At 43.9% G+C, this 72,089-nt stretch overlaps 1 long non-coding RNA gene across 2 annotated transcripts; it reads right to left on the bottom strand.

Annotated features, from left to right (window-relative positions):
• Window positions 1-16,602: 16,602 nt before the first annotated feature.
• Window positions 16,603-42,514, bottom strand: LOC134391101 (uncharacterized). Of its 2 annotated transcripts, none has more exons than XR_010024913.1 (4): window positions 42,408-42,514; window positions 38,315-38,472; window positions 22,400-22,470; window positions 16,603-16,996 (listed from the first exon to the last, which is right to left on the bottom strand). It is a non-coding gene; the product is annotated as an uncharacterized LOC134391101 (long non-coding RNA). The 2 variants fall into 2 exon arrangements; XR_010024914.1 differs by lacking the exons at window positions 16,603-16,996; window positions 22,400-22,470 and adding exons at window positions 31,690-32,050; window positions 34,276-34,370.
• Window positions 42,515-72,089: the final 29,575 nt, after the last annotated feature.

Below are 72,089 nucleotides of genomic sequence, written 5' to 3'. Positions count from 1 at the left end.
TGGGTCCTTTGGCTCTGACCCCACAATTCCTTTCCATCCTATCTCCCACCACTCCCGTCTGGCTCTCCATGCTGTAGCCATGCATGACTGCTCCCAGTACTTTGTGAATACCTTGTATTTTCCACTCCATGCCTTGGCTCAGGGTGTTCCCTGCCTGGAGTGCCCCTTGACCCAGTGTCGGCTCATTGAAATCCTACCCATGCTTAAATTCTGCTCAGCTTCTACCTGCTAGACTTCCTCCTACTTATTTCTTTCTTGCTTTTTTTTTAGTAGGGGCATTTTTGAACATGCGCAAAAGTAGACAATTATCTGACAAATTTTCATGTGCCCTTTTCTTACCCAGCCTAAACAGTGATCTGATTCCTCTTGAATAACACTTGATCCCTTTTCTTTGAGCTCCCTCCGTAGCTCCTGTGTTTTGTACTTAACCCATATTTGTTGAATTAAATGGGAAGATGGTGAATCAATGGATTTGTTCTTTTTACCCATCTCCCATGACGAGGAAACTGAGGCCCAGAGAAATGGGGAATTTGCCAACATTATAAGACAGGTAGTGGCAGCTGAGGCCAGAATTTTCTGAAAGTACTCCCAGTCTCATTGGAAGGTGTGGCTAAGACACTCACAACAATATGTGATCTCAAGTACGAAGGAACTCAGTTAAGTGATGTGTGTGTTGAATGAATAAATCAATCTTCTGTCCAGTTGATTAATAACATGACCTCTTGAGCTTGGCACTGAGTAGCCCCCTGGTCCTCTCCAGTCTATGGTCTGACATCAGCAAGCTGAAGGAGAAACCAGACTCACACGGAGAGACAAGCCATCTGATATTATAAAGGCTAGTATGAGTTTGTGAAAAGTATCAATCGATAAATATTCTAAAATAAATTTTGTTTTATTACTACAGAGAGAAGGCATTCTGTGTCTGAAGAACCTAAATGCTGTGGAGTTGATTCTTACTAGAGAAGAAGAGAAATTAAGGGAGTCTGAAGTTCCGTGGTTTGAGGCACTCGTGCATTTGATGGCTTGGGAAGAAGGCATGAAGAGAAAGTGTGGAAAGATGGGATAAAAAGCAAGAAATGAACAGCCAGTCCTGGAATCATGGCAGTTTTTCATCTTGATCCAGACCTGGCTCAAACCTCGATTTTAAAAGCACAGCAAGAGGTGATGTGGATGTCCAGTCTGAGGCACAGTGACGTGTGACTTAACTGTGTCTCAGGGGGAGGAATTGGTCATCAGCTAAGAACCGAAGCTATTGCCAGTGGGAGGGGGGAGAGGAAGCGTGTGTGGCTTTTCCTCATAAAATGGAGCTCAAATACAATTTGAGAGCAGTATAGATCTTGAAAAAGATCTCGACTCAGACTCTTTCTGAGGGTCACATGTAATCAGTGCATGATCACTATATTGCTTGGCAAGGCAAAGTAAAAGAGGAGAAGGAAAATGCAGGGGACAGTGACCAGGCGTCTACCAGACACTCTGGCAGCACGGTCTTGTTAGCTCTCATTTAAGGGATGGAGGTCATGTCAACGCCTAGGTTGCAGGGAGGCTCGAAGACTCACCAAAGTCACGGACAAGAGAGAGATCCATAAGCCATGAAGTGCCTCAGAGGTCCTGGCTGTTTTATATCTGCCATTATTATTAAAAGTTCGCTAGTTCTACCTGTTGGCATAGGAGATCTCGCCCTGGGGTGAGAGGGAAGCGTAAGAAGGGAGACAGAGAAGGACTGGTTGGATGAGGGGCTTGCATGTCACGTTCTAGTGTGGTCCAGAGACCTGGGTAAGGAGAATGCTGGGGCGAATCTGGGAACTTTTGTGCCTTCACTACAATTCATCACTTTCTTATTGGAATCCCTGTGAAGATGATCATAAAAGGAATCAAAGTGAAAAATTGCCCTAAGTGCCCATTTCAGGGGTGGCAAGTTGAGGGGTGGGTGTGTAGAAACATGTGGGGTGGTGATAAATGTTTTGCATGCCAGCTGCAGTCAGCAATTATGAAGTCAGGAATATGGTTAGGACTGTGACTACTCTGGAGAAAAAAGAGGACTTAAGGCTTAACAGGCAGAAGGATGGGGTGTATCCTTGGATTGGGCTGTCCTTTCAAGAACACAGGAACAAAATACTGCTAAAAGGAGATGTATGCCGTCCACTACAGACAGATAGGAGTCTATGACAACAGATGATGGGTTGTCCTTTCAAATCCATGAATGACATTTCCTCATAAGGAAAAATACCCCTCCTCCCACCCTCCCACACTCATGTACGCCTATCTATTTATTTGCTCAGTGAAGCCTTTCTTGAAGGGGATTAGACAGGTAAATGTGTCCCAGCACTAAGTAACCATTACACACCCCAAATGTGGTCCTCAGCACAACAACCTTTAATTGAACATCAGAGAGGGACAGGGCACTTATGCAGGCCTCTGGGGACACAAATTGGAAGAGGATTTTAATGCTCAAAATGCTTACAATGTAGCAAACTTGTATGGTTTCAAGCCTGCCCAGCAAAGAAGGAAAGGCAGGTCCTCCTTTACGACCTGTGAAGGATTCATCTTCTTCTGCTCCCTCTTTGCTAGAGGACAACAGTGTTTCCAAAGTAGAGGCATTCAAGGAACAGTATAGAGGGTGTGTCACTTAGGTCCTGGAAGGCTTCCTCAGAGAGCTCAGGTGAAGGCCTTGGCCCCTGGAGCCAGCATCACCAGGAGGGAGCCCGGCAGAAAGAAAACACTTTGTGCTGAGCTGATCTCATTAGTGGTGGGGTTAATCCTGAGGTTAACATATATTCGTTAGAATTTTTTGTTTCTTGGTGTAATGTTTCCATTCCTAAGCTGAGTGGTGCTCTGTAGACTTTGGCATGGATTTAGCTGCATTCTCACTGAAATGCAGGGCCAGTCTGTGTACATAAGAAAAGTTCTGAGGTCTGAGTGATGAGGTCAGGTTAGATGATCAGGCCCAGAGAAGTTACAGAAAAAATGAAGGGTCCCCACGGGTGTGCCTGTTGAGGTTTAACAAATGACTCTTTGGGAGAATAGCCCTAATTTGTAGTGTTTGCTGATTTCTGTGGTGTAAATACTCCCACCATGGCTGATTTTAAGCTACCAATATGATGGTTACTGAATGTGGAGCTGGGGAGAGATACCAAGGATCAACTCTGGTGATCTGATGAGCTGGTACGCCCCAGCTCTGGCATACCACCAGCGGCAGTCAGAGCAGACATCCCAGAACTCCCTTTGAGGAGTAGGAGTTGGAACTCAGAGGAGCAGGTTAGGTAGGTATAAGTGTGGGTAGTGTCAGCAGTACAGGAGGACAGGCAAGAGTGGAGAGGCCAGGTGTAATGGCCATCCTATGAAAAAAAGCTACAGTTCACTGAGCAATGTTGTGTGTCAAACACTGTGCATTGTAACGGATTCTTATGACATTTCTGCAAAGGTATTTTTATTCCTATTTTGTGGATGAGAAAATTGAGGCCCAGAGAGATAAAGTGAGTGGTGGAGTGAGAATTCAAACTTGGAGTCTGTTTTCACTCGACCACCAGGCCATGGTCAGGCTGGAAGTAAGACCTGTTCCTAGATGGGTAGGACATGCAACTGCTGGTAGCAGATGCTAATTCCTGGGAGGACCAACAGTTTTGTATGAATGGATATGAAATCAGGGATTAAAGATTGGGGATAAAATAAGTCTCTAGATCCAGGGTGCAAGGCCAGGAAAGGATGGACTTGATGCTGGGTTACCTGACTCTTGAAGTAGCCTCCAACTGAAGACAGTAAAGTCCTGGAGTGGAGTCCAGCATTAAGTTGGGGACTTTCTGGGTGTCAGCTAATCAGGGTGTCAATGACCAAGATCTTGTTGAGGCAGTTGGAACTTCTGGGGAAGAACTCTATGTAGGATGACTATGGATATCTGTGTTTTATATCAATATGGTGTCTGCAGTACTTCAGAATATAATACAGCCTACGGAAGCTAATTTGGAAATGCAAATGTGTGCTTAATAAATTTCTTATGGCCCCACATCATTCCAAAGCAGAGCTGAGGCTGCTGTGCAGCTGTGTCCAGTGTCCAGAATGAATAGTGTGTGAGGGAGGAGCTAGGTGGTCATGGTGTGGGTGTAGATCCAGGTGAGTTTGCTATGGGGAGATGGATGCACCAAACTGTCCCAAACTTGGACAGAACCAAAAGGTGAAGGATGAGATCAAAGGAGAGAGGGAAGGCTGGGATCCACATGAAAGAAAACTAAGGAAAGGCCACCTTTCAGGTGGAGGATCAGGAAGGCCCAGGACTGGGAAGAGCCTGAAAAGCCTCCAGGGAATGTGAGCCTGGCTGGAAAGGGAAATCAAGTGGTAATAAGTTGCTAAGAAATCAGGTTTAACTTTGCTGGTATTTCTTATCTGTAGGTAGTTTATGTTCTGCAAGTTCCCTTCCTAAGTAGCAGAGTTTAATTGTATCACTTAACTCTCAGTATTCTCTGTTAAATTACAGTGGTGCAAGAAGGGAAACGAGGGTATTACTGAAAGAAAAGCCAACGGGGGAGTGGGACTGTGATTGTAGATGCCCCATCTATGAAGGACAAACCTCCCTTTTCATTCTCGGGTGATAGTAGACAAAATCGGTGCCAGCTGTATAAATGGGTGACTTCATTTGCTACAACAACCTTATGAGGTAGGGTCTATTATTATTCTCATTTTGAGTCATACAGAGGAAATGTCACCCTGTTAATAAGTGGCAGAGGTAGGATTTGAACCTTGGGTACTCTTCAGAAAATTGTCTTTTTTTTTTTTTTTTAGATCAAATATTGGTAATTCCATATCATGTTACTTTGATCCTCTGTGTACTAAGAGTGTCCTAGAAGTAAACAGATCTTGCTGTCCACTGAGCAGAACCAGTAATCAGCTTTAGCTGCAACATGGTGTCCCGCCTACTTTGTCACATGTGTTGCCAACAGCGGGAAAAGAACTTTTTTTTTTTCAGAAGCAGAGTTGATGAACTTGTGAGATTTCCAGGCATGCAGGAACTACCTAAATGGATTCCCTTTGAGTAATGGACAATGGGATAGAGACTTAGTCGGTGGGCTACTTGAAGAGCCAGCATGGTTTCTGGCACAGTTTTGAATAAATGGTGAACACAGAACGTATGCCTGAAAGATTTCACACTGAGATGACACAATAACAGGGTTCTCCCCTGGCCAGTACACTTACCACTCACCAACTCAACATCCTGGCACAAGGGTGAAATATTGGACCACAGCAAATTTTGGCAGAGCAAATGGTGCTGGGTGGAAGAGTCAGTATTTGCTCAGAATGTTCTTTTCTGGCCAAGCCCGGTGACTTCAGGAATATTGCTTATACTTCTAGGGCCACTGCTAAGTGGGCAAATGTATTCTTTCCAGTGTTCTCTCTTGGCAGTTGGGAGGATCTTAACACCTTAGAGAAAGTAAGTTTCAGTGAGTTTAGAAAGAAAAAAGCAAAACTAAAAACATTGAGGTGGGAAATAACATGTTTACTCTTATGGGAAAAAGAGGGACGCAGCATGGTGACAGGTTTGAGACTCCTGATGGGCTCACTACTAGGGGGCAGTAGATGGGCCGAGAGGGAGAGGAGATGGAGCGGGAGGAAGCGCTCCTGACGCTGCCGAGCCTGGCCCTGCCCGGAGCCATTGCTGGAGCCGTATCGCCGCGCCTGTGCACTTGACTCAGCCCTTCACCTGCTGCCGAGGGTGGCGAGCACCGAGGCCCAGCACCACAGCTGCGGGCTTGGGGCCTCTCTCAGCCTCATTCCTCCCGGCCTCCCCCGCTCCCTTTTCGGAGCAACTGTGCATAATCCCCTCTCCCCTTCCTTTCCCCTTGCCCAACACGCCCACCTGCCCCTCCTGAGTCGGTGCCAGCAGCTGGCCAGTGAGCAATGCCAAAGCAAACAGATGCGTGCAGTGTCGGCCGGCACGCACGTGTCACCAGGCTCTCTGTCCAGCCGGTGCCCGACCGACCGGGGCCCTCTCTTCATCGGCTGAAGGCCGGGGACCCCCATTCAGCGGCGCTGCGGGGCCTGGGAGAGAGAAATGGTCAGACGCCTCTCCTCCTCCTCACCTCGGGATGTGATTTTTTCTTTCAGTTCTGCACCTCCTCCCATTTCTTGTTTGCTTGTCTTTTACTATTTATTTATTTATTTTGAACTCTTCCTCATTAATCAAGCTCATGAGCACTTTAAGGACTACATTTTAAAAAGGGAAAAGCATGGTTTTAGAAACAGGCTTTAAAATTCAATTTCTCCTAGATTTGAAAAGACATCACAATAGGCTGAACCAGCCAGAAGAATAACAGCTGGTCGTCTTCACCGCAGCCACAGCCGCCCAAACCCAGGATCTTAAAGATGTCACTTCCTTCCTTCCTTTCTTAGTCAGTGGCATGCAAAATTCATGATAATTCTCAGAAGTATGTACCCTTGCAAGCAAGTGTCTCTGATTCTCTGTACAATTGGCTAGTTCCACTCACTCCCACCTACCTGTCTAGGTGGAGATGACTTGAGAACAGCAGCAATTAACCCAAGAGAGCCCTGTGACAGATCAAAGCCCTCCGGAGTGCTGAAATCTCTTGAAAATAAAATTAGCAGGTCTAGCATAAAGATATGAAGATTATCCAGGTTTTAAAGTATGTATATCTTTCTTATGAACTTAAGAAAAGAAACAGCTTACATTCTGCATAGCTGCTAGCTGAGAAACAGTCCCAACAGAAATTAAAAAAACAAAAAACAAAAGAACCAAACATAGTTCAGTGATTCATACTGATAATTTTTCCAAAACAGTGGTCATAAATGTTGACAATCATCGGTTCCTACTTGAATGTCTCAAAATTCTCCAGACACACATGTCTTTTGCAGTTATTAATTGAATAGAAAGCTCAAGGTTACTAAATTAGGCCTTGTCCAGGTTTCTGTATATTGCTTAAGAGATCATCGACATCTAAGAAATATTAAATTATAATAATGTATTTCCCATTTTGCCCTCACTTCCAGGAAGCTCAGAGTTGAATCTGATGCTCCATCTAACATTAACAATATTAGCCTTTGTCATGTCTTTTTGGTTTAATCTAAATTTCTAGTTCTTTTTTTTAAACCTCCCCGTATAACTTCTTTTATGTTAAACATTGTCCAAAATTTGTTTTAGAAAAAGGGATGGTATAATAAAGAAAGGGAACTCCATAAAAATGACTTCTAATAACAACAATGATAATGATTCATGACATTCCACTTTCTACCTTTAATTTGTTATTTACGTACTTGTTGCAAGGCCCTTTTTAGACAGCAAATTCCCTGAAGGCAGAACATCTCCCATGGGGTGGGTCTGTTGGATAAATACAGCCTGAGGATTGATTTTAGAGGAAATAGAATGAGGATTTTTCCTTTTTCTTTTTCATCTCTTTCCTTTTCTTCTTTCTTTTTTCTTCAGAGAAGACTCGATATAATTTTATGTAGTCAGAACAGCTCTGAGTTATACATGGGCTGCTTCTATATTGCTGGGTGAGATGTTATCTTCTCTTCTATCTCTTTTGAAGCTCATCATAAAAATTTTTTCCCCTACATCGTTCTCTCCCTCTTCCTGCATAATACTCAGTAACGTTCTCCTACATAAAAAATAACCACTTACATTTACATAAGCACCAGTAACAATGGCACATTCTTTCCAAGAAGATTTGAGAGGGACATCTTAGAGGATTTTTATATTTTACAAGCACTGTCAGATGCCATTGCTGCTGTTATCAGGTAATAATTTATGGCGTGCTTACCATGTGCTGGGCACTAGGCAAGGACTTTTTGTACACTATCTTATTTAGTCCTTATGGTAATCCTGTGGAGAAACTGCTGATATTCTCCTCATTTTCAATGCAAAGAAACTGAATCACGTTATCTCTGTGGGTCATTACTTCAACCCAATGAAACAGGCAGAATGGGGGTGATTATCTCTGTTTCACAAATGAGAGAAGTGGAGGAACAATGTTTTCTGAGTGCTGACGGTGTCCAGGGCATTATGCTCCACTCACTGTATCTCATTTGGTTCCTACAGTCACCTTCAAAGCAGACATCACTGTCTGTATCACAAACAAGGGGACTGAAGCTGTGAATGCTTTCATAATTCTCTAGGCACTCAGAGGAGAAGGCGGAATTTGATCCCAGGTTGATTGTAAAATCGATATTTACAGTTCTAAAGTCCATATTTTTTTCCACAGGTGAAGAAACTGGCCCAAATTCACAGAGTGGATTATCAAAAGGCAACACCAAATTTGGTGTAAATTAGAATTTGGTCTTTTAACTGCTCTTTTCAGGTTGCAGTGTCTGGCTAGGAGTGTCTTTCCCCATGTGACCTTGGGGGACCAGGAGAAACATCTTATTGTGACTTGACAAAGGTGATTGCAAGTGAATTTCCACCTCCTTCAGAGCAGAGAGAGAGTAGCTTTGGGAGCCAGGCTAGTCTGAAACAAGGGCTCCTGAACCTAATTAAAAGCGAGGCTAGAGCTGCGCTTTTTGCTTTTCATTCCTTAAGAATGTTCGACCTCATTAAATAGGAAAAAGCAAGTGGAATTTTTCGGTTTTTTTTTTTTTTTTTTCAGAAACTGCAGGGGATGGGGACTCTGAGCAAGTGAGACATATTTCTGGGGCTTAAAGCCTGTGCAGTGCCTGCAATGCCATTGCTGCTGCTGGTGAAGACTTACCGTTTCCAAGTGCGTACCACCCTGGGAGGATGGCAGAGAGAGAAGACACAGGGGGACATCATGCCACCAATGTGGGGCTTCAGGATCCCAGTCTTTGATGGGCTCTTTCATAGATACCTGGAATGAGCTTGTGCTCACAGGCACAGGATCCAGCCAAAGGAAACAGAAAACATCACAACCTTTTCGTGTGGTCTCTGGAGGGACTAGAAAAGTCAAAACCATTGTTCTAATGCTTGGATTTAGAGCTCACAGTGGCCAACAATTCAGGGGCCATGTGCTCAAGCCATGAAGATGCCCGGAAGTAGGAAGACAGAAGATCAGGCTGGCAGGGGCTTAGACTGGAAATCTTCTAATTTTGATTGAAAACCATTTGTGCGTCAGCTACTGGGTGCCGATTCCAGTGCTAGCCGCTCTGCATGTATTCTGTCTCGTGCTTCCAGTGACTCTGCATAGCTCTTGTGCTCATGTTGGTGGTGAGGAAGCAGAGGCACCCACTATGATCCCTTCCTCATGGCTCTTGGTCCTTGTTAAGTTAACAGAGTGCAGTCTGAGGAATCCTAGTTTTGCAAAGTATCAGAACTAGAAGGGATATTAAAGGTCATGTCTACCTTTGAGTAAAATGCGAAAAGAGATTCAAAGCCAGAAGCGTGGATTAATTTGCTCAAGAACACAGAGCAGAGCTTCTACCCAGGCCCCTGGGTTTGCAGTGTGGACCAGTCTTCTCCATGTAACTGCAGGAGAATACAGAGATGAAATTACCATCTGGGGTGGATGAAAAAATATTAAAGCTTGCTCTGGCTGTCTCTAAGCAATGACCACCACAGACATTTTCAAAGGGCTTCTCATATGAGCTATTCAACATCCCTTAAAAATGAGGGAAGAGGAAGCGTTGAAGTTCTGAAGGATAAAGTAACTTGTGAATGATAAAAATGTACATCTTTGCCTATAAAAAGTTTTAAGACCCTCAGAAGAAAGGTGCAGAAAAGGAATAAATTGTTTCAGTATTTTCAGATTTTCATCATCTTGTGATCTTAGCTGTCAGGTACTGCTAAACCTTCTCTTCAAAATAGTACCAAGTTTGCTTCTCTTACTCCCTCATTTTCTCCAAACTGCCAAAAGAGGAAAGCTTTTCTAGAATTCTTCCTGTCGTATCTCACAAGTCTCTAGGGAATAGATAGTCTACATTCATAGCCATAACATAAACACCACATGCACGATTGCCTGACTCTGGCTTATCAGAAATCAGAAATGGCCCAATGCTCTAGGGTCTGACTGCAGCACCATGTGCAGGACGGTTAAGAAGCATTTGGACTGAAAGGGATGTTGGAGACTACTTCAAATTCCTATTTTCTGAATAGAATTTTACCTATTTTTTATCTGACTAGTGGCCCTTTTAAATTCTCAGAGAGTAAACCTGTTGGTATAGTGGTAATCAAGGTCATTCGCAAGGGCACAAAATAAGTGGGTTGGGTGCTCAGGTCTATTTTTCACCTTGAATGGTTTCTATGAGTCAGTTTTACTTGTGTATTAAGAGAATAAAATAATGGATAAACCCTTATTTTTAAATCAAATGAAATATAAAATCCACACACATTAAAGGGTCTCTCCAAGCTCATTTTAGTCTTGCCCCCTACAGTTCAGCCACTGGATGGCTTGCTCTGACTACATGATGTTAATTCCCACTTAAAATAATGCTAATAACTTCTTCGATTTGATATCATTGCTTTATGCTCTTATCAAAAAAGGATTTGAAGCTAGGCATTTCCTGAATGCTTTGAGTTAAAATTATCACGTACATTATCTCACTTGACCTCAAAAGCACGTATGAAGCAGATGGGAAAGGAATCTCTCTTCCTGTTTTGCAGATGAGGAAACTGAGGTATAGGCAGGTGAAATGACCAGCTCGAGGTTACACACTGTGTTGGATCAAGGAACAATGGGTCTCCCAAATTTCAATCCAGAATTCCTTCCACTACTCTGTATGGATAACTGCTCAACTCTTTCAGATTTGGAGTATAAGTTCGGTCACTGATATTTTCTCTCAAGATGGGGAAAATACCCGGCTGCTGCTTTCCACACCACAGTAAGGACCACATGCCCCATGTGTCCCCGCACTTCCCTGCCTGAATTCAGGCTGTCCCTCTGCTGCAAATGCTCTCCCCTCCCCTTCTCCCAATGCCCAACTCCTCCTAATTCAGTTTAAGGCCAACTCAAATCATGCCTACTCTTAATTTCCTTTTCTATCTATATCTCCATGGTGCTTTGTGTGTCTCTGCTGCAGCACATCTCTGGGCACTAAGCTCTGGCCAGGTGTTTCTCATGGAGTCACAGAAGGGAGAAGACCCAATGGCCAACTAGAGGGGAAGCTTGCTGAGATCCAGGATTAGATCTTTGTTTTTACATTTTCATTGCTTGACACAGCGCCTGGAATAGAGTAGATATTCAGTAGATATTTGACTAAAAGTTGTCCAGGGCATGAAAATTAATTTGCTCCACAAGAGAAATACAGTGGTTATCAAGGAGTAATGTAATAAAAATGGAAACTAGGATCTCAGCCTTCAGGTTTCAGAGTAGATTTCTTGAAGTTACAAATAACTTCCTGTAGTGCTGTGACTCTTGAGATGGCTATGAACACTTTGGAGGCTAAGGGACTCTTGGAAACTCTTTGTAAGATGGGGCTATCAGTATTTCCTGTTCTGAGTGAGTGTGAACTCTCTTAACTAATGCCTTGAGAGCTGAATGCTGGTGTGCTATGTACTGTTGCCTTAGCCCAGATTTTTCTTCTAAGTGTCAAAAACAACTTTGGATGAAGAAAATGAATTGGGTGGGGAAAAAAAATCCATGAGTCTCAGAATAACCTCCAGTTTGATAATGATTTATCCTGTTCCATTGTTAATTTTGCAATTAAGCAAGAGTACTTTATATGCCTGAATGACCAATGAATTGTATCTTAATCAAATTAATGTGTCTGCAACATAAGACTGATTCAGTGTTCAGCTATTAGAATGACAAATGATGCAAAACCCAACTTTGCTCTCTCCTTTCTCTCTCTTCTCCCACAAACCCTCTACCATGAAAGGTCAACTGACTAAAAGTCTGTTGTTTTGATGACTGACATGAGATCCTATTGGTTAAAAATGTGAGAAGGTTGGCTACCTCCCCATACCCCACTTCAAACCAATTGTATGTGTGTGTGATGGTGTGTGTGTAAGTCTGGATGAAAAAAAATTGTGGTTAATTTTTCTTGTTGTGTACTTCCTGCCACTGACATTTGTTGCTGCTGCTGTGTAATGAGGTTGAGGCCGGGTGGGAGAATCAGATGCAAATGACCTATATATTTATTTGCCAATTACGACTACCCCCTCAACCACCGTTCTTGGAAAACCTGGAAAGTAGAAAAAAGCCAGGAACACCATCTAGAAATTGCATTGCCCTGAAGCAAACACCTATGACTCTAGGTCATCTTAGTTGATGAGATATTTGAAAAAACATGATTCTACTTAACAAAAATGACCTTTTTTTTTTTTTAGATTGTAAATCATAAGCAATGATTTTTTAAAAACAGGACTTTGTGGTTTGAGCCAAGGTAACTAGGATTTAAGCTTCCCTGGGCTCTATTTATCAACTTTTACAGGGACTTCAGCAATAGTTTCACATCCTCTTCCAATCTACTTTCCACAGTTGGTGGGGTAAATTTTTAAAAAATGTTAATCAGGTCACAATCTTCCCTGTTTAAAACCTTTCAATGGCTTCCTACTGCACTTAGCACTTAGAATGAAGTTAAAAGTTCTTGCCGTGGCTTAGAAGGCCCTGCATCATCTGTCCCCTGACTTCCTCATCGACCTCCTCTTTTACCCCGCTGCCTTGCTACACGACCACTCGCTTTCCAGACTCAGGGACTTTGCACAGGCTGCTCCTGCTGCCTGCTTGCCCCTCTGCTCCTTTCCTGGCTCACAGCATAAGGGTCACCTCTTCAGACAGGACTTCTCTGGGCCACCTACATCGGTTTTGCTGTTTCTTCTGATATGTTCCCTCACACTCCCCTGTATGTTCCCCTCTTCACTCCACCATAATTTGTCATTTTATATATATATGTATTCCTGTGCTTTATTCTTATTTAATGTCTGTTCACTCACCAGTTGATAAGTTTTATGCCTGCTTTGTTTGCCACCACATCCAGTTCTGGGTATAGTAAGAATTTAATTAATATTTATAGAGAGAAAGAATGGGCAACCCACTGACTTTCATAGTACTTAAAGCTCCTTAGCCATAAAATGGAAATAGTCATGTCATCCTTATTTTACAGCTGGATGTGGAATTCATTCTGATGTTTGTCTTACACTGAACTTTGAGATGTTGGGGTATCGGTTGGACATGGCAAGAATGTGGCACAGAGCTTTTTGTCATTTCTCTCTACCCTCTGTTCAAATTTGCTGGCTTGTGTAGTAGGGATGAGATGCAGCCCCTGTCCGTCCACCTGTGCCACGCAGGGGCAGCCACACCGTTGCTGCAGCCCCTCTCCTCCAGCCTCATCAGTTGTCATCTCTGCCTTTCACAAGCCAGCCAAGTGACAGAGAACACCAAGTCAACCAACAGCTGAGGACTCGCTCCTTGCCATCTATCCTTTTTTAAGCCTAGAGTTCCTCCAGGTGTATTCACTGAGAACCCATGGCTCTGATCTCTCTCTAGCCCAAGACTTTCTAACAGGGTGAACACAGAAGCCTGAGAGAAGGTGAGCACAAGAAGAGTTGGGGAGCAAAAGGAGCTACATGTCTTCAGGAAAGCTAGTGTATATATCTGTGCTTCAATGTACCTATAAAATGAGGGTTAAAAATATAACCTTACAGGGCATTTAAGACTAAAATAAATCATGTATAGAATAGTTTCTTTTACAATGTCTGATACTCGATGCTCAATAAATGTCAACTGATTATTAATCTACCACTTCCACGTCTCCCTCATCTTCTCTGGCCACTCCAGCATCCATGTGACTCAGCCCAGTATGGAAGGAGGGTGTCATTCATAGTTGGTCCACCTGGTTGTTAGGAAGTTTGGTTGAGTTTAGAAGATGAATCGGGAGCATTGATCTCACGTCAGATTTTCCGTCTCAGCTCTGTGTATGGGCTAGATTTCAGCCTCAAGAATTCCAGTACGTGGAGGGATTTTAATAGTAAGCAAATTCAATCTCCCCCACTCATTCATAACTAGCAATCTAGTGGACAAAGAGTCTTTGGTTAGAACTATCCCACTGTTTGGTTTTGCAAAAATGCTTCATCTCCACTCCCCAAGGAAGAAAACCCTAGAAGGAATGTGAGAGGACCAGCAGAGAAACAAAGAAGAGGCTACCCAACTACTGGCAACTTCTACTATCAAAATAGAACTTGAAACTTATATATAGGCCCAGAGAAAAATGGTTGTGTTCTCAATTAGGCAGAGTTCCCCCTCCCCCAAAATCAGTTCTCTTAAAACAGTAGTTGGGTCCCTGACCCCCAAGAAGCTAAGTGGACAGATGGGTGGATAGACACGCATAGAAGACCAAGGCCTTGGACAATATGATGCCTGTCTGGGAGACACGACCAGGCTGGTAACATTAGAAAAAGGTGAGAGAATCTCCTGGCTGTCCAACTCTTTCTCTCCACTGCCATGTGCCTTCCAATGGAGTCAGTTTTTTGGCCTTGCTGCTTTTGTTTTCTTCACGTATCTGCTATGCAGAATTCTGCTAAGGTTCTCAGGCTGGGAGAAAGCTTCTAGCTCTATGCCAGACTTCTCTTCTGGGATTTCCACCCCTTGAAAGGTGCCAGCCTGGAATTGTAGAGTTGGCCAATGTGAGTTGGAGGATCTGGGTTCATGTGCCAGCTCTGCCATTTACAGGAGGGTGACTGTAGCCAGTCACTTTACCTGCCTGTACCATAGTTTCCATTTTGGTAAATGGAGGCAGATGGTGTCTACCACAGAGTTGTCAGAAGAGATTATCTAAGACATCCCCAGAGTGCCCTTGCCCCACCTCCTGTTCTTCACCTGTTCTCTGCTGTTGAAGGAGCTTTCCAAACATCAGAGGCAGTGAGGAAAATGTTGGTTGGGAATGGTCTCAGGGTCTTCAAATGGGAGGTGAGGAACTCCCTTTATCAGGTTAATTTTCTACCTGAAAAAGTCTCATCATTGGAATTTGCACCAAAGTTTGACTGGGCAGGGCCTGAGACTTGGAAATAAAATTGAAACTGCGGACAAATTTCTTAGTCCTATTTATGTGCTATTTTTAAATATGCCTAAAAGCCCAGAGGAAGAACTCCATATCAAAAACACATGGTATTTTTTGCTTTTTGCTGGAAGTGGTCTTCTCAGCAGAGGAGCAGGAACATTGAGGTTTATTAATTGAGGAACTGGAATCATGTTAATATTAGAGATAATAAGACAGATGCCCAACCTTTTGTTATTGATTTTTCAGCAGAAAAGATGAAATATTAAATAAGCAATAATAATAAATTGAGAAAGTGCTTTGAGAGGGGTAGCTTGTAGTGCCTTGAAAGCACATAGCATGGGACCTAACCCAGGCAAAAGATATGGGAGATAGTTGTGGTTAGGGAATACTTCCTAGAGGAACGGCATTTAGATTGAGATCTGAAGTGTGAGCAGAGGAAATCTAAACACAGAGTTGGAAGAGCATTCCAAGAAATGTAACCACAGGCCCCAGGTGAAAGAGTACAGAGTCAGATAGAGGACTGAAGGAAGTATGGTTTGACTGGGGTAGAGGGTAGCAGGCAGGGATTAGTCAAAGAGGTAGGCAGGTGCCAGTTCATGAACATCTGGAAGCCAAGTTGAGGGATTAGGCTCTAACCAAGACCATAAAGAGTTTTGGAGATGGCTGGTTTCTCAGTTGGTTAGAGCGCCATGTTGTAACACCAAAGTCTAAGGGTTGGGATCCCCTAACTGGTCAGCAACCAGAAAAGCATAAAGACTTTTGGTCAAGGAGTGATCATAGTGAGCAATTCTAGCTGCTGGGTGGAGAGTGTCTAGACACACATTAAGCAAGAGATGAAGGTGAGCTGGACTCTGGCAGTGGCAATGGAGGAGAGAAGAGGAGAGGTCTAGTGATGTTTAGGCGGAACATTGACAGGACTTGACAATGGGTTGGATGTGGAGTGCGTGAGGAGGGAGGCGCTGTGAAGGGTGATACCCAGGAATTTGGCAGCGGTGCTGGGTGCCATTCATTGAGAAGGAAACCCCGGACAAGAAGCAGATGTTGGCACACGGGTGAGTTCAGTGTGTTGGCCAGGGTGGAGTCTTAGTTTGCAGAGCTAAAATGGAGATAAAGACTTGGGGGTTATCAGCAGATAGATCATTGTTTCTCAGATTATTTTTCAGATATCACCTGTATCAGACCCACCTGTAATACTCGATAAACAGAGATTACCGGGGAAACTAGATAATGGCTAAACAGTTGTTAAATATTTTATTTATGAAATGGGCACAGAGAACATAAATTCAAACGTTCTCTCAAAATAAGTGGCCACTTTAGTAATGGTGTCTGAATACTCCCGGTGTGGAATAATGGCAAAAATTGAGGCTCTGGGAAATTTAAATTGTGTCCCAAGTCTAGAAGCTAATAAGTAATAGGATCTGAATCTGGATATGTTTGTTTCATTCCAAAACTAATGATTTTTTTCATTATACTTCATTCCTCCACTGCTGTAGAAGTGGGAAGGATTCCTTTTATTTCTCCTCTCCTTTTTTTCTTGTTATCCATTCCACACCCCTTTGCCCCCAGCATACACTAATTTTGTTTTGTTTTTTGGGAGGGATGGCACAAATGAGGCCCAGCCCATTCTTTTCTTTTCTTTTTAAAGTATGATTCAGAACAAAAAAAGCTTTCATTGAAAAAAACAGATGTCATCTGCTTTGGTCTTTTGTGGTGGTTTTATTTTATTTTATTAAAAAAAATTCTCCTGCAGATGAGGCTCATTTAAACATAATGCTCAGGCAACAAAAAGCCTCGCACAGAGGAGCTTCAGATTCGCTTTGACTCAGGGGAGGGAGACCAAACAAGGAGAGGGCCTGTCCATTTGGCTCCCCTCTATAGGGCCCCAGCAGCTGCATTTCAGATGCAAATGGAACTGAGGGAGCGGGCCGGGAGGGTGTGGAAAGGCCCAGGAAGCTGGTGTGCAGGTGTTGAGGATTCCAGACATCGCTGCAACAACAGGCTCTGAAAGCACAGGGCTCACAGACAGAGAGAGCTTGAGAGTGCTTGCTTGGAGGGCTCAAGTGGACCCGCAGCTGCACTGGACATTCCTTTTTGTGGTCATCAATGGGCCCTGTAATGAAAATATGAGAGCCAGCAACTGTCATGTTCAGAGAAAGGAAACGCTTTAGAAATGAGCAAACGCCAGGCTGAAGGGGCCTCCTCTCCTGGCTGTGCTCATGATTTAAATCCATGTATATGCACAACACAGATATTTGATATAGGATGCTGTGGTATCCTGGGCTGGAAGGAATCTATGGAATCACCAAGTCTATCCCTCTCACTCTGGGGATGAGAAAGCATGCCCCAACGGCTGAGCGACTGGCCCCAGGTCACACAGTGTATCAGTGAGACAGCAAATACAAAATGGGGACAGTCACAGTTATTGAGCCCTTTCTGTCCTAGACACTGCAATATTTTGTGTACATGGTTTCGTGTAATTTACACAGCAGTCCTGTGTGACAGGTTTCATTATTTCTATTTTTTATATGGAGACATTGAGGTTACAGTGAATTTAAAATTTGTCCCAAGTCAAAAAGCTAATAAGTACTAGTCACGATTTGAATCTAGATATGTAGTTTTTTTTTTGTTACATTTCATTTCTGATTCCTAGGCAAGTATTGTTTCTCTCAAACACACACACGCACGCACGCATGCACACACACCTGTACATATGCAAATACTGTTTCTATTTCCATATATGTAAAATGCAGTAACACGCACACATATTAAAACCTCCAAACATGAAACATTTGACTTCAGACATATAAATATTAAACTTTAGAACTATCGAATACAGCTGTGGGATAGTTAGAGTTATGGCTGGTGATAATCCTTTTACATAACATATACTCAATAACTGTTTGGCTTTGAATTGTTCCTTTTTATTTGAAAAGGTTCTCTTCCTTAGAGACAGAACCTAGTGTCTACCAAAATTATTTCTATGAATGCCACATGTTTACATTGCAGCTGTTTATGAGGCACAGGCATATGGGTTAGTTCAATGCATCTTGACAATCCCTATGTAAAAAAAGGTAGTAACGGGCCATTAGTCTCATCTTATAGATGAGACAACTGAGGCTCAGGGAAGTTAAGCAATATTCCCAGAGAAAGTTGGCAGAGGAACTTGGGTCTTCTGAAGCCAGACTACTGGCAGAAGCTGTTCAGTGGAGGGGTATGCCAATGACAAAGATCAGAGGAGGAGAGCCACCAGAATGCAGGTGCTCCAGTCACCCTGCTGGAATATGTTGTGGTCTGATGTGTAGAACTTCAGCTTTGCAGACAGACAACCCGACACCCTGTGGGTGTATGATTGAGTGGGTGGCAGCTGAGCATGTGTGGGTGGTGCTGGGAGGTGTGCGGGTTGTGAAGATGGTGACTGAGGAGAGGTGAGACCGTGTGGGTGGCTGTGTTTGCATGATGTGTCACCTTCTCTGCCTGCCTGAGTGCTGTGACAGTGCTTGTATGAATGTCTGCAAATGAGCTCTGGTGTGGGTGGATGATACATGGGCAACATGGCCAGACTCCTGGCCTGAGGTAACCTTGGTCCTGGGTCTTGGGGTCCCTATGTACAGAACTGGCTTTGAGTAGTTTTGTGACTTTAGCCTGAAATTCTGAGAGTAGCTATTTTGCAGTGTGGGTGGACTCACAGTCCCACTACTTTCTTGGAAAAAATAACTCAGCAATATCTCCTACTAATTAGTGGGCCTATGTAGGAGTGTGACCTGTGTACTTGAAAGATGATACAGTATAAAATCTGAGGCTTCTAGACTTGTTAGGTACCTATTTTATGGATGGAAACACTGAGGACCGGAGGACAAACGTATGTTTATTTATTACTTCACACCTGACTTTGCTATTTCTTTCATTTGACAAACACTCCTGAGTAGGTATTTTGTGGATGGACCTGCCTTCCAGGCTCTCTCAGTCCAGTGGAGAGAGACACGCATCAACAAGAAGTCACAGTGCCAGTAGTTGGGCCACTGGGTGTCTGAGCAATGCAACAGAGATAACATGGAAAGATATGCAATTTTGCCAAAGACAGGGAAGTATGTACCTGTGAGAAGGAGTGGTACGTTCAGAGACCTGGAAGCGGGAAAAGCGTGATGTGGTACAAGGACTCTGAGGGTTGGCCGGAATCTAGGGTGTGCCCCGGTGTGTGTGAGTTTGTGGGTGGGATCAGTAGGCGAAACCAGCAGGTGGGGCTGAATCAGGAAGGGCTTCATACACCAGACTAAGAAGTCTGGACTGTCCTGTAGAAACTGGGAAAGACTTGAATGATGTTAAGCAGAGTGATAATAAGATTAGAAATGAGTTTTGAACATATCCTTCTGTGCACAGTCTGGAAAATGGACTGGGGAGAGAATGGGGGCAGGGGGAGCAGTTAGAAGATGCCAGAAACAGCCAGAGTGAGTGATGATGAAGGCCTGGCCAGAGCCAGCTGCAATGGGGAAGAGAGGAGGAAACAAATGTGAGAAATTCAGAAACCAGACTTGATACTGACATTGGAGTGATGAGGAGTAAGAGTGGGAGATGGGCCCAGGGTGCTGTGGAGTCCAGCTCGGGTGACTGGGTGGACAGTGGTACAGCCAACCAGGAGAGGAGCCAAGTGGGGGTGGGAGGAGGGGCATCATGTGTTCGGTTTTGAACTTGCTGCAGGTGTCATGCTTGGAGATATCAAGGCGGTGCTGTGGGTGGAGAAGATAGCCTGGAACCCAGGAAAGAGGCCAAGGTTGGAAATCAGGGGGCTGTCAGGATTAGGGCCCATGCAGGCTGATGTCAGTGATATGGGGCACTTCTTAAGAGCCAGTCCATCAAGAGCCGTATTCAAATGTGTCCTAATGCCAGGGCTGAAAGACTAGTGAAGACAGAGGACGCCCAGCAGATGCTCTGGAAGGCCTCCCTGGGCAGGCAGGAGGTCACTGTGAGGTGAGTGGAGGAGTCATGGGAAAGCACGCAGGCCCCTTTCTGCTGCACCATGTCAGAGCCAGGAACCACCAGGGCCAAATCCCTTTACCCTGGCGCCATCCTTCATCAGGTACAGTGTTCACTCATGTTCTCTCCAGCCCCTGCCTCTTTCCCACCACCACCATCTCTTCCTCACCTTAGTCAGTCACTGGAGCTGAATCATCCTTTGAGACTATTCCTGTCCCCTTCCCCTGTGGCAGGGTGGAAAGGGTTTGGGCGGGAGCCACCGGGCATGGGCATTGCCATCTGTTGGCTAAAAGGGTTCAAGGGGAAGGATTCTAGACTCTGGGCGCCAATCCCTTTCCTGCTATTTGGTTCCCAGGAGGCAGAGGGAGGAGTGAGGCTGGCCAGTCTCTGTGACTCCCAGGAAAGAAGGGGGGAAAGGGGCTGACGTGGACTGAGCACCTCCTGTGTGCCAAGCAAATGCCAGACTCATCAACCTCCCTATAACAATGGTCTTAGGGCAGTGGCATTGTCCTCAGATGGGGAAGATGAGACTGAGTGAGGTTAAGCCATTTTCCCAAGGTCACGCAGCAGGTATATCTGAAGGATTTCAAAGCTCGCACTATTTCTACTACATTGCTCTGCCTTCCTACATCATCTCTCGGGGAGGAAGGCATTCAAGTCAACTCATAGTTAAGCACCTACTATGTCCAAAACACTATGCTAGAGTAGTTCCTAGAGGGTTACTTCTCTAAAGAAGCTCAGCATCTAGTGATGGACACCTTTGGTCCTTTGACCTATTTACTCAATATTATCTGAGCACCATCTGTGAGCAGGGGGATAGGGAGGCAAATAACCCAGGATCTCATCCCTGGCAGGCTATGACCCTGAGCATGGATGCTGTGGTGAAACAGAGGAGGGGGTAATTCATATTCTATGAAGAGTTAAGGGAAGATATTTCAAAGTTATTTTTAGACTGATATTGAAGATCGAGGCTTTGGATAGACAAAGAATTTGGGAAAGAAAAAGCAGAGCTGTAGGAACTACAAGCTCATTGAAGTGGGGAAGTACAGGGAATCTCAGGTATAAATAGAGAGAGCAGGATGGGTTGGCAGATGATGGATAGCTGTCGGCTTGCTGAAACAAGCTTTTGAAGCCCTACTAACTAGAGATGAATTACTGAAGGTAATTCATGGACTATTTGTTTGCTCTTCTGCTGACCCATCAGCTCTTTATTGCATGCTTCCTGGATACCACGTGCTGGGCTAGGTGTTGGGGGTATGATGGAGACTAAAAAGGACATCAAGGATGTCAGACTCATCAGATGGTCACAATTCAATGGATGTTTGCAAACCTGGATAGTGTTACTACTCAGCCATGAAAAAGAATGAAATCCTGTCATTTGCGGCCACATGGATGAGCCTGGAAGACATTAAGTTAAGTGAAATGTCAGGCATAGAGAGATAAATATCACATGTTCTCACTCATATGTGGAAGCTAAAAAAAAAGTAAAGTTGAGCTTATGGATGTAGAGTGTAGAATTGTGGTTATTAGAGGCTGGGAAAGATAGTGGGGAGAGGGTAGTAGGGAAAGGTTGGTTAACAGATACAAAATTACAGCTAGATAGGAAATAAGTTCTAGTGGTCTACGGTTGTGCTAGTCATCTACAATTAATAATTTATTATTTTTTCAAATGGCTTAAAGAGAGGCACTCAAATGCTCTCACCACAAAGAAATAATAAATTTTTGTGATGATGAATATGCTAATTACCTTGAAATATAACTCTGTACCCCATAAATATTTACAATTATTATATGTCAATTAAAAGTAATAGTAAAAATTTAGAAAAAGAATAAAACTTGGATAGTGTTAAGAAGGAAGAAAGGTGTAAGAGACCATGGAACAGGGGAAACTTTTAGGCGGTGGTGGTAAGAAAGGACTTCCTTGAAGACATAGCATTTAAGCTGAAAAATGAATAGGAATAATTAGATTAAGTGTGTGTGTGTTTGTGTGTGCGTGCATGTGTGTGTATGTGTTGAGGTGGTGGTAGGGATGGGGATAGGGGTAGGAAACATTGTTCCAGAAAGGTGGCATTAACAAAGAGGAGACAGATGATATAACAAGCCTTTCAGTAATATAACATTACAACATTGCAGGGTGGTCTGGAAGCCAGCGGCATCTTGCCGGGGTCTCTGAATTCACTTGTGGAGGTCATGCCTTTGTGCTCATCCTGGGACACAGTTGTTGAGCCCTGGTCTCGGGTCCTTCACTGACTTCCACTTCTGAGTTTTGCTCAGTGAATAGGACCTTTCTGCCTCAGTGTCTTCAGCTACAGAGTGGACTGAACACAGCTACTCAGAATACTGATTCTAGTAAGAAGTGACAAAATAGAAGTTGTCTCTAGACATTCACTTAAGGACTAACAATTTGAGGTTGATGTTCAAGTCAGAAAAGCGCTTAGGGCCTTTTGTTAAACATGTGCGTACACACACACACACACAGCCTAGGACTTAATAGTCAGCCTCCAGTAGACAGGAGTGGGTTTTCATTTCCATACACACATACCTCTGAATGAAGAGGTGGGCTTTGAACAGATGCAGGGCACTGACACCACCACTGTGGTCCACGGGACACTCCTGAAAAGAGAAAGCTGCCTTCATTTTTCCTTAATTTCTAGCACTCTTTTTCTTCCTAGGGTGACAAAGGGGCTTCAGTTTGGAGCCAAAGTACATCAGGCACAAGAATGAGTGTCTGAGCTGGGACTAGAATCCAGATTTCCACAGCACTGAACAGCCACTTTTTGCTCTATTATGAACATTACCACACTGGTGAGATAGTGCTACTCATGGCTTGCACGTCTGTCATTCTCTGACCCTTTGAAAACCCATTTCATGGTCCAATAGAGCAGAGTTTCGTCCAATAGCACTTTTGACTTGGTGGCTTCAAAGTGCAGTGCTCACCCCCGGCTGGGTTTGGGGCAGTAATGCTTAACAGTCTGGTAGTTGAATTAGAAACAATAATAACACAACAGTCAGATTGGGTTCCAACACCCTCATGGGCCCCATCCCTCAAGTGGTATGAGGACTGCATAGAAGGGGAGGGATGGGTCTGTAATTCTTCTGTAGAATTCCTGCTTTGTTCTTCTATAGCCAGACAGAGCAAGAAAACCTATTTGGCCATGGATATAAATACTACCCCATGACTAGAAAAACTTGTGCTTTATTGACTACCTCTCAAGGCTCAGTGCTTACAGGCTAGAAATAAACTTGAATAATTAACTCTAAGGTCTGGATTGTTTTAATGTCTGGAGTACTTGTTATTTGAATTTTTCTTACAACCATTAATAAAATAATCCTGTAGCTCTGACCCCCAGAGCTCCAGGGTCCCCAGAAATGGAGTGTCCTAACTTGTGTCTGTCCCTTTTCCAAGTTAGTGCTTGCATGAGTACCCCACTGTGATGGGGCAATGGACTTACAGAGTTCAGTACCCTCAGATGCTTCAGTCAGAGCAGCTTGTTTGTGGTTCACCTCAGGACAGTGCAAACTGAGCTATGCATTTACTGTAATTCTAATCAGATCATTCTATAATTGGAAGAACACCAGTGTCATTTTGTCTTTGGAGTCTTCTCCATTAAGCGACTGAACAAGGGCCAGCTTAGCTTTCTTATCCCAAATGCAGATCCTGACAGAGACTTTGAGTTCTGGGTACTGTGTTCCATTCTATAACAGGATCAAGCTCTTCCTTCTCTCTTGGTAAGATTCTACAATGTGTATAGCAGTCAGCTTCCCCCTTCTTTCTATAAATTTTGAACAATTGCTCTTCTAACAATAATGAACAAATGTAATGAAAGAAGTATTATGTGCATGTGTGCTTGGGGAGGGGATGTCTGTGTGTATGCTGATGATAGTGAATAAATATTTTAGGTAAATATTTCCAAGCCTGGATCATAATTGGTATGGTAATGGTTGCTTAAAATATGAGAATAATAATCCGAATTTCTTAATCTCTCTGGATACCTCAATTAGAGACAGAAAAAAACATTATAGACAAATGTATTGAGAAACTAGTTTGTGGTAGGACTTTGTAAAATATTGTGTGACTTTGGGAAATATAGAAATAAATCACACCTAGACCTTGACCTTGAAGAGTTCATAATTTAGAGATGGAGATTCTTCATGAGCATAAAAATCCAAGATAGAAAGTGCAGGGCCTGTGGCACTGGGACTTAGAGAAAGGAAAGATCACTCCCTGCTGGGAAGATCTGGCTTGGCTTCTTGGAGGAGGTTGATTTTAAGCCAAATTTTAAAGAATGGGAAGGATTTGCTCCAGGGACAGGCAAGGGGAAGAAATAATTGTAGGAGCAAAGGCAAGAAGGGAAATGAGGAAGTGGAGCTGGTGAGTGTTGCCTTCAGGCAGTCAGGGTGCATAATGAACTTTACCATTGACCCCTGGGGATCTTATTAACACAGATTCTGATGCAGTAGGTCTGGGGTGGGGCATGAGAGTCTGCTCTTCTGATATACTCCCAGGTGATGCTGATGCTGCTGGTCTGTGGATCCCTCTAAGCAACGGGAATCACTGAGGGTTTTAAACAGTAGGGAAAGAGTTCCTACTCTAACCTTCAGCTTTACATGTTCCTTTAATGAGACATTCTGAGGTTGGGGACACACACACATACATGGTAACTGGTACAGCAGGCAGGTTCACATGAACATTTATTTTACATCTTCTTTTCCCCAACTGTACTGATCAAAATAAAAATCCATTTAGAAGATGAAAGTAGGCAAGGGAAGGAAAGATACTAAAGACCTGGATTCTAAAAACCAAATACGGGCCGAGCTGCCGCTGCGGGTTCGGATCCTGTATAGGAATGGCCGGTGCACTCACTGGCTGAGTGCCGGTCACGAAAAAAAAAAATAAAAAAAAAATAAAAAAAAAAAACCAAATACAACGTAAACCACAATGTAAATGGTGTTTTAGTTTCAGAAATGGTTTGTCCACCCAAACCATTTATTGAAAGGCAGAAGTGAGTGCCTTTATATTTGGGAGTTATTTAAATACTGGCCCTCTGACTTGATCATTAATATAACTTTATAATAAGATGATAATACTTTAGTTATATCGTGGAGAAAGAACTGGAATTAGAATCAGAAGATCTGACCATAAGTCCTTCAACCTCTGGGTCTCAGATGAACTTTCCGTTTTACAATATGGAAGAATAATCCTTTCCCCAGCTACAAGTCAGTTCTTCATAAAAATCAAATGAGCTAATGTGTATGAAAGCACTTTGTAAACTAAGAAGTGCCTTGCAGAGGTAATGGCCACATGTTATTATTCTGGATAGACACACTAGTCTTTGCTCTTGGGAATTGCTGGCTGAATGAGTTAGTAACTACGGGGAGGGGCTTGTAACAGCCTCAGGGGCAAGGCCCCAGGTAATATGGTGTGGGGTGTTGCTTATAACAAGTACATGAAAATGTGGAAATGGCTTTGGAACTAGGTGTTGAGGAGAGGCTGGAGGAATTTGGAGGAACAGGAGAGAAAAAGCCTAGATGCTGGTGCAAGTTTAGAAGACAAGAAAACGAGGGAAAGTTTGGAATGTTTTAGAGACTTTTATGTGGTGGTGAGCAGAATGCTAATAGAAATGTGGACAGTAAAGGCCATGCAGATGATGAGATCTCAGATAGAAGTGAGGAATTTATTGGGAATTGGACGAAAGATTACCCTCGCTACACCATAGCAAGGAACCTGGCCGCATTGTGTCTATGCCCTTGGACTTTGTGGAAGTTGGAACTTAAGAGTTGTGAACCAGAGCATTTGGCCAAAGAAATTTCTAAACAGCAAAGCATTAAGGAAACTACATGGTTGCTTTTAAGAGCCTACTCTGAGTTATGGTGGCAAAATCATAATGTAAAGCCAGAATTTAAAAGGGAAGCAGAGCATAAAGATTTGGAAACTTTGCAGCCTGGCCATGCGGTAAAGAAGCAGAGAGCTGGAGAACAATGCAAGGGTGAAGCAGATAAACTGGTTGCTAAAGACATTATCTTGGTGATGAGGCAGCCAGATGCTAAGAGCGAAGATAATGAGAGGAAAGCCCTGCAGGCATTTCAGAAGTCTGGAAGGATGCCCCACCCATCACAGACCCTGAGGCCTAGAAGGACTGAGTTATCCTGGAGGACAGACCTAGGGTACAGCTGCTCTTGGGATCCTGCTCCCTGCATCCCAGCTGCTCCAGCTGGAGTGGCCCCCAAGTGTGGTTCGTGCAGCAGCCCTGGAGAGTAGAGGCCTGAAACCTCAGCGGCAACCACATTGTGTTAAGTCTGCAGGCCAGCAGGACGTGAGAGCAGTGGAGTCATGGCAGCCTCCACCCAGATTCCAGAGGATGTATGGAAAAGCCTGGAGGCCTAGGCAGAGACCTGCCACAGGGGCAGAGCCAATGCATAGGCCATCTGCTAGAGCAATGCCAAGCAGGAAAGTGGGGTTGGAGCCTCCACAGAGAGCTCCCACCAGGGAAATGTCTAGTAGAGCCAAGGCAGTGGGGCTGCAGCCAGGACACTAGACTGCAGGGCCACTGGTAATGTGCAACGCAGGCCTGGAAAAGCCACAGGCACCAGTGTGGCCCACTGGGCTGTGCCTGGAAGAGATGTAGGAACAAGGCTGCCTGATGCTTTGGGGGCCCAGATGCCCAGTTGTGCCCAGGATGCAGGACTTGGAGTCAAAGAACATTATTTTGGAGCTTTAAGACATGTCTGCCCTGCTGGGTTTCGGTCTTGTTTGGGGCCTGTTTTTCCTTTCTTCTGGTCTATTCCTCCCTTTTTGAATGGGAATGTATACCCAATGTGTGCTCCATCATTGTTTCTTGGCAGTAGATAAATTTGGTTTTGTTTTTCAGGTTCACAGCTGGAAGGACCTTTGCTTTTGGTCTCAGAGGAGACTTTGAACTTTGGGCTTTTAAGTTGGTGCTGGAACAAGCTAAGACTTTTGGGACTGTTGTGATGGAATGATTGCATTTTGTATGTGAGAGGAGCATGAGTTTTGGGGGGCCAGGGGCAGAATGATGGAGTTTGGATGTGCTGACCCCCCCAAAACCCGTGTGGAAATTTGATCTCCAATGTGGCAGTGTTGGAAACTGATTGAGTCATGGGGGCGGATCCCTCATGAATGGATTAATGCTCTCCCTCAGGGAGGAGGAATTAATGAGTGAGTTCTCGCTCTATTAGTTCCCGTGAGAGCTCGTTTCTTAAAAAGACCCTGGTACCTTCTCTCTCTCTTGCTTCCTTTTGCCATGTGATCTGCTTGTACCTGCCAGCTGCCTGCTGTTTTTCCGCCATGAGTAGAAGCAGCTTGAGGCCCATGCCAGATGCAGCTGTCCCAGAATCGTAAGCCAAATAAACCTCTTTCTTTATAAATTACCCAGTCTCAGGTATTCTGTTATAGCAACATAAAACGGACTAAAACATATGGCATGAGAGATCCTCCTGTGGAGTTCGTCCCCTGTCAGAGCAGGATGCACCTGCAGCCAGCGGGTCAGACTTGCCCTTACATCTGGTTGTACAGCTTCCTGTGATCTCTGGGGAAATGTTATCAGCAGCAATATTGTCATGCAGGGCATCCCTTGGGAGTGACTTTGGGGGTCAGACTCTGGTGCCCGTGAACTGTTTCCTGAGTTATGTCCTGTGTTCCCTCCTGCCCATAGAGGTTTTTCTGGCCACACCCCCAGAGCACGGAACACTGGCAGGTAGGAATATTTGTTAGGCAAGGGCAGAGTCAAGAGAATATTTGTTAGGTAAGGGCTCCAAGGGCAAACAGAAAACAAGCAAGAAACAGCCTTTCAGCAGGTGGAGAATAGGTGGCATTCAGGCCTTGTGTGGGGAGAGCCAAACCTGCAAAGTCGATACCTGGATTAGGAGAGCTCACTTTTCATATTTAATAGAAATGCATTTCATATTTAATAGAACAGGATGTCCTTAAGATAACAGGCATTAGGAATAACCATGGATGTCAGGTTCAATACCCTATCTTTGCACATGAGGAAATTGAGGCATTTGGCAGAAAGAAGCTTGCCCTATTACCTTGAATTAATAGAAGACCCCAGGATAAATCCCAGGTCTCCTGACTCCTCATCTTTTGCTTTTGAGAAAGGCCATCCTTTTTGCCTCTCCTGGCCTCATTTCCTTTATTTGGAAAATGAAGAGAAGAGCTGTTCTCTTCCTTCTATGCTCCACCAGCTCAAATATTCCACGGGGCTCAGGGACCTCAACTTCAGTCTTGGCCTAGAACATCTCCCCATCCAGCCATGCTCCTAGGAATTGTACCCTTTCCCTTCATTCTCCCCAGAGGAATCTACAGTAATGCTTAGTCCCTGCTCTCAGAGTCACTTTCACCAGGGGAAATCAATACATTCTTCAAGCGGTTGAACCACAGAATGATGCCTGCGCCTATTTTGTCAACCAGGTGGCTCTGGTAAGGGAAGTTGTATGAGTCATTGTCGGCCAGAAATGTAAATCTGGTCCAAGGCTTCCCTTGCAGTGAAATTTAGGTCATTAATAATAGTGACCATCTGGACAGCACGTTACAGTTACAAAGCACTTTACATACTTCATTTGTTTATCACAACTATTCAGAGATGGAGGTGTTATTGTTATTTCCATTTTACCAATGAGGAAAATAGACCCTGGAGGTATGGCAACTCACCCAAGGTGACAGGAAGTGTGAGTGACAGACCTGTGATTTAGTGAAGTCTTTGGACTTTATGATCCATGCTATATGCACCACATCTCCTTGCATCAGGCTTTCTATTGCTCCTCAGCCTCCGTGGATACAAACATGAGCATAGAAGGTCAACTGGATTGGAGTCATTCACATGGAGGTCTGTTTCTGAAGAAGGGACAACTTCTCTAGAAGGGTATGACAATCATGATGATGGGTCTGGAAACAGACTTATGAGGTTGACAGCCTCTGTCCACTACTGTCTACCATCTCCTTTCACCTTCCATTTCTCAGACTGAAGCTCAAGCCTCCTGATTTCAAAACCAGGGCTTTTGTTCTGTTTTGTAAAAATACAAAACATAATTTAAACATGTAAAAAAGGATGAGTGCTATAACAAACACCCATTGCAGTAAACTTCTGTGCTGTTAGCTAAATATTTCCAGTTCTTTCCACTTCTGGGAATGTGGTAGAATTGTACTTTCTGGCCCCTTGAGCAGAGTAAAGCCATGTAACTAGTTCTGGCCACTTGGTTGTGAAAGGAGGGGACTTGTGAAAAGAGGGGCATGTAATTGCTCTCTCTTTCCTTCTGGCACAGTCACCAGTAAGGAGGTGGTGGCTGCTCTGTCAGCCTTAGCCCCTGAGTGACAATAAGCAGTGCCTCTCTGCCAACCCACAATGTGCCAGCAAAAAAGAAATCTTTGTTGTAGAAGCCACTGAGATTCAGAGTTTTTGTTACTGTAGCAAAACTTGACCTATCCTGGCTCTTACATTCATATTCCTAACACCCTGACTTTTGAGAATGTTAAAATTTCCTTATACCTGCTTTAGCTTTTAAAGGAAACAAAAAAAATCCAAAAACAACTGAGTCCCTTTGTAGTTCTTCCCTTCCCAGCCCTTTCCCTTCCTCCCCAGAACAACTGTCACCCTGAAGATGGTGATGAAGTCTCTGTCCTGTCCATGCTTGGCACATTTACTCCATAAGTATGTGTCCAAGACAATATCTAAAACTTGCATGAATGATATAATACTGATTCTACTCTGCAAATTGCTTTTTTCATTCAATATTATTGTTTTAAATGTACCAATGTTGGTACATTAGTTTTAGTTTATTTACTCTAACTTCTACATAATATCCCTTTGTATGAAAGTGTCACAATTTATTAAGCTTTTCCCTACTAATGAGCTTCTAAATTACTTTTTTCTCATAGAAACAATGATGCAGTGAACATCCTTATACAGGCTCTTTGTGCATTTACACAAGAATTTCTCTTGGATGCATAACTGAGAGTGGAATTGCTGGGATATAAGGTATATTTAGCCTCAAATTTAATAGATACTGCCAAATTTCTCTCCCAAATGCTTGTATATATCCATTTACAGTCCTAAAATCAGTGTCTAGCTGTTGCTTTATATTGTCAAACACTTCATATTGTCAGACTTAAAATTTTGGCCAATCTGATGGTGTGAAATGACATCTCTTAATTTTTAAATTTGCATTTCTTTGATTATTAATGAAGTTAAGCATCTTCTGATTGAAGAATCATTTCCTTTTCTGAGTTTTACATGTTGATATAGTCTGCCAATTTATTTCTATTTTATTGTCTTTATGGATGTGTAGAATTTTTTTTCTTCTGTATTCTGGGTACTAATGCTTAGTCAGTTACATAAATTGAAAATGCATTCCCTGCATCTGTGACTTGCTTTTTTGTTCATTGCCCAGTTCTCATTCTCTTGCAAGCCCTTGGCACCTGCTTCTGCACACACTTGATTTTTCAGATTATAGCAACTACATGGTAAAAATGGCTTGGAGGTATGTTTTGAAAGCCTAGGTGAATAAATGTTCCTGGACTTTAAACATCTGTAGTAGGCTAAGGAATGTGTTCTTACAAAGGAGTCTATGAAAGGCCTGTTTTGCTTACTCAAGGGTCTCATTCACTAATATAATCATATGGTGATAGCAGAAGAACCAGCTGTAAGTGGAAAAAACCTTAGTCACTGAGGGTTGTTTGGGCTGCTCGATGGTGAATATCAGGGGTGACTGGCTTCTCCCCACCACGATGAATCCTGGCATGAGTTGCCTGGTTGTTTTGACATTTTGTAGACCAAGCTTATGTGGGAGGAAACCTGAGAGAGGTTTCATACCCAAGTGTTCTCTCCCCTACTCACACACACCTTGGAGAGTCTTCACAATTATGTGATGATGGAAAGCCTGGGACACACTCATGAGAGAGTAGAAAAAAGCAGTGTCTTGGAAGTGCTTTTAGCTTTGCAATGGGGAGAGTCACTTGAAAGCTTTGTTTACCACTCGGTGCCTCAGGTAACCCTGAAGGAAAATCTTAGCTTAAGACAGGAAGCTCAGAGCACCCAAAAGACTGACTACAGTAACACAGGACTATTTATGTCTGCCTCTTCCTTGGTCCCTCCATTCTGTCCCCAGGAGGCTGAGGCTGTGCTTTTGCTCCAGGGAGGCCCGAATTTACCACTACTTCCTAGGAAACCAATGGGTATGGCAGACACCCAGCTCTGGGATCAATTATGTTGATAAAACTACAAAGGCAAGGGGTGAGCCAGAAGTGTTGTGGCTTAGGAATGGCTTGCTGAAAAAAAGACTTGATGCTCCCAAGTGGAACCTTGTGGCCCCAGGGGAGGTGACCTCAGCTGTCTGGTTGACCACCCAGAGCGCTGGACCTCAGGAGCCAGGACACACCTTCTGTTTCAGTTGACTCACTGAGTAGAAAATTCTTTTCCCCCTCACAATCCTCTCATCTTCAAAGGGAATTCGTAAAGCCCCACTATGCATTGGCGCCTGGCTGGGTGTTGTACCGGCCCATTAGGTGGACACAGGCCACAGCCCAGGGAGCGTGCCAAATGAGGTGAGATGGCAGCTGAAACCTATTGACATCCTCTGAGATCGTTCCGGGCATTTTCTATAAACCCTCCAGATGTTTCATGGTATTTGTGTGGGGCTCTCCACACATGCTGTACTCTTCCACCACCCCCTTGCTTTAGCTCACTCTGTTCCCTCTGCCTGGAATGCTCTTCTACTCTCTCTGCTCAGTACACTCAAATGCCCACTTCTGGGTGGAGCCTTCACTGGTAATCCCAGGCAGAATTAAGCACTCTGAATTCTGTGTACTCCCATAGCTCTTTATATCATCAATACAAAGGGTCTTCAAAAAGTTCACGGAAAGATTCATATTATCTTTTAATTCAATTTTTCCATGAACTTTTCCCCACACAAACTTTTTGAAGTACCCTCATATAGTACATCCCACTCTGCCGGAATCAACTGCTTATGTCTCTGTCTCCTGCAATGGACTCTGAATTCCTTGAAGATGGATTCTGTGGCTTCTTCATCTTTGTTTCCCCAGCAAGGATTTGGTAGATGCTCAGCAAATGTGTGCTGACTTAAATGCGATGAGGGACGCAGCTCACGATTTGATCTGATTCTACCTTGCGGTGTAACTGGAAGCAGTTCATGTCTCTCTGACTTTTTGTTTTCTTTTCTGTAAAATGGGTGGGGGGAGGATAAATTAGAAAAATGACCTCTAAGAGGTTTTCTGACTCTGCTGTCTATGAGTTTAAAATTTTAGTCTCCTAGTGGAAAACAGAGTTCATCATAACTCTTTAAAGACCAAGAAGATGTCTTCATTTACATGTACTAAAGAGCCTAGTGTTTCCTTCCCACCTCTAGTCTATCACCTTTAAAAAAATGTGTATTACTTAGCAGTTTGCAAATTATCTGACTGAAGTTTCAAGAGGTTTGTGGGATTGATTGATTACAGGAAGTGTGTAAATTTTATCTTCCCTGGGGAATAAAATTGTTGAACTAATTGATTCTTTGAAAGGAGTTTCTGACTGTACTTTCTGTTGACTTTTGTCAGCCTGGATGTATGTGGAGGGGTCATTGTGTAGCTGTGTATGCCACCCCAGCATCTCTTTTCTTGCCACTATGCAGGCCTTGCGGCATGTGCCACACCAAGTAGTGCCTGTCCCCTGAGACCCAGGCTTTTTCTATGCTACCTTTCTGCCTCTTGAGTTACAGGTTTGGAATTTCCTTCACAGATAGGCTTGAGTGTCCCTCGCATTCTGAGAATATATTTACAAGGTGCTGATAAACCTCCATCTAGGCTCTGAGAACTTCATAACCAGCTGGCCAGGTGAGGCAGGACAGGGGTTATTATTGACACTTTTCGCAGATGGAACTAAGACTCAGAGAAGTGAAGTGACTTTTGTGAGTTCACATGGCTAAGATCTTCTGCGACTGGCCCGATGAGACCCATCGATTCTGTGTTTTGAATTTCATTGACTCCTTTGAAAATTGTTTAGATTGCTGCTTTATTGACTGGATGTTCTCGAACCTCTTGTCTGATGAAACCAGAGGCAGGTGAATTCTATCAGAAGGAAAGAAGGGGTCCTAACCCACTACTGATTATGTCAGACAAAGTGGCTGCATTCTTTAGTGAAGGGGAAGTCAGATTAGTTAAAACTGTCCATTTGGTGGTTTCTATCATTAGCATCTTACTATGCCAGTAAACGAGTTGTTGAAGCCTGAAGTAGGGCCTCCTTCTGAAAGCTTGAGAGGATGACAAGCTGCAGGGCACTGTGGGGGAACCTCTCAGGAGCACAGGGTCTTAGTGTTCCCCCTTTGAAGTCTACAAAGACAGCGAAGAGGAAGCACAACTTAGTAGTGTAGCTCTCTGAGATTCAGTTTCTGCATCTATGAAATGGGGGTAATAAATCCTCCTCAGCTTGCCTCAGAGGATGGCTGTGAGGGTCACGTATTATCATGGAGTGACAGTGCTCTAGACTGTGAAAGTGCTGGGTGAAAATCAGGGAGCATCATTTCACTCTTGTTATTTTACTTTCATAACTGTGAATAGTCTTAGTGGAGCTAAGTGAGCCCAGCCTAGTATTCTTTTCCTAAGAGTGGCCCCAAGAAACATTATGCAAGAATATGCATATCTATAAAGTGTGAATAACCACAGTCCCTGTCCTAACCTACCAGTCAGAACACTGAAGAGGACTAAGATAGGTAATGAATGTACGGGCATTTTAAAATGATACAAATTGCTATGATTATGACATTCTTTTTTTCCTCCAAAGTTAAGGGTATTCCTTAATAACCTGAAAGGAATTTACCCAAATCTTCTGTGATGCTATTTTTCGTATCCTGCCTCATCTTGGGAGCAAAGCGTTCTGCTTGACTGAGAAGAAGGATAGGGGCTGGGCTGGATCTCATCTGCTCAGGTTTTGTTCCTCATCCCTTCTCAGTCCATGGCTCTAGCTTTCTATTACCATCTATAAGTTTCTGGACTCCTTGGCTCTAACTGGTCCATGAGGATCTATTTCCTTTCCGAAGAGGGAATTTTTATTTTCTGTCTTGTACTTGAGGAAAATTAGTTACTCTCACATATTATAAAGAAAAACTTCTTCTTAGCAACCTAAAAAATGTTTGAAGTGGATAGGGCCCAACCTTAATAACATCAAATGAAAACATACATACCTTTTTTTTTCTTTTCTTTTTTTTTCAGATAGAAGATATAAAGTCAGCTGACAATACGGGACATACACAGAGGATGTTAAATTGTAAATCAGAAATTAAAGTCATAAAAATGGCAAGAAAAGCAAATGTGTTGTTATAAGGCTTAGTATAGTTATGGCAATTGAACGTGAAATATAACTGAGTTTCCTGGCAGGCAGAGTGAAAAAAGTAAACATGATGACTTACATAATTTTCTTTTTCTGATTGAAGAGAGTGTTCTGATTTTGGGGGAGACTTTTTTTCTGGTATTAATTTTGAAAAGGAATTTGTCACTGAGTAACCTGCAAGAGTAATGAATATGTCTTCAGCAAGAGTTTTACGCAGAATGCAGGGACGTTTTTATATTTCCATGTTGTTCCCTGTTTTTGAACTCCAGGCTCATGTTAACTACTGACTAGATTTCTTCACCTGGGTATTCCAGAGTTAACTTCTTTCTGAGATTGTTTTATCCCACTGTGTTCATTGTCTTGGTTAATGCATCACATACATAAGCTGCCCTTGACAGAAAATCTCAGATTGTTTAGATGGCTCTGCCCAATCTCCAGCCCACACCCAATCAATCCTAGAGATTCTACCTCCTCTATTTCTTTGAAATAAATCCTTTCTCTCCTTTCCACCCCCATCACACTGCTTTAATTCAGGACCTTGTCATCTCTCTCCTAAACTATTGCACTAGCTTCTTACCGTCTTGTTTTTTCAATCTGTTGTCCACTCTGCCTCTCTAGAAACTCATCTATAAAAAATGCAGACAATCTTTCTGAAAATCTTCTAAATGCTGCCCATTACCTTCAAGGTGAAATCTTAACTCATGCCTGGCAGGTGAGGACTTTCACTGGTTTAGTTTCCAGACTCATCTGCTGCCACACCCCTTACAAATGACACTGGCTACTGTTCCCTCAGTGCATATCACTGCTCACAGCCTCATGCTTGGCACAGGCTATTCCTTCAGCCTAGAAATCTCTTCTCCTTTGTAAACCTTGTGTCCTTCTATTCTGGGAAGCTTTCCTGTTCACTTTCCAACAGTCACCACAGTCAGGTTCTCACTCCTCTGTATGCCCCAATACTTGTGTATATCTCAATCAAACCTACCACATGGTGCACTGTCTGTTTGCTTAGTTTATGAATCCTCCAAGACTGTTAACTCCTTAAAGACAGAAATCATCCTAGATTTCCAACTCTAAACATGTGCCTGACATAATTGGAGCCTGGTAAGTATTTATTAAATGGGTGGATGAAAAGGTAGAACACTGTTTTACATGGAGCAAAAAGGTAGAACACTGTTTTACATGGGTTTAGGATATGTTGACTAGTGGTACAGGAACAATAGGTGTTGTGTCCATCAAGATAACTTTTCCTTTAGCATATCTGAAGGAATGGGTGGATAGACAGTGCTTTGGATGAACCATTCTGAAGTCATCTCTCTGTGCTGGCCTTTGGTCGGAGCTGGTGGCAGACAGTGCATGTTGATGCTGATCCAGAGGCCTTCATTTGCCTGATCCAGGCACAGCTGTGTATCGTGGCCCTCCTGTGCATAGGTGGATGGGTAGGGGCAATAATATTCTATTAAGGGAAGGAAAAAGTCCAACCAGAAGGTTGCTTAGGAGGGTGTCTCCCTGCACAGCCAGGATTTCCCTCAGGAAGTATAGCTCTCTCTCAAGTACCTGGCATAGAATCAATAGAGAATCCATTCCTGGTTCTACTCCATCAAGTTTCACATCATACAGAACTGTTTTTCTTTCTTTCTTTCTTTCTTTCTTTCTTTCTTTCTTTCTTTCTTTCTTTCTTTCTTTCTTTCTTTCTTTCTTTCTTTCTTTCTTTCTTTCTTTCTTTCTTTTGTTTTGTCAAGCTCTACTTGTAATTGAATTAATTGGGGCATGTGTTTAAAATGCAGATTCCTCAGGTCCCCCCAACAGACCCCAGCTTCAGAGATAGTCTCCAAGTTGGTTGGGGAAATTTGTTGTGCAGATTCCATTGCCGAGTTCCTTGCTGGCAAAGTTACAGCTCTAGATTGAGGGAGCTTGTGCTTGATCTTGTTTTGAACCTCCATGGGTCATTTGGTGTGAAGGTTTGTGGGCAAAAGCAGTTTCCCATACCCTTAGGCTCAGTAAAATCGAGTTCCCCCACAGGCCCAGCGATTCCCTTAGTGTCACTTAGGTCCCACCTGAGTGCAGCTGTACTTAGCAGGGACACCTCAGCAGCTCCTGCTCCAGATAGAGTATACAAGTTTCCCTGCAGGGTGTGGCTAGTGCAGCACAGGCTGATAATTATTATGAATAACAATGTCTAGTATCCAACTCTCAAAGTAAATAATATTAATCATTCAAAACCAAATAGGATTGTGTTGTCCTCAAAACTCTTGCACTGCATTATTTCTTGGGCCTCACAATAGCCCTGGGAGGCAGGCAAAGCCAGGGCTGTTCCCATTTTATAGATGTAGAAACTGAGACTCAGAGAAGGGGGGTGACTTGCACAAGGTCACGCAAATGGGATTGCTAACCTTTTATCCCAGATTTTCTGACTCCATTCCCATGCTGTGTTCCATTCCACCTTGCATGCCTTTCTCTTAGGTTGTCAGATTTAAAAGTTGAGGAACGTTACTTAGGGATAACAGAAATGTATCTTCGGCCTCAATAATAACCATAAAGAAATTTGCAATTATGATTTTCTATAAAAATGCCAAGTACAAATTTAAATAAAAATAAGAATTCCCATTTCTGAATTATTAGAGAAGTAGACTGTGGCTTTATGTTAAAACTTGAGTCCCATGTATCAAGAAGGCTTCCAGTTTTCTGTAGACCAACCTAAGCCTTAGAAAAGTTCCCAGTGGTGCACTGGAGCTGGACCTGGCTTGCACCTACATGGGAGAGCCAGATGTGGGCATCTTTTCCTCATCTATGGTTATCGATGTGACATTGACAGCTTGAAATCAATCAACCATGGTACAAGAATTTACACCACAGAAATTAGGCTTTTTCACCTCCACAGAACCATTAGTTAAACATTTACCAGCACATCACTGCTTATAGATAATAGTGACTGACACACATTCAAAAGTTCTTTGTCACCTGCATGGCACCATCTTTGGTGTTGATTTTGCCTCTAACCACAAGTCATACCCCAGTGCCATTTCCTCAGATGGGAGACTCTTTCCATCTGAGCTGGCAAAATCAGATTGATGTGTTTCTACTGATAGTCCCTTGCATTTGTATAGTTTGCAAAGTGTTCGCACATACCTGATCACTTCTGAGCTTTTTGTGTCTATGGACAGATACCGTCTTCCCCTGGTAGAAAGAAAGGGCTTGGAGATCTGACAGGTGATGTGACTATCCCTGGGGTCATAGGACTGGCAGGTGACAGGGGTTTGAACAAGGTCTTCACCCTCCTTGTTCTGTGCTCCTTCCCCCATACCAGCTGCTGCTCTCACCTGGGACACTTGCAGTGCCTGGAAGCCAGTCTACTGTCTGAGGTTCAGAGACGAGTTGCCTAGCAGCAGTCTGGAGCCTAGCATCCGACTTAGCCCGTGACAGAAAAGGACAGACATGCGAGCTTGGAGTGTCCACACTTACCTGCTAGCCCCACTTTATGATCCAGTGAAGAGGAGGAGTCTACTTTCACTCCCTCTTCGTTCTCTCTTTGTTTCCTTTAAAAACTTTTATGGGGGCCTGCAGCAGGTATTTGGAGGCTCATGAATGACACAGCATTAATGCCCTGCTTCCCCTCTTGCACAACCCCAGCCTTGCTGCTACCCGGTGATGGAATTATTGATTGGTAAGCATTTCACAACACATTTTCAAAACATGCCTAAGGTCAAGAATGAATGACTCATGGGCAGGCACATTTCTTTCTGCCTCAGTCCCTCTATAATATATTGGCGAGGTTGGCTAATGGACATCATTGCCGAAACTGAGGCAAAAGTTAACCTGGCCAACCCTGGCCAACAGGATTATGAAGTGGCTTGAAAAAACAAGTCCCGGTACTCTATATAGTGATTAACCTGCTGAGTCACTTTGATTTTTTAATACCAAGACTTTTGAAGAGTATAAGCCTGGAGTTAAGGGATTTCAGTGCTGATTTTGCTACCAACTTACCCCAGAGTACCAGAGAGGTACTGAGGAGAAAGTTGATATCAAGGGAACATTGCTGCTCTGATAGTCTGTGATTCTACATTAGTCCTTTACAGAGTGAAGATGTAACCCCTGGTCCAGGCTGGTAGATGATTACTCACCTCTCCACCTGAGGCCCAGGAGATCTCCCTGTGGGGCACAGCAGCAGAGAGTGGTCTGCACCAGGGGGCCAGGGATCTGGGCTAACTCTCAACTTGGCCACCTATGATTTGAATATCCTGGCAAGTTGCTAGGCCTGTTAACACCTCAGTTTTCTCACCTGTAAAATGGAGACAAAGACAATGCTTTCTTTCAGAGGGCTGTTTTGGAGATCAAATGATATACTGTGTTGTGAGCTTTTTTTGGTACAAACTTTAATGCATGAAAAGACCTGCTGTATAGTTCCACATGGGCTAGTTGAAAGTTTGGCGGGGAAAGAATGTCAAGGTGATAACTTTTTAATTCTTGATATGCAAATTTTTTCCTGATTTTTTTTTTCTCAAAAAATAATTTGCAAAATTACAGTTTCTGAATGCCTTATCTAGATCAATCATGGGAATAGAAGTTTCTTATAGTTCTACTGTAGGTTTTCAGACTTAAAATACTTTGAAGCTCCTTTCATTCTAACAGAAGATAATCACAGAAATAAGAAGTGTGATGAAGTCAAAGTAACCAGTGGTGTCTGGACCTCTCCCACGCACGGGCGTAGCCTTGCTCAGCGCGCCTCACCCCACATGCCCACCTGCCCGTTAGCCCTCTCCATGCGGTGTGGGTGAGGCTGCTCCCTCACTCCTGACTGGAGGGTGAGCCAGTAAAAAGGGAAGCAACTTCAGTTATGTAAAGCACATTCTGGGTGAGGAAAGGCAAGCATGTGTGTCTGCTTGACTAAAATTGCTTTTTTATCTCACCAGTTTGTCCTCTCATCATGACATGTCAGAACTTAGAGAGACCCTGGCAATCACAGCTCCCACCTCCTCATTTTACAAATGAGCAACCTAAGGCTCAGAGTAGAGGAGTAGCATCCCCAGGGCCACACAGCCAGCTTGTGGCAGAGTCAGGACTCAAGCACCATCTTCTGATTTCCTTACACCAGACATTGAGAGAATGCAGAGAACTTAAAAGAAGAAAGAAAAAATAGAACTTTGTAGAATATCTTGGTCTTCTTGTTTTCAAGGACAGTTTTATGATAAGTAGCAATGATGCCTCAAAAGCTATGGTAGCTAGCTTGAATGAACTTATGTAAGAAACATTTATCACAGAACATGTGTCATCAAACACCTGCCAGATCTGAGTGTTGGCACCAAAACTGCTTTCATTGTCAAAGAAAAGAGGGGGAAAAGGAACTTGGCTGAACAAAGCTGGCAGACGTTTTTACTAGAAAATTCAGAGGTAATTTCTAGAGGAACAGAAACATAATTTCAGCCTTAAAATTGACTTCAATGTGATTGGGTGAATTTAGTAGTTTAAAGAAGTGAGCACACTGAGGACCAATTGGTACCTAAGGCCACCTCCAGGCACACTATCCTTTTTGTATGCCTTGGTCACAGATTTCTAGACACCTCAAGAAGGGTAGGCCCAGAGCAATGTCTGAGGTTGCTGAGCTCCATCTAGACTCCCATACAAACACATCCCAAACTCTCCTGGTTCTCACTGGAATCTCTTCTTATTAGCAGAACATGGCAAGAGTCAAAGAGATATGGACCACTTGTCAGTCAAACTGAGTCCATCCATACAAAAATAATTCTTTGGTCTGTATTGGAGGTCAACCTACATCAACATCATAGGGCAGTTGCCAAATATGTGGCCACTTCCCTTTGGCGGCTACCCACAAATTTTCAAACTGTAAGATTTGTCCTTTTATTTACTCATTTAAAAGTTTTTATTGGGAGAGCATTGGACTAGAAAACCTGTTACACTTGAATTGTATAACAGGCTCTTTGAACCTCATTTCCTCATCCATAAGATACTATTCATTATCCGCCTTGCAGACCTCACCGAGTCGCTGGGAGCATTAAATGAATGGCATGTGGAAGTGTTTTGTAAACTCTAAAGCCTGCCATGAGTGTGAAAGATTGTTGCTAGTCTTCTGGGCCCAACAGTGTTCTAAGTGCCAAGAAGTTTCAAAAGAAATGCAAGAGATGGTCCCTACCCTTCAAGAACTTACAACCCAGTATTGGAAAACCAAGACACACCCAAATGAAACAGGTATATAACACCTCAAGTGAAATACTTACTACTCAAATGATGATGAATATTCTGAGCCCTCTACAAGTGCAGAAAAAGGGGAGATCATTAATGGAGTAGAGAAGTTGGGAATGCCTCCTGCAGGAGGTGAGGATTGAGCCAGGTGGACAGAGAAGATGGAGAAGGTCTTTATAGGTGCAGCCCAACTAAGTCAACTGGTGGAGGGTTTTCTCAGCAGACTTTGGGTAGATCAATCTACTCGGAGTTAGAACTCCTAGTCAGGCTGGACTTATGGATTTGAAAATTTGAGGACAGTAGTATGTAAGGGAGAGACAGAGCAGCTTTCAGACGAGTGAGAGATGATGACAAAAGGATGATTTGGGAGGACTGTTATGCAAAGGAGGGACATGTGGAGAGAGATAGGAGGAAAGAGGGCCATCGCTGGAGTCCAGGCTGGAAATGACATGGTTTGGGACCAGACCAATTGGAATGGAAGTGAAAGATAGTTCTGTTTGCAGGGGAGGATAAGCCATATTATCAACCCTTCATCCTCTCTTTTGACTAAACTTTGGACTTTGAGTTAAAGTGGGCAAGGGGAGGCAGAAAAGTAGGGAACCTCTTTATATGTACATTGGCAGATTCTTGAAAACCCAATTTGGTCTCACAGTGTCTATTTGTCTATCTGTCAAAAAGGATGTGAAGTTGCTGGCTGATCCATAGAATCAGAGATTATCGGAACTGGACAGGACCGTAAGGGTCACCTGGCCTCATGTGTAGCAAATTTAAGGAGTTCTGCTGCAACATCCCCGACAGAAGTGATCATCCTCTTCTTGAACCTCTCTAATGAAGGGAGTTCCCAACCTCTTGAGGAAGACCTTCCCAATGTTGGATGTGTCTGTAGCTTCACAACTTTTTATTTTGAGCTTTTGTGAATTATCATGACTGGCTGTCTTATTTGTCCCCAGGGTCATATGAGGGTACTTCAAAAAATTCATGGAAAGACCAGTATACTCTTTCGGTTCTATTTTTCCATGAACTTTTTGAAGTACCCTCACACAGACCACTTCAAACTCCTCTTATATGTTCTTGATTCCACCATTTAGGTGAAGATGCAGCCCTGCCTTTTGATTTTTCCTTACCGCCCTCATTTATAAATTAACCTTTGACATTGAGTAATTGCCATAAAAACTCATCAATTCTGTTCTTGCTTATCACATGACCCAAAGTCAAGAGAGTTGGTTCCTGGGCCTTACAGGAAAAAAAAAAAAAAAAAGAAAGAAAGAAAGAAAGAAGAAAAAGGAAAGGCAAGGCTTGTGGGATCCTTATTTACTTTAAGTGGGGAATGTTTTCGTTCTTGCACAAAAGTCAGATCCCATGAAATCTGTGAAATAGGTGTGTTCACCTCTTTCCTTTTCCAACTGATCAGTTAGATATCTTTCCAGGGATTTGATGTCAGAAATTAAATCCAACGAGTGGGAAGTTTGACAAGATTTGGAATAATCCTGCCAAATAGCAAGGCAAGGGAGTGAAGTCAGGTCAGTTGAAGGAGGAAGCAAAAATGAATTTATAATAGATGTACTTTATATTTGGAGCAGGAAAGGGCTTCAGTCAATAGCAGTTGATATTAATAAGACCAAAAACCCAAAAGAAATAATAATTAATAGTAAACAACCAGGAAAACCCTGAAACAACTTTTATGTGTGTGTGTGTGTGTGTGTGTGTGTGTGTGTGTAACATTGAAGCAAAGGAACCTGTTTGATTTTATGAAATAAAATATTCCAATATTTGCAAAAAGTTATATCTAAAAATGCTACCACTGAGCAAACAAAACTACCACAAAAGTAGACTAAGAATCATTAAAAAATGGATCATTCTAGTATTTTTGAAATGTCTTAATCGATATGGAGGATACATAGCAGAAAATCTGTAAAAATACACCATTGCCCTACGAGGGCCTTTTATCATCGTCTAAGCAAGTTATATTGCCATGGTCTGTTTCAGACTATGCTGTAGAAAATCTTTAGCACTTACCTTAAAAGTTTAGGGTAAAAAGGACAATCCTTAACAGGATCATAGAAAATGTTCCCTCAGATCAAAAGAAACTAGCAAACAAACAGAAGCAAGTCCTTTTTCTCTTTTTGGCACTGTGCAGGACCATATGCTTCCAGAGATGGAGATTTAAAAATAGCCTGTCACTCAGCTCACATTGTAGCCCTGGGACATGATGGGGTGGGAAGGATTGCCTCACACTCAGCAATAGTGACACTTCAAATTTATACCAACCTCTTTTCAGAGTAACTCAAAATAATTTTCAGTTATTTATTTTTTTTAAAGTGAACCCCTGTAAGTTGAGTAACAGGCAATACAATTCTTCTCACTTTACAGAGAAGATGATTGAGGCACCCACAGGTAAAGTCGCTCCCTCAGAGTGACTCAGGCATTAGTCCTGTGCTGTTCACCACACTCTGGGATGCCAACTGCAGCAATATCCCGGGCCTGTGAGAGCCATGGGTTCATAGGACATTGCACAAAAAAGAGAAAATTGCTTCCCATTGCCTCTGTTTTGAAATACACCGTCTTCCCTTTTAAGCATTTCATCAATTTCTAATTTCAAGGCAAATTGCTTATAAGCCATAGTGACCTATATTTTCTGACATTTGAAATCAATCTCACACCAGTAAATGCCTTAGATTTGCATTTGGTGCTACCTTACAGTGTCATAATAATAATGTAATTTTTCACATCTCCATGATTCCTTACACTTAAAATGGTTTTACGTTCACCATCTCATCAGATCTGTGTAACAAGCTGTAATTTAGGTCGGGCCAGAGTTATGGCAAGAGGGAATAGGCACAGGGTGTGAGAGAACTTTCTCACCTGGGAAGTGTCACAGAAACTGACCAAAACCCAGATATTCTCTCTGCCTGTCTGGGGGTATTTTCCTGCCTCCTACATCTAAGTAATGTGTTGAGACTTGGTTGGTTGCAGAATGTATGTACTCAGGAGTGGCTTTTCCACCCAGTTTAGTATCCGACCCTCAGTTTCCAATTGGTTGTATAACCTGAAGAAGGAATTCTAGATGTGGCAGAAACCAGGTGAAATCTTTCCTTTGCAGGGGGGAAGGAAAACTCTTGGCATACTGATGGGTGCAGGCAGACAGTTTGGATATATATGGAGCCCAGTGATGCGTTGCACATTGCTGGCTAGCCTTAACCCCTATCCCAATCTTAACTCCCTTGCTCTGTACCATTCCTCTCTTTTCACCACCCTAATTTCCCTGTTGCTCTCCCCTTGATTGTACTTGGCAAAACCCCAACCCTGGTGAAATGTAACGATCCTCTCACCCCTCCTTTGCTTGCATCTGAACAGCAGAATGGTGTTAAGAATATTGCAAACCATGTTGACCAGCTCACTTTAAGTTTCTGATCAAAAACCTCAACTGCTTCCTGCCAGAGGGTCCTACAACACTTCTAGAAAATTCACTTTTCAGTCTCTGGATCAACTCTTTTACATCTTTAGCTATTTCCTTAAATCTCCACCAACTTCTACCCTCTGCATTCCCAGGATAATGACCTCCTTGCTACCAGAGGAGAATTATTTCATCTTTCCATCACCACCTATGTCTGAGCCCACATACACTCTTATTCCTCCTCTTATTGCAGTGGAAGAAGTGTCACAGCTTCTAAGGCTAACTCTTCCATTTGTCATCTGGATCCTATCTCCTCTCCTGCACTTCTTTCCTGCAATATCAATTTCTGATGTTCTGTTACGTCTATCCCATCAGCATACAAATGTGCCTTTTTAACAACTGTTAACAGAAACAACTGTCCCTTGGCCCTACATGTCTAGCTACCACCCTGTTTTTTTGATGCCCTCACAAAAAATTTTAAAAAGAAATACATGTCCTGTCTCACCTTTTCAGCTCCCATTCTCTACTCGACTCTGCTCCAATTTTCTTCTGACCCTGACACTCCATTTAAACAGCCTTTATCAAGGTCACCAAATGACCTATATATTTGCAAAGCCAAAATGTCAGCAAAGTTTGACCTGGTTGTTTCTTTTTTGATTCTAATAATCTGGCCCTGACTTCCTGTCCAGCATCATCTCACTCCACTCTGAGCCTCATCTGCAATGTTCACTGACCTTACTCACCCTCAAATTTGCCAAATACTTTCCAAACTGAGGACCTCTGTGTTTGTTTTCCCTTCTGTTTCAATGCTGTTCTTCTGGATCCCCAGTGGCTGCCCCACCCTGTCCTTCAGGCATTAGTACAAGTGTCAGTCCATCAGATCAAATTCACTTGACCAGCGTTTAAATTTGTGATCACGAACCTCAACTGCTTCCTGCCAGAGGGCTCTACACCACTTCTAGAAAAGTCACTTTTCAATCTTTGGATCAACTCTTTCACATCTTTCGCTCTGTCCTTCACTACCCACCATGCTTGCACTTTCCATTCCCAGGATAACGATCATCCTTTCTTGTTATCCAAGGAGAATTTTTTCCATCTTTTCATGACTAACTCCTTAACCTACCTGAATCTGAACCACAGGTCTTCCCCTCTAGGACCAGGTAAGATAGTATCCTATCCCCTCACCAGAAAAGTGTTTTCATTGAGACAAATTTTAGTGAATTAGAACTTCAGGTTTTATAGTGAGCCAATATAAAAATTAAAACTGAGATTTGTTAGTACATTGTCTCTTGTGGTTTCTGAGGACATTATTTGCTGTGTCACCTGGTGACCTTTTCTATAAAACCCCATATGAGGCATTCTTTTAGGTCTACGTGCTAGAAAGGCTTTGGATCCCATGAGGAATTGATAATGACAAAACTTATTTTGTTTTGTTATTTTTGACTTTGCCAACATGAAGCTCAGAGCAAAAAATTTTGGCTGATTTATCGCGAATGTGTAAGACTATATGACTTGTTGCCTTAAAATGTGGCTAGTGAATCTGAGGAACTACATTTTTAATTTTGTTTTAAGCAATTTAAATTTAAATAGACACATGTGCCTGGTGGTTACCACATTGGATAGCACAGGCCTGAATATCTTATGTTCTATTTCTAAGATATGAGAGTTTATTTTTATGTATTCATTACTTATATTGTATTACCTATAAATTGCCTCAATCCTTTGTGACTAGAGGTGGAAAAAAAAAAAGAAAAGAAGAAAGCAGATTTACACGAATAATTGGCATTGCAGAGCATGTCAACATGTCTATAGGCATGCGTGAAGCAGTCAGTGTACACAGACAATGAGTGTTACGTCTCACCTCTCGCTGTGAGCTCTGTGGACAGAGCCCTGCCATCAAGTCTGAGATTCAAGTTCCAGTCTTCATTTTGCTGTTTAGCATGTGTGGCTCTGAGTGAACCAGGGACTCAGTTTGTTCACTTGCCAAATGGGACTTCTGGATTGGTGACCTGGAGCCTTTGGCAACTGGGATGCCAGATGTGCAGCCACTGTGCCCATTCCCATGCCTTCTGGAGCCAAGGATGCCATCCATTGGCCACCTACTTGAAATACAAGGCAAACCTTTGAGAGGTCATCTCATTCAAGCCTGTGTTTCAAGGCAGGATTGCTGGTAAACTAATTTATAACAAATAGGAATAGTCTTATCTTCAAAATGTCTTCAGAGAAGGAGAGCCCACCCTAACTACTTAGGAGTTTGAATGCTTTTAGTTCAGAATGAAGTGTATAAATGCTAGGGACTGAAATCAGAAGACTTGAGTTCCAGTCCCAGATCATCTACTAACTAGCTGTGTGACTTTGATCAAGTCAAAGTTTCCTCTTCTCTCAAATGAGAGGATTGGACCAGATGACCTTTAATTTCCTGTCTAGTGCTAGCCATAATCATAGCTAACGTATTAAGTACTTAGAATGTGCTAAAGTGCATTACCTTATTTAGTCCTATGGAGTTTGAGAGTAGTATTATTTCCATTTCAAAGACAGAAGAAACTGAGCTTTAGTGTTTCCTGACGGCACGCAGTTGGTAAATAGTGGAGTCTGTATCTGAATCCTATTGTCTGTTTTCTGGACTTACCCTCTTACCTGTTCTGCCCTCTCTAGAATTTTGTGTTTTTTCATAGGCCAGAACACCATTATTTTTCTGGTTAGACAAGGAGTTGTCTTAATCCTTTGAACCAAAGCTTCCCAAATCTGGACTCCAAATTGGCCCAGATATTGTCTCCTCAGTCTTTGGAGTGGCCAGGAAGGGCTCAGTGCATCTGGAGTTAATGGGTTGGTTGCCACCAGGCAAAGGCAGCCTTGCTCATTTGCCCAGTATGCTGCACTAATAATACCACTGTCTAAGTATGCTGTGACATGAAAAATGTTGGGAAGCATGTGGGCGCAGACATATGTCACGACAGGGTTTTAGCTTTGACTTTTCACAAGTCATATCACACATATTTTAAAGATCCTATCACAAAGGGAAGCTTTATCTCACAAATCCCAATCATCATGTCTTGAAAGTGAGGTATCTCAATTATCCTGGTACCTTCAACATGTCGATCCCAGAAGCTGGCTCTAAGCTGATCCTCAACATGTAAATTATTTTGCTAATAGATAGAGCAGTATCCCTATGCTGGCTAGAATTCAGGAAAGTCAGAGATTTAGAGGCTTTGGCAATTTTAAGTCCAACCTAAAGAGGGTAGAGGATTTTCTCAAGGCACTGCCAGAGTTGGGACTAAATTCTTGGTCTCCTTCATGCCCAGTCAAGGGCCCCTCTTTCCCCCATCAGACTGGGAGGTAGTCAGAGCTCCTTCTCTGGGAGATGGGGTGAAGGAAAAACTGAAACTTCATCTCGCCTCAGCAGATGTCAGGAGCAATGGCGCCCTAGCAGTGGGAGAACCTGCCTTCCCTGAGGCCGCAGACCCATGAGAACCATCCAGTCTACTCTGAGCCACACGCCTGGAGGCCACAGCAGCACGCAGGAAAAGTGAGAGGAAGTGGAAACGTGAGAGCAGAGGGCTCAAAGCAACGGGCTCACCACCGGAAAAAAAAAATAAAAATAAACACGCTCAGAAATAGTGTAACTGATATGCAAAGAAGATCAAAACAAGGGTTTTAAAATATCTTGGCTGCTTTGGTGGGGATGGTAAATGAAGCGAGGTTGCAAATGTGTTAGGGGAGGGGGTTAGGTGGATGGTTCACTGCAGCCTGCCAGGCCCTGGAGCCCTGGAACCCAAGGGTATTTCAGATGAAAATATGGCACTTATATATGGAATATAAAAAGTCATACTCATAGAAGCAGAGAGTAAAATGATCATTATTAGAGACTTCAGGGTGGGAAGGTTGAAAGGATGTTGGTCAAAGGATATGAAATTTTAGTTAGACAGGAGGAACAAATTCAAGAGATCTTGCGTATCATGGTGACTATAGTTAATAACAATATATTGTACACTCGAAAATTTCTAAAAGAGTAGATTTTAAGTGTTCTCACAAAAACTAAAGTGATATGTATGCTAATTAACTTGATTTAACCATTCCACAATGTATACATATATTAACACCACATCTTGTACACCATAATATATACAATTTTTTTTTGCCAATTTAGAAAATGAGAATGTGGGAGGTACAAATTCCCACCGGTAGCTCAGAGGCAGGTATGGACTTGTGACCAAGAACCCCGCAGTCCCTTGGCTCCAAACCTTTCCCTCCCAACCCTCTTACAGTTCCCTGAGATTCTGCCCCCTTTGGAGTCATGGACATTTGTACCAGAGCAGGACGTTGAGGCTCAGACAGACCAGCAGTAGAGGCTTCAGGGAAGTCCACCCAACTGTCTGAACTTCAAGGCTCAAGTTCCAGTTGGGAACAAATGTCCCAGGGTTAAAGACCAGGGCTGAGAAAACTCAGGAAAGACAAACTGCCCAATTGCGTAAAATGGAATTCCTTTTCCTTTCAGTGTGTCATGAAGAACTGCAGAAATGCACTCTCTTTAAAGGAAGAAGGTTTTATTTTGGAACTTGTTCCTGAAATGGGAAACTGAAAGGTTAATGATGCCATGCTGACTGTTTTTAGCCTCCCTCTGCCAATTTAACCATTCCTAATAATAGTCCAAGGATCATGGGACATTTCCAACATCAGAGGACATCAGTCAACAGCATAGGTACAAAAAGGAGCATTTGCTCCTTTACAGATCCCAATGGTCTCATGTATTTTAACAGAGGAAATATACTGAGGTCAGGGTAGAGAGGGTGGCCTGGGCTTTGGAAATTAGTCATCCATCAAGTAAGTCTAGCATTTACACTTACAAAGCACTTTCACACCTATGATACAGTGAGATGGGCTGGGCAGGGAAAATCACCCACATTTTCCAGTTGAGAAAGTTGAGGCTCCAAGATGAAATGGTCCAAGGTCATCACTAGTGACCCACAGCAGTGGCTATATGCTCACTATAGGGCCCTGGAGAACCAGAGATGGGACTCAGACCCCTTGGCTCTGACCTTGAGTGATCCCTCTCAACCTCTTCCTCCTCCTACTCACTGTTCCTTCTCCTCCCTTGGTAAAGGAGGGTACACTTAATACTTTAGTGATAAAACAGAAATTTTGTCCTTTTGATCCAACATTTTTTCTCCTGTGTTTCTACTTGTCTAGTCATGAGAAAGCAGGTCCTACCCCAAACGCTTCTGGAGCCTGATATTTAGTAGATAGCCACCCATAGGTGCAGGTGACCGACCCGTCTGGGACATGCAAAGGCAAGTCTTGGGCTGAGGCGGGATGCACGTTTGTTCTCTAGGTCCAGAGAATAGTATGACACAAGCTGTGGAATTTTAGGAGGGAGAGTTCATTGTGAACTGGGGGTGAGCAGGGGTATTCTAGCCGGAGGTGAAGCAGGACCTTGAAGGACAGATCTGTGTTGAGGAGAAGGGAGGTCTGGGGAAGCAATAGGATAAAGACCTAGAGTTTGAAAAGTGCATAGAACATTGTGGGAAATTCAAATTGCCCCACCAGGCTGAGGCAGTGAAAACAATGCTGGGCAACACTTTGGAGTCGCATTGTGGAGGGACTTAAAAGACGCCAAGCAGAATCATTAAAATCTTTTGGGCATTTAGGAGTTGCTGAAGGATTGTGAATGGGAGAGCAGTCTGAGGAGAATGGTATTCTAGAAAGCTTTTTTTAAAGCTGGGTATGCAAGATGGATAATAAGGGGAGTAACTGGCAGCAGAAAGATTACAAGGAGCACTGGACTTGGAGTCAGAAGGCTGACTATACTGCTTTCTAACTGTGTAAACTTGGTCACCTCAGTCCCAGACATAAACATAAAAATATATGATTATCTCCTCTCTAATGTGCAAACTTGCCCTGTTTACCCTTCAGGGAGGTCCTGGACATCACATGCAATAAGGGAGGTTGAAATGATTTGTAAACTATAAAAATGCAGAACAAACTTGAGATAATGACCCAGGCTGGTGGCTGCAATGGAAGCACGAGCTGGTTGGTGGCTGGGGATGGGTGGCTGGAGGGAAGGTTGAGTGAATGCCAAGTCTCCATTTGGAAAGCATCTTTCCTCTGGAGGGATATCCCATGTCCTTCCTGGTACCTCCCTGTGTCACCTGGTACTGACTGGGGGCTAGAAGAAGGTGGAGGTGTGGCAAGTTAATAGTGTAATAGTCAAGGGTCAAAGACCAGAAATTCCTGAGGTCTCTAGTGACTTCTTCAAAGGAATAAATAAATAAATAAATAAATAAATACAAAGCTCTTTAACCTCGAGCTTGGAATCAAAACAAGCAGTTGGGTTACTGTTTTGCAGAGCTGCAGAGTAACTGTGAAGGGCAAGGAAGAGTGAGTTTGCACAAGGTGATTGCTCAACAGAAAGGTCTTGCCAGTGGAGGTGTCCAGGAAGGTGTAAGCAGAAGTTGACTCAATTGTTCTAGGAGGCTGCTCAGTGTAGCACAGGCCTTGGCCTCATGGAGAAGTGTTAACACCAACCAGTGGGATGAAAACCGCTGAATTGAGACTCTGTTAGGCAGGTGGGGAGAGAACCATCAGGGCGTTCAGCCAGCCCTGGGCTTCTAGTAGAAGCATTTCACAACCTTCTTTCTGCATGGGTTATGTCCTTGGATTGAATGGCCGGTGAGGGCATCTCAGGGTAGTGGAAAGTGCTCTGAACTGGAAGCCAGAGTGCTGCCTTCCAGGCCTGGCCCCATCACTACCTGGTGGTGTCACCCTTCCTCTCTGGGTCAGGGTCAGTCTAGACTGGATGATCCTTGGGCTCCTTTCAGATCCAGACCCCTGGGAGGTGTGGGGCAGGACACGCCTGTCCTTCAGACTGGAATTCAGAGAGGACAGCTACTGTGAGTGAAGTAACCGACACCCTAGAGAGACTGACTTCTGCGACCAGGCTTTAGCTCTGGCCACTGCAGCAACGTGGGGAATTTCAAGTGAGGTCAACTTCAGGCAGAGGCAATGGTGTGCTTGTCGACTAATGCTTGTGGATCCGATGAATCAGAAAGTTGAGCAACCTCTGAGTTCAGGCTCCTCAAGCTGTGGAGTTCTGTGTAACTAGGGGGAGAATTTCCCTAACTGACATCATGTACAGGGGCAGCATCTCCCCTGTGAACCTGGGGGGAGCAGAAGCCACAGATCATTTCCCTCCCACTCCCATTTTTCCTTCGCAAGTCTTAGAAAATAGGGTCTCTTCCCCTTCCCTTCTCCCATTTCCCAAGCAGATTCTCAGTGATAAATGTATGACTTTCTTCCTCGAACTCACTTGCCCCTGTCATTTCTGGTGAACAAGAACTTCACTGGTTGAGGTTCTGGGAAGTAGAGTGTGGGGCAAGAGGGCAGACAGAGTTCACAAAACAGCTGGTCCCTCTGGTGACCCAGGCTGTGTCCACGCAGGAAGAGAGGTGCACAGAGAGCTGTTCTGTCCCATTCTGAAGAGCAGTTCAACATCACCACTGACTTCCTTTGGCCTCCCTCAGGGCTCAGAGGAATATCCAAAGGAAACAAAGCTTTACTGAGCACATACTAAGCACCAGTATCCATTTTTAGATAAAGCAAAGGATCCAAAGGTGAATCAGTCACAGTTCCTGCTTCCAAAGAGGGAGACAGGATAAGTGGGAAAGTCATTATAACACCCTGTAGAATAGGAGGTGGCTGTAAATTCAGGGAGGCTTCAGAAGGAGGAGGAGAAGTGCTCAGTTGGGAGAGCAGCAAAGGCTTTGTGGAAGAGAGGACATGAGATAGAGCAATCATCAACATCACTATTACTCTGATGAATATGATTAAAGCTAACTTTTATTGAGCTCTTACCATGCTCAAGGCACTGTGTTAAGCCCTTGTATATTATCTTAGGTCCTCTTCATGAAAATCCTCCCCCTTGGCATTATTTTGTAGATGAAGAAATTGAGGCTCAGAGAGGTTAAGTAACCTTCCCAAGGCCACCCAGAGAGTAAACGATCATAGCCCATGATTTCCGCAGAGGTATGGAGGTGAGATATTCTTAGCGGAGGATAAAGAATGACAGATTGGAGTGGAAAAGCACAGCATAATTTTGATTGGGTAGTAAGCTGTGGGAGTTAAGGCCAGTGGGATCTGAGGGCCAGTGAGGAGTTTTGCTTTGTCTGGAGGCTGCAGGGAGCCTGAGTGTATTTGGACAGGACAGTGACATAATCAGAAGCTGGGTCCTTGGAAAGGCGATTTAGCGCCAACTGCAGGGAGGACTGAAGGCAAGGGGATGAGTCCAGAGACTGGAGTACTGTCTAGGTGAGAGGCGACAAGGGCTTGGGCTGAGGGGGAGAAGGGAGGAAAGAGTGGCGGAGGAGCAACCTGAGTCTGAGCACCTGCGTGTCCACTGCCGCTTCCAGCGCCATAGGCGTAGCACGCAGAGAACAAAGTGCATGGAGACAGCCCCTGCGCGGGTGAGGTTCCCCAGGTGTTTTGGGAGCTTTCCTGTCATTCAAGCTCATGTCAAGCACCTGACATGTCAGGCTGCTGCTCTTTCCTCATCCACAGTGAGCAGTGCACCCTCTGATTAGAACCCTTTGTACTGTCCAATTTGTGCCTTTTCTCTCTTATCTCCCCACTCCCCAAACCCCAAAGAAGCAGAACCAAATGAATCATAGAGCTCTTTTAGTGGAATCAGGGTCTGCAGGAGAATACCTGGGTAGAACCCAAGATGGCATGCTCTGAGTCATCAGCCTTCTTCAGGGGATCAAGCAGCAGGTGGATCAGAGAGACAGACGGAGGGCGGGAGGTCACGAGGGCCCAGTGACTGCTCGGTGCAGGGTGTCTGATGTGCATCTCAGGCCCTGTGCAGACTGCCAGGAGACAGACTCACCACTTTGAAGATCCCGAGGAGCTTCCCACAATGACAGCGGCTAAGGCCAAGGCAATAATGAAAGCTGCAGAAGTTTTTGACTCAGGCAGGAGAGTTTAGCCTCTGATAACCACGTTCTTCCCTGGTGCTTCCCAAGGGCTGCTTTGACATCTGAGAGAGCAGTACAGAGTGAGCTAATGCTCCCAGCAAGGAATCCCATCACCAAGACAGTGAAAGAAAGGGGCCCTCTGCGAATGTCCAGAGTGGGCATGTCACAGAGACTCGGTCTTCTCTGTTCTTAGTTTATTAATTTTATAGACACATAATGCTTGTTAAGTGCCAGGCATGTTTTAAGCACTTTATAAGTTATTAACTTATTCAACTCTCATCAGCCTATAAAGCAAGTACCTTACCCCCTTTCACAGATAAGAAAACTGAGGCACAGAGACGTGAGATAACTTGGCCAAGGCCTCACAGTGATGGCTAGAACGAGGATTCGAGTCTGGGCAGTTTGGTTACAGAGTCCAAACTCTAAACTCCTACACTCTGATATTCTCTATTCTGATTTGCACTCTGACTCTAGCACGTTTGCAAAAAAGGGAGATGAGATGAACTCATTTCTAAAGTTGCACTCACTTTAGAATCTCTAGCAGTATGAGATCCAGTGGAATTAGTAAGTGGTTAGGGCTTAGACTGTGGGTTATCAGTGGGCTGTTAAAACTGCTTTGCTGTGACACAACACCCTGTATCTGTTCATTCCACTGAGTTCTAGCATTGGCTTGCCACCACCCTGACTCTGAATGCTGGCCCATTGCTGGGTCCTAGACCTTCACAGGGGGACTCACAGAGTTTACACTGGTTTGCAGTTCTCTAGCCCATTGGGTTATGAAAGCAGTTCTTAACCTAAGCATAGAAAAGTGAAATGAGGAAGTAAGCATAAAGATTTGGGCTACAGGGGTACAGTGATTCAGCAAGATAAGGATGGAAGGAAATACTCAGCCCCAGCGCTGGCCGTGGGGGTAGGCCAGCTATTTCAGTTTCTTCAGCAAGGAGGGTGAGGCAGATGATCAGTTGGTAGTGATGAGATTACTTGAGTGGAGGAAATCTAACCCTTCTGGTGGCCGAGATGAGAAAGGCTGTGTATGGTAATACAATCTCAAATTTCCTAATTTGTTTAAACATTCAATGGGATAAGGCTAATTCATATTACGGATTCCCTGATAGGAAGGTACTAGGTATAGTGGAAAGAACACTGGCCTGGGATTGGGACATCTGGGTTCTAAAACTGGGTCTGCTTCTAACTAGGTGAGTGGCATTAGATGAGTCATACCTCTCCTTGGCCTCGGTTTATCTATAATGACAGTGACCTGTTATTTAATACTTCCCATGCCAGGCTTTGTTCTCAGAGCTTGACATGTATTGCCTTATCTAATTTTATAGCAGTTCTGTAGGTACTGTAATTATTGTTCTAATCCAGAGGAGGAAAATAGGGCTCAGAGAGGTTAGTAACTTACCCAAAGTCACACAGTAAGCAGTGGAGCTGGGAATTTTTTCTAGAGACTTTAACTACCTCCGTTTTTCAGAGATACAACACTATACTGCCCTTGTCTTCATAGAAAGAGGATTGGGCTCTCTAGATGTACTATGTACAGTGGAGGTTTTATCCAGTCCTTACATTCCATACTTCTATTCTACTTAGGATATTTATACTGAAGATGGCCCTTCTAGGAGCAGCAAGTGTCTTTGCTCAGCACTGGACTCTGGGTTGAGTCCATGCTTTGCTCATGCATTTGTTTCTGGGAAGTTTGGCAGCATCCATCAAGCCCCTCTTGATGGTCAGCACTCTGGGGGCAGGGATCCATTATTGTATTCCTAGAGCTAAGCACGGTAGATTCTCAATGGATAGCTGTTAAATGAATGTATGGAAGGACGATTGAGCCCAATGGAGCAGAAGAGCAGTTGAACTGATGGGAAGCATGGAGCAGCAGAACAGAATGAGCTCACCAGAGTGTGACCAGTGGTCTGGTCTAGACAGCTGAAATCTGGCGATCTTCACTTAGAGTCAAGGTTTTGGCTTTCAGTTTAAAAGCTGCAATGTAGCATATGATCGATCCCCTTGTAACAAATAAGGCATGTGCTAGTCTCTCCAGTGAGGAGTCCACATGTGGAAATGGCTTCTGAAGGCTGCCCCATAGACTCTGGCTGCTAAAGAAGAGCTTTGAGAGCTGAGCCCAATACCACCAACTCTCAGGGAGGTTCTGGCAAACCCACTAACCTCTCTGGTTTGCGGTTTCCTTCTTTATCCACCTGGGGTTTGGACTAAGCCCCAAACCCGGTATGTCCCCACCTGAGCTGTCCTTCCCTTATGAGAAGCATATCAAGTCCTGTCTTTTCTGCCACCAGCTGCCAATCAAAACTTACCTGTCTTGTGTCCTGTGCTGCAGGATTCTGTTCTCAGAGTCTCAGACTCTGAAGACCACACCTGCTGTGTGCTCTCAGGTATTCATGTGCTTTACCCTGGCAATGTATTCACATTTTACCATGTCCTTGAAGACATAGATAATGATGGGACTTTTAGGCTTTGGGATAGGTTTGTGGGGGAAAGATTGTTATCATTAATTATAATTATAATAATCACCATTACCGTCTACAGCACACTTTCCTGTCCTTTATCTTATCTAATTCTCACAGGGATAGGTCCTATCTCTGGCAAGGTCAGGTGGGAGGGGCGCTATGGACTGTGAGAGGAGGGCTGGGGAGAGAGATCTGTATGGTTCCAGCTCTGCTCCTACCTGGGGGGCCTCTTTCTCATTTCCTTCTTTCTATAAGAGAGAAGGTTGTTCAGTTGATTCTAGGGCTTCTCAGGCTTTAAGCTTCCTCAGATCTAGTTATTATAAGCTGCGTTTTAAGGAAGCAAATGAGACTTAGTGGTCTAGGCTCTTTGGAGTCCATGGCATTCTTAAGTGGCTTCCCTGTGTGGAATTCTTATGTGACATTTCCCATGTGCAAAGTGCCAGTCTGTCCTGAAGTGGGCAGCACAGGGGTTATTATCATTATTATACTTATTTCACTGACAGGGGCACCGAGACTCAGAGAGATTAAACAAATTGTACATCTGCCTGGAATTGGGCAGATGGTGGAACTGGGATTTAAACCCAGGCCCCAGGATGGCCAACCCTGCTCATGAGGTTAGTATGGTCTCTTGGGGTCTTTCTTGGACTCCCCTGAGACATAGGGCCAGGTTGGCTCCCACAGATCTGACTCAACTCTAGGGGGACAGGGCTATCCCTCCCCCACCTATCCCACTCCTCTGACTCTGCCATCTCTCTCTGCCCCAATTCCTTGGCTATCTTAGCAAGCAGCAGCTGTGTGCTGGGTGTTCTCTATTTGAGTCTCCAAATCCATTCTCATCCTTTTTTCCTGGCCTCTCCAGGAGGCTGGCCTTCCTGGATATCAGCAGGCTCCCTGTCCCCTGGCTTCTGGTTGGAGTCAGCCCAGCGTTGATCAGGTGGTTGGAAGGTAGGAGAGAGGAGAAGTAAGGCTGCTTCTTCCCGGCATCCTCTCTGCCAGCTGCAGGCTAGCAGTGACTGTGTTCCTCTGCCAAAGGCCACATCTACCATGGAGTAGCCATCTCTTGCAGTTTACCAGCACTTTCAAACCTCCTGTAACTGCCTCTCCCTTTGCCCTTTTAGGCCAGAGGCTGGTAATAACTCCAAGTTGAGAGCCTCAGTGTGCATCAGCATCTCTTGGGTTTCCTTACTCCTGGCTGCACCTTTGAAAATCGTCTAATTAATCTCTCTTCGCTCACCCTCTTAGTGTCCTCTGCCTCCTGCCAAGACCATGGCCGATACAAGCTGCCTCAATCTTCCTTGTTTCTAGCCTTCCTTATCTTAAAAGCACTTATGACCCCAGGCTTTTAACGTGAAGTCTGTAGATACTGCTTCTTGCAATATTTAACCAAAAAACTCCCCCACCCAACCCCCCCAAAACAAAACCGAGCTGGAGGGAGAAGCAGAAGGTTGGGATTACATGGGGGTATGGTAAGGACACAGAGTTTGGACCTGGAGGCTGAAGATCCAAGTCAGCCACTTACCAGCTATGTCATCTTGCTAAGTCACCTGGCCCTTCCATTAAATAGAAATAAGAATAATTTTTGTCTTATCGTCCCCATGAACCTCTTGGGAAGAGCAAATGAGGCATTGCTGGAGAAAGTACTCTGTAATTACTGAAGCATTTTCTGAACATCAGGTGTTACCGTTGTTTTTATCATATATGGCATTTGGACAAAATCCTCAAAAGGCCATGCACTGCATTTTCCAATGCACTCAGATTTCCCTGTCGCCTCTGTGCCTCTTGGATCAGGAGACCTGGCATTTGTGGAATCCAAGATTAATGTCCAGGGAGAGTTGGCTAAGCATAGGCCCACATGGCACAGCTAAAAATACTTTTGACCTCAGTGGGAGCATCTCAGTACCCAAAGGGGGTGGATTTGTGGGACAGAGGGTGTGTGAGGGAAATGACCTCCATCAGCTGGGGTTAGGAGAGGGCAGGGAGGAGGTGACGGTCACAGGGGCCTCCTTTTTAAGTGCCAGTGAGAACACCGACTTGATCTCTCTGTCTGCCTCTTTCTCTTCTGTGTACGTTGCAGTGGTGGGTGGGGGCGGGGGGGGGGGAGGAGGATCGACCTGAACCTTTTATACTTTTCTGTTAGAGTGAAAAATAGCCTTAAAGCTCTTCCTCATGGACAGGCTTCTCAGGACTTTTCCCAGACTGTTAGTGGAGACAATAGGCACCTACAGCCAGAAGGAGGTAAAAAGAAGGTAATCCTAGGATCTTGGTTTGCAGTTGATTATAGAAGCTGATTTTAGATCAGGGAAGCAGAATCTAATCCAGGACCCTTGGCTTTATTCATGGGGAGTGGGGAGACCTATTGTCTCTCTATCCTAAAGATTGGTGGTTTTCAAACTATAATTCTTAGAGCTCTAGACCCTCACTCCTTAAAATTTTGTCCATGGATCAGCGGCATCAACATCAACTGGGAACTTACTAGAAATGCAGAATTTCAGGTCCCACCCCAGACCTCTGAATCAGAATGTGCATCTTAATGATCCACTATGGATTCGTGTATACATTAAAGTTCGAGAGGTAACAATGCGTGGACTCCAGTTGTATATATAGGGTCCCATAAAAGATCTCATTTGAAGAAGGGCTTCCATTTGCATTGAGATTAAAATGTTGCAGCCAATGTGGTCTTTTCTTTCCCTTCCTTTGGTAGAAGAGGAAATTCTGCTCCCTGTCTCTCTTTCTGGGGCCAGACCCCCCACTACCCTGCCTTGCCCATTAGCTCCTTGGATGTCTGGGTGCAAGCCTGGCACAGGGGAGGGGAAGCTCCATAAATGAAGGGCTGTGTCAGGACACAAGTGGCACATGGGATTGTTTCCCAGGCTGTGCTACTCCCAGCTCCTAAGATTAGCCTTGATAGGACTGCCTGGTGTGGCACTGATGACATGAAAAGGAGCCTGTCATGGGCCGGCCCGTGGCTCACTCGGGAGAGTGCGGTGCTAATAACACCAAGGCCCCGGGTTCGGATCCCATATAGGGATGGCCGGTTTGCTCACTGGCTGAGCGTGGTGCTGACAACACCAAGTCAAGGGTTAAGATCCCCTTACCGGTCATCTTTTTAAAAAAAAAAAAAAAAAAAAAAAAGAAAAGGAGCCTGTCATGACCTGGGGGTTTATAAGTCAGCTTGGTTCTCCAAAAGGGGAGGGCAGAAGAGTGCAGAGCTTCCTCCTCTGTAGGTGGAATTATGCAGGCAGCTCAGTGTTTGTTGTATGAGGAACATCCTGGCAGGATCGGAAGGAGTGCCAGGAGCTGAGAAGAGATAAGCCTGCTTCCAGCTGGGATCTGGGCACAGCCGTGTGGCAGCAGGTTTTCAGGATTTCCAGGGGGAGTGCTTGGCGGCCCAGCAATGTCTTTTCAGAGTCTCAGTTTGCTGCCATTATAAATAACTGTGATTTGCATTCCCTTCTCATCCTACCCTGGAGGAGCTCAAAGCATTCTGCTATTGCTTCCCGCTGGCCCACCACACACAGGTTCCCTCATAGGCAACATCTGTGGCTTCCATTTTATAAAAGGGGAAACTGAGGCTCTAAGAAAGTCATGCAAGGGTGCCACCTATATCTGCGTTGATCTAGGACTGGCAAACTCTGGGAAGAATCAAGCCCTAGCACAGTCTCAGAGCCCTACAAACCAGCCCCTAACTCTTTCTGGCCTGAACTCCATCCTACCCTACGTCCAGACCATCCACCCCTGCGTGCCTTCCCTGAATGCTCCAGACTCTCTAGTTGTGTGGACATGTGCCCTTTTCAACTCCTCTACCTCTGCACTCCCAGATCCACAATTTCGCCTCTCTCTAGTGACATGACTGTCCTCCCTTGATTGGAGTTATCTGACAATGCCCTCCCCTGCCACCCGCCAGCGTTCAAAGCCTTGAAGGCAGAGGTGTGCTTCAGTCCCTCAGATCCCAGCACAGTGCCGTCCTCAGAAAATGCGTGTGTAATGATGAATCAACCAGGAGACAGAAACACACGAGCTAGTACATGAAGCAGAGAGAGATTGTGTTTATAGAATCTCAGGGGTGAAAGGGTCGTGCTATTCAACGCTTCGGATTCTGTGAAGGGGCCGATTATAGAAGGATTTGAAGTAGAAGCTGTAGTTTCCTATGAAAAGTCTTGCTATGGTTTAGAGAGGTTTTAAGTGGCACAACCTGGCACTGGCTTGGACTCAAGATACTTGAGTTCTCCTAGTCCCCATTCTCTTTAACCTGTTAAAATGAGGAAGCTGAGATTATTTACCACCTGGGGTTCTTATGAAGGCCAAACAAGGGGATGTACATATAAAATGTTTGCTGGAGGATAGGCACTTACAAAGCCTTTGAGACTTGTCAGCTATTACCTGGTGGGAGGAATCATCCTTTCTTCTATCCTGGAGCTGAAATAATTCCTGAGGATGAAGGAGAGAAAGGTGATAGGAAATCCCAAATATGGAACTGAGTCTTTTCTTTCAAGACACGAATGCTCTGGAATTTGGATTCTAAACACAATGATTTAAAGAAATGGCATCCGATCCAGCCCCACACTAAGCTCTTCCTTAGTTCCAACCATGTAACTATTCAACAGCAATTTTGGAGTCCAGTGAGCCTGGTACCTAGGCCGGTAATCTCCATTCTGGAGAGGTTCAGTTTGGAAAGCCAGGGGAATGGGGTAAAAAAAGACTGGCTTGGGATCGTCAGGACCTGAGACTGTCCTGGCTCACCTTGTGACCATGGACCATCCATTCTCCCTCTTTGGGCCTCAGCTTCCTCATCTGTGACATAAGGGGATTGTACTAGATGCTTCATAAGGCCAATCATCCTAGTACTACTATGGAAAACGAGACCTCCAAAGCCTCTGCTCTCCAAGCACTACACTTCTTTTCCTTCTCTCCACGTCTGCTTTTCCTGATGAGTGGAGTTGGAGTTGAATGAGGATAAGCGTGTGATGTCATGCTTGACATATTTAAGGTGCACCCATATTCTCTCCTTACTGATGCTTTACAAGCAGCTCAACAGGGCAGATTAGGTGGATGGCATAATGTCCATCTTACAGAAGTTAAAGCCGAGGCTCCAAGATAGAGAGAGGCCCAAGGTCACACTGCCCAGGAGGCTCAGAGCAGAGCCTTTGCATTTCCTGGTCTCATTTTCTCTGTCAATAATTCCCGGGCCTGGTAGTGGTTATAGCACTGGGAAGCCTCTTGTGTTTCCTCCTTATCCTCCTGATCTTCCTTTCCCTGCGCAGGCTCCAGTCTTCTTAGTCCCTCTTGCTTGGCCTCCCAGGAAGAGCGGAATGTGGTGGAGTTGAGTCCAGGGCAAGACTCGTAGAGGAAGTCTGATGAGGACCCTGTTTTACCAACCCTCTGCTGTCTCCTCTCCCAATCTGTGCTAAAGTCCTTGTTCAGGTTACACTTCTGACTAAACCTCCATGTAAAGGCCTGGGAGACTGAGAGCTATTGTTCTCTGGGTATGCAGTCACAGGGTGCTGAGGACAGAGACAGCGCAGGTGAGCAACCTAGGCCAAGTGTGACAGGGAGACTTCTGAGCTGCACGGTTGACCTGCTCTGATGGGTTGAAGACAAGTAACTGAGCAGTAAGTCATGCACCTGGGAGATAAAAAGATAAGCTTCCAGAGAGGGGGGCAGGGACAGGAAGTCCAATGCCTGCAATAAAAATAAGTGTACGAGCTATTGAGGAGTATTAGTCAAGAAGATTGGGAAGATTTAGGCAACTCTGTTGAAACATTTCTCACACCCGTTTCTTCCCTCCATTTTCACTGCCACTGACCTCTCACTTCTCACCCAGGAGGTCGCAGAAGCCAGCTGATCTCCCAGCTCCAGTCTCCTCCTGCCTCATTCTGCACATCCCCCCGCCCCCTCATGGATCCCAACCTGCATGTTGAGATGTATTGTTCAGTGCTCCCAACTGAGAGTGCAGTGCTGTAGCCTGGTGAGCTCTCATTCTTCCTGGCCCTGCACTTTTGCATCTCCAGCTTTTGCTCATGTTCTTTTTTCCCTCTGCTCAACTCTTCTAGCCCTGCAAATGCACATCCAACCTCATTCTTTCAAGACCCCTTCAAATGCTACCTCTCTTGTGATGTCCTTCCTGAACCTCCCCTCTCCCCTCCTCCCCAAGGGAGTGACACTCTCCCCTCTGAGTGCATATATGTGATCATTTGGTCTCTTCTTGTAAGGCTTTTATTGCCATCCACCTGGTAATATAACTACTTCTGTGCGTGTCTTATCTACCCCACTATACTGGGATCACCTTGCAGCCAGGAAAGGGGTCACTTTCAAGTTTGTATCCCACAGTGTCTTGGCTGCCATTTAGTTATTCGATGAATTAATAAAGACATAAATGAAGAAGTACTTGTTGGGACAGGAGACAGAAGAGCTCCAGCATCTAAGTTTCAAATAAGGTTAAACATAAAACCCAAATTAAACTGATGATGTCATTTTGAGGCACGTGTTAAGGGAAATGCAAATAAATACATCCAAAGAAAGGTGGGTCAGAAAGAAAAGAGCCTGGCAAGGGAATGCAACCCAGGGGAGCAGGAAAATAGGTACAAGGGAGACGGTGGTGTTTGTTTTATGCTTGGTAACAGGAGAAGTCAACAGAAGCTGAAAAAGGCATATTAAGGTGGGACTGGATGAATCATAAAGCTTCCATTTAACCCTTAAATAGCCCCATATGTCTTCCCCAAGGTAGAAGTCATAGGGAAGAAAAGTGCCTGACACATTAATGGACATCAAGAGTTATTGAATTTATTCACATTTAGTGTTGACCTGGAGTAAGGCCAGTGAAGAGTATCAACATGGGCAAGATAGCCCTTACCCCCAGAAGTTCACAGTCTACTTGGAAAAAAATGACCTGGTTCCAAACAATCATGACAAAGCAGATTGTCAGATGTGCCTTAGGAATGTATAAAGCGTGTGCTACGTGGCTATGCCAGAGGCCACATAATTCCGAATAGGGGAATCGGGAAGTGTGGATGAAGAAGAAGGAAGACTTTATGGAGAAAAGGTTTTAGAAGCAGCAGCTTCGAGAATGGGCCTGACTGCCACCAGTCTCCAGAAGGAGTCTGTGCAAAGTAGTTAAAGTGGGGAGGTGGCCGAGGAAGGCAAACCTGCCTGGGCCAGGGCACAAGGGATTGTCATGCCAGTCAGGCAGCAGTGCTGGGTCAACTTACCCAGAACCAATGGGTATGGACTGACCAGTGCTTACATATTAGAATGATGGAGAAAGCTCACACTGTTTTGTGGGTGTGATCAGTAGGAAGGCTGAACAAAACTAGAAACAGAAAACCTTACTGAAAAATAGAAAGCAATTCTCCCTCATCCAAACTCAGTCCTACCTGTGCACGTGGAGGGAGGGGGTGAGTCCCTAAGGGTGGTGGGTGTTGGAAAGGGAGCCGTATGTTGGTCACTCATTACCTCTTGACTTAGGAAAAGTCGGGGCTAAAAGGAAAGTGAGGAATGAGGGCCTTTTCACTTTTAGCAGACTTTGTTTACACCTCATCTGCATAGGTAAATCGGAGTGGTCAGCGGTGCAGGGCGCAGCAGCTGCGGCTGTGCAGCTGCACGGGGAGCCAGTGGCGGGGAGTCCCCAAAGCTGCTGGAGCCACCAGCACCCATGCTGCTTGGGACTGGGTGGAAGAGAAGGGGGAATGATGAATGAGAGGGAGTGAATGACTGTGTCATCGAACCCCTCATTTTACACATGGGGAAAGTGAAGTCAAGAGAGACTTGTCCACAGTTACAGAATCTGTGACAGCTGGGACTTTGGCTGGAAACCATGTCTCCTGACTCCAGAACTACCGGTGAATCCTGTCCCCTTGCAAAACAGGACTTTGGCTGGAAACCATGTCTCCTGACTCCAGAACTACCGGTGAATCCTGTCCCCTTGCAAAACAGGGGTGGAGGAGAAAGATGGAAAAGGGAGATGACTAGGGGCAAAAAGCCCCTGGGAACCCCACGAGATATGCTGACCCTCCCTCTTTAATTTTACTCACAGTCCAAACTACCATTCCCCAAAGCCACAGGAAATGTGGGGAAAATATGTCTTCCATAGGAAAGACATTCACAATTCCCATGAAATTTGCCAGCTGTTTGTGGTGTTGTTTTGTTTTGTTCTTTAGATATCCTTAGATATATCTTCAATATCGCTTTTGTGGGCAGAGAATTTGTGGTCACTAATTATTTCTGAAGGCTTTCAATGGCAAAAAAGATGCACATTAGGAAATTTGTGCTTGTTTCACAAATTTTACTTTACATTTTTGAAAGGATTAAACCCCATTTTACTTTAGGTTTTAGCTGTACTCTACCAGAAGAACACTAACTTTGACATCAGAAAGCCTGGGCTCAAATAACAGCTTTGTTATTTCCAAGTTGCTGTATTTTTTAACTTCGGTCAAGTCAACTTATCTCTCTGAGCCTCAATTTCTTCATCTTTAAAATGGAGCTATTAATAATATATACCTCATTAATTTGCTTATTTAAATTCATTTAACTGTCATTTATTGTGCTCCTGTTATGTGCCAGGGGATGTTCTTGAGACTGAGAAAAAAATCATGAACAAGAAAGCTGAAACCCCTACTCCCTCAGAGCTTAGAACAGAGATTAAAGGGGATAAAATGTATTGAAGAGTTTAGCCCAGTGCCTGGCATAGAGTAGCTGCTTAATAAATTGTAAAGGTAGGACTCTCACAGCACTGAGTCCCAAGACAACTGTTGTGACATTAACCAGCTGGGAGACTCTGGGGATCTCGAGATATCTAAGTGCTTTCTAGTGCTGCCCCTTGGCAAGTGTGACCTTCTTCCACAAAAATGCTTGGGTCCTGCCCATGTTTCACTATTCTTACAGGGTTTCCACAGACAGAAAACTCCTTTGCTCATGTAAATCCCATTCATGTTGGGACAAGACCAGGGTCACTGGCCCTAAACATGTCTATCGAATGGTCTTTGTCTTGGATTTGTTCCAAGATCTGAAGCTAAATTTCTAACTATTCTGTCTGTTGGTTGCTTGCTTTCTTCTTCTTAACCTTTTTCTGGCTATTAGTAAGCTGCTTAGCTGAAACAAATGGAAATCTGATGAAATCTGCTCTATTCCTAGGTGGACCTGCTTCCAGAGGAAATGGAGGTGGAGGGAGCTAGTGACCAGTTATCACGGTCAGTGAGATTTCCACCTGATTGTTGGTCCATCTTAAGTGATTGGTACAACACCTTTCTAGTGATGGTATGTTGAAGGGAGTTTCAGAAGAAGTGGGTTTGGCTCTCAGAACCACCACTGGTTAACTAAGTCCAAGTCAGATAATTGTAAACAAAATGGTAAAAACCCACCATTTTGTTCAATGTTCTTATTTTACAGTTAGGAGAACTGTGGTCCAGAAATGTGAGGACCGTTCCCTGTTACATCCATCTGCTAGTTAGTGGCAGATACAGTGACATAAACTTCCTATCAATAGTCACAGAACCCATCTAGAACCTAGGTCTCCTGGCTCCCAGACCAATGCTTGTCCCTTTAGCCCTCCCAAAGCTATGAATGCCACTTAATACTCTTCTTTTAAAATTTTGAAAGTCCTCCTAAAAACAATGGCTGGGCAAATTTGATTTCTGTTTATGACATTGACTTCAACTAGGAGTAAGAACTAAATTTAAATACCTGAAGACATGTAAAAATGAAGAGTCTTCAGATTTATTGAGTGGGATCTCAAATACAGAAATAGAGCCAAAATGGATATAATAAATGGAGGTAGATTTTGTTCAAACCTAAGATAGAACTTTTTGACATGCAGAGCTGTCAAAGCTGGAATGTTCTGCCTTGGAAGAGAGTGAGCTTTTTGCCATTGCAGGTGACCAAGTGGATGCCAGATGCCCCTGAAGTAGTAGGTTGGGCCAGGTGACTTTAAGGTCTTACTCACCTTTAATAAACTCATGTGGAATTTATGAGGTTCTGGTATTTAAATAATCCCTTCTTAAATCCGTTTGTGCATCAGTGCTACCAGACAGTTACTACTTCTCATGCTCATTAAATTTACCCTCTACTATGTAAAGTAGTACTTCCTTTTATTTGTTCTAAAATTATCTCTTGCAAACTTTGGGGTAAGGAGAGGTTGGGATAGTTCTGTTTTTCTGAGATTTGCTGATTAAGTACATAGCTCCATTCTATCAAGGACTGTCATATCCCTTCTTAGCGTGCTCTTTTTTGATTGAGGAAATCTAATTTTGTTAATCTATCTTTATACCAACAAGCCTACATCATATTGGAGATTCGAATAGTTCTCCTCTGTCCTTCTCCCACCTCCCCGGCTCCACTAAATTTTTCTCAAAGGTCTGTGAATAGAACTGCTACATTTTTCCTGAGCCCACACACTGCTTTCATGTGAACATGGGATAATGCCTTTTCTATCTGGCTTCTGTACTCTTTCTGATGAAACCCAATGTTTTCATGAGCATCTTAGCTTAAGCAGCCACTGGAGTTCAGATTTGTCAGAGCTGGTTTTAATTTCTGCCCTGCCATTATTTAACTGTGTGATGCTGTACAAGCCGCTGTTTCTCATTTGTATAATGGAAAAAGCAATACCTAAAAAAAATGAGACCAAAAAAATGATTTATGCAAGTGTCCTGTGTAGTACCTGGTACAGAGGCTGTACTTTATACGCATTTACAAAGGTAAAATGAAGTAAGCTTAAATGCGTTTTCTGGATTGTGATACGTTAGAGTCCATCGTTTTGTAAATAGAGATTGGGGTATATTTAACGTACAAACTGCTTTATAATTTGGCCAAACTGAAGCTCAGTTGTTACATTTTTTTCTCCTTCTGAGATCTTTATGTCCCTCAGATTTAAAGTGAGGGAACTCCAGTTTGAATCCCTTCCCTATGATTTATAAGCTCTATGATCTTGGTTCATTAACATCTCTAAGTCCATTTCTTCAACTGTAGCATTGAGGTGATAGAAATACTTGACCTGGAAACACAGGCTTTGAACCTAAGTTGATTCAGGATTCAAATCCTAGCTTCATCAATTTCCTAATATGCAGGGGGAAAAAAATAACACTGGCCTCACAGAGTTCTCGTCATAGTTCAATGAGATATCTATGTACAGCATTTAATACAGACCCCTGGTTACACACAGTGTGTTCTCGACAGCAATCAGTTGTATCCTTCCCACATCATGAAGTTGTCCAGATGCTTTTAACTTCTAAAGAGGTGTGCAGGCATTAGGAGTTGTTTGTTGTGGTGTTTCTTTCCCCAGAAGCAATATTGTGTGGTAGAAATAGAGGAGATTTGGAGTCCAACTGGGATTCAAGTGCTATAAGATGTGTCAGAACACTGCTCCCTGAGGCTTGGATTCCGTGTCTTAAATGGGGGTGATAGACCTCTTTCTGCTTATCTTGCAGGGAATCCTCAAGCATCAGATGAAATACTGAAGGTGAAGCCATTATTGTAATCTGAAAATGAGGCACTAATGACTAGATGCATTCAGTGATATTTTCAAAAATAGAGGTTTCACAACTTTGTACTTCTCCCATGTTTTTCATTAAAATTTGAAGTAAGACTCAAGTCAGGTCTTACTGACTTGGGCTATTGAAACCCAATATTTCAATTTAAAGAGATTTAAGATATCTCTTGGATTTTTATACCAAAGAGCAGCTTGATTGCAGAATTGGTTGGTATTGTACTATGTCATCTTTGACAAGGATCGTGGAAACAATATGGTAAGATTTGTTGCAACCTCTTTGAATAGAGGATATTGACATAAAGATCTCCAGAGAGATCTATTCAGCAGATAACTATGCTGTACATAGTTATCTCATTAAGTTATGACAATAACTTTGTGAGGAGGGTGTTATTTTTCTTTCTGCATATTAGGAAACTAAGGAAGTCAGGGTCTTACTGACCCTGGATTTCTTATTTCTGGAGATCTTTATGTTAATATCCTTTATTCAAAGAGGTTGTAGAAAATATTACTATATGGTTTCATGATCCTTGTCAAAGATAAGATAGTACCATATCAACCAATTCTGCAGTCAAGCTACTCTTGATGTAAAAATCAAATCACAGATATCTTAAATCTCTGAAAATTGAAATCTTCAGGTTTCAATAGACCCCTACTTAGACCCTAGTTCTAGCCTGTTAAAGAACATTGTTTTGTTAAAATCCATCTGTTGTTTTTCCCATAATGGGTTGTGTTTGCTACGTTTCCATGAGCCCACTCTTTATTAAGGGTTTCAGACATGGCAGTGAGATTTAGTAGTTTATAATTCCCAGGTAAACCTTCATATGGGTGGAAATCCCACTGGCAGTGTGACATTCCCTCTGGTTCAGTGATCATTTATAATGACAGGCTGTACATTCTGGACAATCACTCCTCAATTTTACCCATGACTTCCTCCAGAATTCTGGAGTAAGTACTGCCAGTCCAGATAATTTATTTAGTTTGTCCATTCCGTTTAGTGCAGGTGGGGGGGATAGGGTGATATACAGCATGGAGCCCTGGCTTGAGAGGCATGAGATTTGAACCCTGGCCCCAAATCTGCTGCTGACTTGGATAAACCTGAACAAGTCACTCCCTTCTATGGCTCAGTGTCCCCATCTGAGACTTGAAGGGGTTGGATGAAATGATCTCCAATGTCCCTTTCAGTTTTGTCATTTTGTGATTCTAAAATACAATGGTACTTCAAAAAGTTCGTGGAAAGATTCATCCTATCTTTTAATTCTATTGTTCCATGAATTTTCTGAAGTACCCTTGCATGCTGTCATTCATAACTCTTTCCGGCAAAATCCTTGATGGGCAAAGCTAGAGGTAGCCAAAACATCTGATAATGCATCTCCCTTTTCTTGCCAACATTCAAAAACTCCCCTTCAAAGAAACTGATTAAGCATACTCGTTAGACCCGATAGAACACAGCCTACTAGCAAGACAACTTAGACCAGAAAAGAGCTGAAAGAAGATGATGGGAAATCATTTGTATTGAATTTCTATTCATCAAATAAGTTACAAAACTACCTGTAAGTGAAATGTAGAGTAAAAATAAAAAGGGGAGAGAGATTGCCACGCTTGTTTCATAGTCCTGGCATTGGAACTATATTTTCAGGAAGGGGACTTGAACCAGACAGACTGCTAAGTTCCCTCCTGACAGCGTTCTCTTGCTGGTGACCCTGGGCATGCCTGGTTCCCCTCTATGGGCCTCTCCTTCCTCTACCTGCTGATGAGCATCCTGGGCTGAGGCAGTGCCTCTCAAAGGGTCACGTGCACGTGGATCACCTGGACATCTGGCTAAAATGCAGGTTCTGACTCACTAGGTCTGGAGCGGGGCCAAAGATTCTGCAATTCTAACAAGTGCCTTGCTCTGCTGCTGCCAGTCCTTCCCTGTTGAGAAGCAGGAGCTAGATAATCTTTAAGGTCCTTTTCAGCTGTGAACACTCCATGCTGTAAATAGCCCCCCAATACTAAGGTGGGAAGCAGAATAGGAAGGCCCCTCTAGATAGTATACCATCTGTATTAAAGTACCCTTTTGTTTTAGAGAGGTAAGAATAGAATTCCTAAACCTGGGCTAGAGCAAGAGGGAAGGCGGGCACTGAAGGGCACATTTGCTGTGAAGTCTAAGATGATTTGAAAAGGTATTAATGCTTGAAAGGAAAAAAGGGAAGCAAGGTAGAAAGTGTACATGAGGCAGGTAGAAAAGCCAGGGGCAACTATCCACAGAAATCACAGTGATGGTGCTGGAAGTGGTCACAGAAGAGAGCTTAACGCTAATTCTGCGGAGACACGTGGCGGACTCTGTGTTTTACCCATATTGTCCCATGTCCCCTCACGGCATTCCTGCAGCGGAGCAGAAGGGCTCTCCCAACCATAAGGGGGAACTAGGTAGACAGAGAGAAGGGGCCGAGGCCAAAAACACTGAAGGAGGAGCTGGTGGGCCTGGCTGAGCAGTGGCCGTGACACCCTGGCCAGAGCTGGAGCCTGGCGTGCCTCTGCTCATGCTGGGACATCACCTGCTGCGGCTCTGCGTGCGCCTCCCCTCTGGAGCTGCCGTGGGCAGCGGTGTGGGGGAAGGAAAGTGTCTCAGAACAACCTTGGTTTCACTTCCTGCCTCAAACACAGAGAGTCATTATATAAATATCGACCTCAGCAGCTGCTACTCTCGCCCTTCTTCTCGCTATTACTCTCCAGGCTCAGCTCACAGGCAGGGCGCCTGCAGCCTCTCACTTTCCCCTGGTCCCACAGCACTCGTGCCTGGCCCACCAGGTGGGTGCCTGGTGCAGAAATGAAACACAACCTCTCTCTGGCCCTCCAGCAGCCGTGCCTGCGGCCCTCGCCTCACCGAGCAGGGGAGGTCGTCGTGACGGGGCCCCGCGTTAATCAAATGAAGTCTTGTGCACAGACGTGACAGGCAGTCAGCCCGTCTGTGGAGCCACAGACTGCACTGTCAGCACTTGCGCTGCTAGACGTGTGACAGAAAGGAGCTCGGCCTGATCATACGTACATATTCTATGAAATGAAATGAGCTATAATCACCCAAACTTCCAAATGTGTTTTAAGTCAGGAAAAAGTGTGGCATGGTATAAAACGGAAACTCCCCTTCGAACATTGGTTTATTATTTTTTAAAAATTTATTTTGTTGCTGAAGATGTTATTTAAAAAATAGACAAACAAAAACCCGAGTAACAGGCATGTCCCGTAAACTCTCTGAGTCTCAATTTTTTCATCTTTAAAACAATGACATGAACCCTGCTTCTCTTCTAGGGTCGTTGCAAGGACCATCTGAGATGTGCAATGTTTCCCTCTCTGCCTACTGAGCACGGTGCTTGATATGTAATTGTGTGTGTGTAAGAGAGGTTAGCAAAATGTAAGCTGTTATTTTAAGCTATTATGATTACTGATGTTTTTACAATATTATATCCTCAGTCATCTTAGAAGCAGAAAAGCTCACGTAGATACTGGTCAAATGGCTTCACTGGGCCTTTGAAACAGTCAATGGAAAGCAGCGTTTGGGAATCTCACCATCAATGTGATCCTCAACAGATCCAATGTTATCAAAATATTATGCTCATTCTTCCCCTTGATCCACTTAGGACCTAACTAGATATTTAAAATTTGTTATTAAATGACAAAAACAGATTACCAAGCAGTTTATTTAGTATAAGTCCATTTAAAAATTATACATGAGCTTTTTATAAAGGCTAAAAAAGAATAGCTGTTCCCCACCATGTTAACTATTGGTAATCTCTAGATGGTGATATTTGAGTGATTTAAATTTCTTTCTTTTTGCTTTTTTGAATCATCCAAATTGGATATGATTAACATCAGAGAAATTGACCCCTCAAAGAATACATAGGTTAGGTGTCGTTAGCTTTTCCTTTTCTTTCAACACATGTCAGGTATGGAGTGGAAGGGTAACCAAAGGCGAGAGAGCTAAAGCAAGTCACCATGCACCCAAGCAAGGGCTTCTCACTGAGTGAGGGTCTGGAGTTATTTATTTTTAAAAAATCAGTTTCCCAAGAGTGGTTGATTGCCATGTTTGTCAGCCTTTCATTCACTCATCCATCCCATCCTTCTTTTACTCAGTCATCAAATAGTTATTGGATGGGTTATATAAGATAGAGGAAGGACATGGACTAGTTGTCTGAAGACAAAGGTTCAAGTTCTGCCACCCTTTCTCTGAGGCCATGAACCCTTTGCTTTGAGTCATGTGGGGCTCCCTGATCTGGAAAATGGGGCTCACAGTGAACATGAAAGCTCTCTGAGAACTCCACAGTGCTGGTAGAGAAGGGTTCTCTATAAAGTGGAAAACACTGAGCTATCAGTGTTGGAGAAAAAGGTAAGCCAGCCTGTGCTCTCGAGGAACTTACACTTGACTGTTCTCCTCAGTGCTGATCCCAGTAGTGTGGAGTACAGGAAGAATTCCTTTATAGGAATCCAGGAAGCCTGGGTTCCAGGTCAGTCTGAGCCACTGACATGATGTGGGGCCATGAGCCACTCACTTTCCCCCTCTGACTCTGGGTTTATTAAGGGAATATTATGCCTAATTATCTCCAAGGCATCCTCTAGCCTGGACATTCTATGAAATGAGCTAGAGTCAGGAAAAGTTTAAAACATGTTAAGATATGCATCTGAGTCAATATGTATCATGTGCTGATTCCTGTGCATACAGCAAAGATAGGGGGACATTTGAGACAGCACCGGCATCCCAAGAGACAGTTCCTGGATCTATCAGTGCTGGTCTTCTGCTGGACGCTCTGCTCCCCTACTTAGCTTCGGTCAACTCAGGAGAGAGGCAGAGAGGAAACCCTTCTATGACAAGACTGGGAATCCACTTGTGAGTCATGAATAAACATGATGGGCATTTAATATTTGCAACACCTTTTTGGTCATGTTTCTTAGCTGTTTCTCAAACCTTTCTACAAGTCTGAATGGGGAAGGCAGAAAGTGGGAGCAGTGGGAGCCCTGTCATGGTAATCTGGAGTTCAGGGTCTAGCACCAGCCCAGCTACTGACTGGCTAGGTGACATTCATTTCTTCAAGAAGCATTTAGGAAGTGCCTACTATATGTGTTAGTCACTGGGTTAGATATTTAAGATAATAAGATGAGTAGGACATAGTTTTCTAGACTTTGTCCCTCTTGAAAGTGAGTGTCTCATCCTGCTTTCTTCAGTGCCTGAACATGGCCCTGCCTTGAGGTGCACATAAACTAGGGGGCTCTTTGGACAAGTAATTTCTATTCCGGAAACTCAGTGTTCATTCCTCTGTAAAATGGTTTGGGAGGACTGGACTTAATAATCTCCAAGATCCCTTCCAACTCAGGTGTTCTGTTCTGTTGTCACTTGGTATCCTGCAGTGAGAAAGGTTTGCATACAGA

Source organism: Cynocephalus volans, chromosome 1 (assembly GCF_027409185.1).
Source record: "Cynocephalus volans isolate mCynVol1 chromosome 1, mCynVol1.pri, whole genome shotgun sequence".
NCBI classification, from domain to species: Eukaryota; Metazoa; Chordata; class Mammalia; order Dermoptera; family Cynocephalidae; genus Cynocephalus; species Cynocephalus volans.
The sequence above is the reverse complement of the archived record's forward strand: the minus strand, read 5'-3'. Positions and strand labels throughout refer to the sequence as shown.